Raw genomic sequence first — 72,089 nt, forward strand, 5'->3', positions numbered from 1 at the left:
TTAACCCTCCTGCCACCTTAGACCTCTGTACAGTCCTGAGATGGCAGATGTTATTCCTTCCAGTTTGGTTTACACTTCCCTTTGATAACACTATAGTAAAAGTCAGCACCCTACTTCTGCTTTGGATCTGAGAATGTTGCTCTAGTTGCTGTTTTCCAATGGAGGCTGTTTCAGTCTTGTGGCATCTACACCCAGCTTCGGACCACAGGGATCTTCACAACTAAAGCAGATTTGTTAGCTATGTTGTGTGTGTGGAGGTCACGTAAAATAATAAGCCAAACTGAAAAAAGCCAGCCACCCTTTGTTTGCTCACCAGGGTAACAGAAGCGAGTTTCTAAGCAGAAAAGGTTGATTTTGACACAGTTCATTTACTTCCTTAATTTCTTAAAGCAGGGATGAAGTTTCAGGTAAGGATCAGGTGACATGCATCATAGTTTAAGGCACAGAGCTTTGGGAAAGGATCCAAGAAAAATTCCTAGCATACAGACCTGGGGACTAGAAGATGGGTGGAGGTAGTCAAAGAGTGAGAAAGCATTGAGTCAGAGTGAAGAAAAAGATCTTCAATACCCTATGCTTTTTTGGGTGCTTTCAATAGAAGCCTAGATAGGCAGTGGGAGGGAGAGAGGAACCTGGTCTTTAAATACAACTTCCTCCAAAGAACACTGTGTACCTAGACTGATGCAAGGAGGCAGGCTTCTTCTTACTGTCATGTGGCCTTTGTATTTGCCACATGACTCTGAGCTTTTTGTCACACAGAGGATTTTTAACCTGGTGTTAGACTCCTCAGAGAGTGTTGCCATGACACATTTGCAACTTTACTCCAGAACAGTCACATTCCGGCTTCTGCAGCAGCCCAATGGTGGGTCATATGGTTCCACCTACCTCCCAAGAGGGATAAGAAACAAGACTCCTATGTGTTAAGAAAGGGGTGGTGGATGAGAAATGCTGTTGCATGTTTGGAATGTGTGCCACATGCTCAGTACGCAGGCTTGGTGCGTCCAGCCAAGATTTGGGTTTGGCTATTCTAATCTCTCACTTTACAATTGGACAAGGAAGTCAGTACCATGAGCCTGCAAACCTGGGTTCAACACTACAGAGGTTCTGTGGGATTCTTTAAAAATAATTTTATGATTAAAACTTTGTATCTTACCTTTTCCTTCCCATTTTTCCTTTGCAGTGTGCCCTCAATTAGATAGAACCTACCAGAAAGGGAAGGAAGTAGCTCTCTTTCACCAAAACATTACACAAAAAATAAAGCCAGCTATTTCTGGAGGCAGAAAGTTGTCCACCTGTCCCAGGAACGGCTGTGCATTTCTAGTGGAGGGTTCGAAGATCTCCTAAGTAGCTACTCAGAATTCAGAAAAGAAACTGCACCTCCTTTCCAGCAAACTGGTACCTCTGCTGCTCATCCTGCACTTGTTAGGCCACTTGCAAGAGACATATTGACACTGAATTCATCCAAGCAACCTGCAGATGCATCGTGCCTTTGATACATTCCCACAGGATGCTCTGGAGAAAACAATACTTCTTTGACTTTAATTAGATCTGAAGGAGATAACCAGGAGGCATTAACGTGAAAGGGTGAGTAGGTCTGGAAATCTCTTTGCTCAGAGACACACCAGTATAAATCAATCAAATGGAAATGGTTTTATACAATTACAATCCTCTAGGGCAACCACATTATTTGCTTTTTGTTGTTTGTTGACTTGCTTGTTTGTTTTGGAGACAGAGTATCACTATGTCACCTTGGCTAGCTTGGGATTGTTTCTTATTGAGCCATATTTTCATGGCTTATCTTTCCCTAAATTCTGCTTTTGCTTCAATTTTTTTTTGATAGCAAGTGCTAGCCACATCTCCCCTTCAGAGAATGTTGTTTTCCACAAGTAAAATGATTAGGGTGGTAATGGGATTCATGGACAGACATGCAGATGCGGATGTGTAATATGTGTAGGAAAAAACCCACAAGCAACTTATTAAGGTCTTTCTGTCTTAGATGATGAAATGCCCAGCAATTTCCCGTGGAATTAAGCTGGTTCCTTAAGCAGTAACTTCTGTCTCATTCTGCTGAGAACCCAGGGATGCTTATGGCTTAGAAAAGTTTTGTTATGATTACTCTGCTTGGAATTTTGCACTGTGCGGTTGGATATACCAGTCTGAGAGGCAGAATCAAAGCAACAGTTTCTTTTCATAGAGATCTGTTTCTCTCAGAGATGGATATTCCATCTCCTCATCCTTCTCTAACCCACTGGGCAAAGATTTTCTGTCCTCTTTTTCTCAGAGGACTGTGTCACAAATCTACCCATAAGGCTTTTCTTCTGCTTCCCAGTGAGCAGCAAACACTTAATCTTACTTCCCAGGACTTAGCACCACTCATCGATGACTTACGATGTCCCTGGGAAATCAGTTTCTTGTCCATATTTTCCCTCTGGGTCTGAGTTCTCTTAAATTCTGATAGTAGTTTCTTTTCTTTTAAGCCCAAATAAGAATTAGAATTGAACCATAGTATAATAATTTGTTGTGAGAATATTTTGTACATTTAGTCAGTCCTCCTGGCTACTGAAATTTCATCTGCAATTGATATTCATGCCATGGGCTGGATGTTTGCCCAAAGGATCCCTCAAAATTCATAGGTAGAAACTCCACTTTCAATATGGTTGTATTTGGAAGTAGGGCTAATTAGGGTTTGAAATGTTCTCTGTAGGTTCTTGTATTTGAATACTTGGTCCCCAGCAGTTGCCATTGTTTTAGAAGACTATAAAGCACAGAACAGATACATGTCACTAGGGCCAGACCTTCAACATCCATGTTTACTCTTGGTCCTCACCTGAGGGGTCTTCTCTACAATTTGCTAACATTCACCACACACTCCAGCCAGCGGTGGGGCTGCTCCCATCACCATGTCTTCTGCACCATGGATGGATTGTGTCCTGGGAAATTAGGAGTCAAAATAAACTTTAAAGTGCTTTAGTTGGTGGTTTTGTCAAGATGAGAAGGAAAGTAATTAATACAGGGCCCTAAAGAAGAAATCAAGTATTAAGATATTTGGAAGTGTGGGGACCCAATTCTGATATGGTTAGTGTTCCTCTATGAAGACACATAGCTCGTTTACTGTCTCTGTGCACATTCACCAACAAGAGATCACATCAGAAGAAAGAGAACATAGCCCTCTGCAGACGAGGATTTAAGTAGGTAGCTCACTGAACATGGACTTCCTAACCTCTAGAGTTGTGTAAAAATAAATTCATGCCACGTTAGTCATCCAGGATAAGTGATTTTGTTGTGGAATCCCAAGCAAACTAAAACAACTGGTTTTTATCTGTTTCTACTTTCAATTTTTCTTCAGTGACTAATTTATGTTGCTTCTGAAAGAGTTATTCATTCTGCTTAATACAAATTTTGGAGCCTTTGGGCCTCCATATGTCCATATATGTGCCTTTGGGCACATACGGACTTGGACTTGCTTGTCCATTGGTGAATGTTGAGTATGGCCAAGAGTATTTTTCTGGCCAGTGAAAATAGCACTAGGGTATCACCCTAAACCCAAGAATTCATCAATCATACTGCTTTGTCTTCAGCTCCAGGAATTTCTATCTTTAGAGCTCAGGCATTCCTGTCTCCATAAATGCACTTGGGAAGGGTTTCCACCCTCCAGAAGATAGCAATGATAATATTTTCACTTGGAGGACCTGAGACCAGATAATATCTATACTTCTTTATTACCAGATCACTGAGGTGCTGAATAAGGACTTGGGTGAAGTCATTGAGCACAATATACCACAGGGTAGACTTTAGACAACCAAGATATAAATCGCCCAGAATGTGTAAAATAAAAAAGATCATTAAAAAGAAAAAGAATTACATTCCTTTACAACATTAATCAGGGGAAAAGCCAGATTACTCATTAAAGTGTACTGAGCGATTTTTGTCTGTGTAGACAACTTGTCCTAGTTGCAAATCTTACAATTCAAAAAGTTCCAGGAGAAGTGGGTTTAAGAGGTGCCAATTAAAATGAGCTGTCCAAGCAGGAAGACACATTTGATGTGTGTCAGAACAAACAATCCAATGGCCCACTCAAAAAATAGAGCACAACTTCCCACTTAGCCCAACATTCATCATTTCACAAAAAAAGTATGAATAAAACATTGGGCATTGTTTCTAAAAAGAATAACTTGTTATAAAAATGGCACTGGCAAAAATCTGGGGAAGGTAGGACCAGTCAGGCACTGAGACAGTGACTGTCATAGCCCAGATTTTTCCATTAAAAGCAAATGCCCCACATAAAACGGTCTGTCTGCTGCACAGAAACCACTCTGCGTGGCAGTGTCTGTGAATCAAGCTCATGCTCTTCCGCACTTTGTAAAAAGGAACCATAGTGTGCCTTGCTAATTACCATCTTCGCAGTTGACATAGGATTTCAGTTTGAGAAAAAAATACAATTTCTAGCTCCCTGATGAAGCAAATCTCTTCACAAATGTTCTCAGGAGCATGCCATTCTTCTTCCTTGTTTGAAAAACAACTGAAAAACAATAGGGTTCCTACCTGTCCCACATCTGCAGACAGGATCCTATAATAATTTCTTTGTAGGAATAATCAGTTGCTAGAGAGTCCATTTGACCCTCAAATAGAAGCATTCGAAAACTTTGGGGTTATGCGAATGAGTTTGCTTCTACACATCTTTCTTATTTCTCCATCTTGGGTGCTCTTTCACTCCCAAGACATTGCTTCTTCGAATTCTTTGGGTCTATCAGGACACGAGTGTGTTAGTTTTCTGATATGTAAGCCATCATCTATTGTCATACATGGGTAGCTCCCTTTCCTTTCCAACTTAGGACTTCCATGTTGTTCACCTCAAGCAGGAGTTCGTTAACATCTCCCATGGCTTTTATGTCACATTTTCCCTGTCTTGCTTAATAAACAGAATGGAGGCAGGATACATCTTGGATCCCAGACTCCACCGAGACTACTCTGCACACGTGAGAGTGTGGATTACAGAAGCTAACAACCTCTGGGACAGGAGGGAGCCACAGAGCTTTGGAGGCAGCCTCCTTTCCAGGCTCCAGATATCCAGGCACCTTCCCTACCAGAGGATAGGTGTCTGCCCGGCCCGGGAGGACATTCCCTGAGCATCTGCAGGAGACATCTTGGATCCCGGACTCCACTGAGACTAGTCTGCACAGGTGAGAGTGTGGACTACACAAGCTAAAAGCTTCTGGGACAGGTCCAGTTTCCAGCCTTCATCTTCTTCAAGGAGGCAAGTCTGAATGCCAGATATCTGTACACCTTCCCTGAAAGAGGAGAGCCTGCCTGCAGAGAGTGCTCTGACCACTGAAACTCAGGAGAGAGCTAGTCTCCCCCATCTGCTAATAGAGAATAACAGAATCACAAGAGGAACAAGCTCTAACCAGAGACAACTATAACAACTGACTCCAGAGTTTACCAGATGGCAAAAGGCAGACGTAAGAATCTTACGAACAAAAACCAAAACCACTCACCATCAACAGAACCCAGTACTGCCACTTCAGCCAGTCCAGGGCACCCCAACACACCCAAAAACATATACCTGGATTTAAAGGCATATCTAATGATGATGGTAGAAGACATCAAGAAGGTCTTTAATAACTCACTTAGAGAAATACAGGAGAGCACTGCTAAAGAGTTACAAGTCCATTAAGAAAAACAGGAAAACACAACCAAAGAGATGATGGAAATGAACAAAACCATACTAGACCTAAAAGGGGAAGTAGACACAATAAAGAAAACCCAAACTGAGGCAATGCTGCAGATAGAAACCCTAGGAAAGAAATCTGGAACCATAGATGCGAGCATCAGCAACAGAATACAAGAGATGGAAGAGAGAATCTCAGGTGCAGAAGACTCCATCGAGAACATAGGCACAACAATCAAACTAAATACAAAATGCAAAAGATCCTAACTCAAAACATCCAGGAAATCCAGGACACAATGAGAAGACCAAACCTACAGATAATAGGAGTAGATGAGAATGAAGATTTTCAACTCAAAAGGCCAGCAAATATCTTCAACAAAATTATAGAAGAAAACTTCCCAAACCGAAAGAAAGAGATACCCAAATCATACAAGAAGCCTACAGAACTCCAAATAGACTGGACCAGAAAAGAAATTCCTCCCAACACATAATAATCAGAACAACAAATGCACTAAGTAAAGATAGAATGTTAAAAGCACTAAGGGAAAAAGGTCAAGTAACATATAAAGGCAAGCCTATCAGAATTATACCAGATTTTTCACCAGAGACTACAAAAGGCAGAAGATCCTGGACAGATGTTATACAGACAAAGAGAACACAAATGCCAGCCCAAGCTACTATACCCAGCCAAACTTTCAGTTACTGTAGATGGAGAAGCCAAAGTATTCCATGACAAAACGAAATTCACGCATTATCTTTTCACTAATCCAGCCCTTCAAAGGATAGTAACAAAAAAAAAGAAAAAAAAATACAAGGACAGAAACCACGTCCTAGAAAAAACAAAAAAGTATTCCTTCAACTAACCTAAAAGAAGACAGCCACAAGAACAAAATGCCAAAGATTAAAACAAAAATAATAGGAAGCAACAATTACTTTTCCTTAATATCTCTTAATATCAATGGACTCAACTCCCCAATAAAAAGACATAGACTAGCATACTGGCTACACAAACAGGACCCAACATTTTCCTGCTTAAAGGAAACCCATCTCAGGGAAAAAGACAGACACTACCTCAGAATGAAAGGTTGGAAAACAATTTTCCAAGTAAATGGTCTGAAGAAACAAGCTGTAGTAGCCATTCTAATATCTAATAAAATCGACTTCCAACCCAAAGTCATCAAAAAAGACAAAGAGGGTCACTTCATGCTCATCAAAGGTAAAATCCTCCAAGAGGAACACTCAATTCTGAATATCTGTGCTCCAAATGCAAGGGCAGCCACATTCATTGAAGAAACTTTAGTAAAGCTCAAAGCACACATTGCACCTCAGACAATAATAGTGAGAGACTTCAACACACCACTTTCACCAATGGACAGATCATGGAAACAGAAACTAAACAGGGACACAGTGAAACTAACAGAAGTTATGAAACAAATGGATTTAACAGATATCTACAGAACATTTTATCCTAAAACAAAAGGATATAACTTCTTCTCTGCACCTCACAGGAACTTCTCCAAAATTGACCACATAATTGGTCACAAAACAGGCCTCAACAGATACAAAAATATTGAAATTGTCCCATGATCCTATCAGATCACCATGGATTAAGGCTGATCTTCAATAACAAAATAAATAATAGAAAGCCAACATTCATGCAGAAACTGAACAACGATCTTTTCAATGATAACTTGGTCAAGGACAGAATAAAGAAAGAAATTAAGAACTTTTTAGAGTTCAATGAAAATGAAGACACAACATACCCAAACTTATGGGACACAATGAAAGCATTTCTAAGAGGAAAACTCGTAGCTCTGAGTGCCTCCAAAAAGAAACTAGAGAGAGTACACACTAGCAGCTTGACAACACACCTAAAAGCACTAGAACAAAAGGAAGCAAATTCACCCAAGAGGAGTAGACGGCAAGAAATAATCAAACTCAGGGGCAAAATCAACCAAGTGGAATCATGAAGAACAATTCAAAGAATCAACCAAACCAGGAGCTGGTTCTTTGAGAAAATCAACAAGATAGATAAACACTTAGCCAGACTCACTAGAGGGCACTGGGACAGCATCCTAATTAACAAAATCAGAAATGAAAAGGGAGACATAACAACAGATCTTGAAGAAATCCAAAACACCATCAGATCCTTCTACCAAAGGCTATACTCAACAAAACTGGGAAACCTGGACAAAATGGACAAATTTCTAGACAGATACCAAGTACCAAAGTTAAATCAAGATCAGGTTAATGGCCTAAACAGTCCTATATCCCCTAAAGAAATAGAAGCAATCATTAATAGTCTCCCAACTAAAAAAAAGCACAGGACCATTTGGGTTTAGTGCAGAGTTCTATCAGACCTTCAAAGAAGATCTAATCCCAGTTCTTCACAAACTATTCCACCAAATAGAAGCAGAAGGTACTCTACCCAACTCATTCTATGAAGCCACAGTTACTCTGATACCTAAAGCACAAAAAGACCTAACAAAGATAGAGAACTTCAGACGAATTTCCCTTATGAATATTGATGCAAAAATCCTTAATAAAGTTCTCGCTTACTGAGTCAAAGAACACATCAAAACAATCATCCATCCTGACCAAGTAGGATTCATCCCAGGGATGCAAGGATGGTTCAATATATGGAAACCCATCAACGTAATCCTGTATATAGACAAACTCAAAGGCAAAAACCACATGATCATCTCGTTAGATGCGGAGAAAGCATTTGACAAAATCCAACACCCATTCATGATAAAAGTCTTGGAAAGATCACGAATTCAAGGCCCATACCTAAACATGATAAAAGCAATCTACAGCAAAGCAGTAGCCAACATCAAAGTAAATGGTGAGAAGCTGAAAGCAATCCCACTAAAATCAGGGACTAGACAAGGCTGCCCACTTTCTCCCTACCTATTCAACATTGTACTTGAAGTCCTAGCCAGACAACCAAAGGAGATCAAGGGGATAAAAACTGGAAAGGAAGAAGTCAAAATATCACTTTTTGATGATGATACGATAGTATATATAAGTGACCCTAAAAACCCATCAGAGAACTCCTAAACCTGATAAACAGCTTCAGTGAAGTAACTGGATATAAAATTAACTCAAGCAAGTCAATGGACTTTCTCTACACAAAGAATAAACAGGCTGAGAAAGAAATTAGGGAAACAACACCCTCTCAATAGTCACAAATAATACAAAATACATTGGTATGACTCTAACTAAGGAAGTGAAAGATCTGTATGATAAGAACTTCAAGTCCCTGAAAAAAGAAATTAAAGAAGATCTCAGAAGATGGAAAGATCTCCCATGCTCTTGGATTGGCAGGATCAATATAGTAAAAATGGTTTATCTTGCTAATAGCAATCTACAGATTCAATGCAATCCTCATCAAAATTGCAAATCAATTCTTTAACGAATTAGAAAGGGCAATCTGCAAATTCATCTGGAATAACAAAAATCCTAGCATAGCAAAAACTCTTCTCAAGGATAAAGGAACCTCTGGTGGAATCACCATGCCTGACCTAAAGCTGTACTACAGAGCAACTGTGATTTAAAAAAACTGCATGGTACTGGTATAGTGACAGACAAGTAGACCAATGGAATAGAATTGAAGACCCAGAAATGAACACACACACCTATGGTTACTTGATCTTTGACAAGGGAGCTAAAACCATCCAGTGAAAAAAAGACAGCATTTTCAACAAATCATGCTGGCACAGCTGGCAGTTCTCATGTAGAAGAATGCAAATTGATACATTCCTATCTCCTTGAACTAAGGTCAAATCTAAGTGGATTAAGGAACTCCACATAAAACCAGAGACACTGAAACTTATAGAGGAGAAAGTAGGAAAAAGCCTCGAAGATATGGGTACAGGGGAAAAATTCCTGAATAGAACAGTAATGGCTTGTGCTGTAAGATCGAGAATTGACAAGTGGGACCTCATGAAACTACAAAGCTTCTGCAAGGCTAAAGACACCATCAATAAGACAAAAAAACCACCAACAGATTGGGAAAGGATCTTCACCTATCCTAAATCAGATAAGGGACTAATATCCAATATATATAAAGAACTCAAGAAGGTGGACTCCAGAAAATCAAATAACCCCATTAAAAAATGGGGCTCAGAGCTAAACAAAGAATTCTCACCTGAGGAATACCGAATGGCAGAGAAACACCTGAAAAAATGTTCAACATCCTTAATCATCAGGGGAATGCAAATCAAAACAACCCTGAGATTCCACCTCACACCAGTCAGAATGGCTAAGATCAAAAATTCAGGTGACAGCAGATGCTGGCAAGGATGTGGAGAAAGAGGAACATTCCTCCATTGTTGGTGGGATTGCAAACTGGTACAACCACTCTGGAAATAAATTTGGCGGTTCCTCAGAAAATTGGACATAGTACTACCGGAGGATCCAGCAATACCTCTCCTGGGCATATAAGCAGAAGATGCTCCAACATGAATATGAACACATGCTCCACTATGTTCATAGCAGCCTTATTTATAATAGCCAGAAGCTAGAAAGAACCCAGATGCCCCTCAACGGATGAATGGATACAGGAAATGTGGTACAGCTATTAAAAGGAATGAATTTATGAAATTCCTAGGCAAATGGTTGGACCTGGAGGGCATCATCCTGAGTGAGGTAACACAATCACAAAAGAACTCACACAATATGTACTCACTGATAAGTGGATATTAGCCAGAAACTTAGAATACCCAAGATATAAGATACAATTTGCTAAACACATGAAACTCAAGAAGAATGAAGACGACAGTGTGGACACTTTGACCCTTCTTAGAATTGGGAACGAAACACCCATGGAAGGAGTTACAGAGACACAGTTTGGAGACGAAAGGATGGACCATCTAGAGACTGCCATATCCAGGGATCCATCCCATAATCAGCCTCCAAACGCTGACACCATTGCATACACTAGCAAGATTTTGCTGAAAGGACCCAGATATAGCTGTTTCTTGTGAGACTATGCCGGGGCCTAGCAAACACATAAGTGGATGCTCACAGTCACCTATTGGATGGATCACAGGGCCCCCAATGGAGGAGCTAGAGAAAGTAACTAAGGAGCTAAAGGGATCTGCAACCCTATAGGTGGAGCAACTATATGAACTAACAAGTACCCCCCAGAGCTCGTGTCTCTAGCTGCATATGTAGCAGAAGATGGCCTAGTGGGCCATCAGTGGAAAGAGAGGCCCATTGGTCATGCAAACTTTATCTGCCTCAGTACAGGGGAAAGCCAGGGCCAAGAAGTCGGAGTGGGTGGGTGGGGGAGTGGGTGGGGGAGTGGGTGGGGGACTTTTGGGATAGCATTGGAAATGTAAATGTAATAAATACCTAATTTAAAAAAGAAAAAAATAAACAGAATGGAAATGTGATTATCTAATTAAATAAGTAGAGTCCTCATATAATTATATTATTGCCAGCCAAAGACTTTCTTTCTTATACCTACATCCTTACATGTCTTCCTCATATTAGGCTACATCATTAAGCATGAATTTCAGTCCTAGATAGAAATCAACCACCTATCACTTCAGTGTCATTTCAGAATCAAGAGAGTCTTCCATGTCTTAGGAACCACTCTAGTGTTTTGAAGTTACACCACACAATAGTCCTTAAGACAATCATTGGTAAGGGGGTTATTTAGAATGACGTCTTGGTCCTTACAAGTAGACACTGTATCTAGTCACATCTTCTACCCCATGCCCTAGAAGGGATATCTTATACCTCCATGATGCTTCTCCCCTGGAAGCATATTTCCCTCATTGTCTGAAAATTGTCTTCCCTCCCATCGTATAGAGAAAATGGATGAAAGGAGACAAGAGCTCCATCAAATTCCTGAACTAATTAGTTAAGTTTGCTCACTCAATTCGTTCTTTGCCACTGTCTTCTTTCCTAGGACAATGACAAAAATAACTCTTTATCCTAAGTATAGCTGACTCTCCTTTATAGATTGTGTCCCTTCTCCATTTTCTAAGACTCTTATGACAATATGATTCCTTTTCCAAGATTCTTATGACAATATGACTGCTCTATTTCCAATCTCCCTTTTACCAACCAGTTAATATGAATAATTTGTGGTTATATCATTATAGACCTCATTTTTAAAACTCATCCTTAAAAAAATTTAGAAGTCCTCTTTGATTTCTTCTGTCAGTCAACTCCCACACTTTTCTCTGTTCTCCTCTTGGAAGAAAACTTCTCAAGGAAGTAATCCCAACTCTTGTCTCTCCTCCTCCACCACACAGCCAACACTGCCGAAATCTGGCCCCTGCTCCTACTGTTCCACAGAAGACCCACTGTGCTCACAATTAAAGACCCACTGTGCTCACAATTACCTCATTACCACCTAGCTCATGGTAACTACTAATCATTTCTTACCAACCTCTGCTATCCTCTCTCTCTCTCTCTCTCTCTCTCTCTCTCTCTCTCTCTCTCTCTCTCTCTCTCTCTCTCTTGCACACATGCACGCGCGTGCAGGCACACACACACACAATCTATATGTTGAAAGTTATCCTTCAATGCAATGGCATTAAGAGATGTGGTCTTCTGAAACAATGATGAAATCCTGAGACTACTGCCCTCATCAATATAGTTTGGTTGAGCTCCTATAAGGGAGGCTCAGGTGGATCATTTGCTCCTTTGCCATGGGAAGACCAACAAAGATATCATGAAGAAGCCAGGATGGTGATGGATGCTGTAATTCCAGAACTTAAGAGATGGAGGCAGGAAGGAAAGGCAGGAAGAATGAGTATGGGATAGTAATAAGATGGTGTGCATAGAGCAGAGCGTTATCAAATGATGAATTTGCCCTTGGTCTTGAGTATTCTAGCCCCCAGAATTGTGACAAATGAATTTCTGGTGTTCATAGGTAACCTAATTTAAATTAATTTTTTTCTATTTCAGTATTAATTGGCAAAGACAGCCACCCAAAAAAATGTAGCCTTAGTGTTGTTTACTTGTTCTTTTAAAAAGATGCTATTTAAATTTCACACTGCTTTACACCCTCATGTCCTTCCTGTGTCTCAAGTTGTTCTTTTATCCCCTGCCTGCCATTTAGTACTAGTGGATTCTACACTTTGTGGTGGACCCTCTAACCACGTTACTATTTATAAACTTGTAGAGATATTCCTTGCTTTCATGACTTCAATGACCTTCTAGGTAACGGGTACACAGTGGAGTAAGACCATCTAAGTTCAACCCTAAGTTTTACTACTAACCACTGGCTATGTAGCTCAGTCATTCATTAATTCTACTAAGTTTCAACACTCGCATCCACAAGCTGTGATGGCTATGAGACAGCTATGAAGAAAGACATAATGAACACATCATTCATAAAGCAATGTCTATGTGTATTAAGACCTCGACTTTTTGTTGTTGGTGGTGGTAGTGTTTTCTCATTGAACTTGTTTTAGTGGGTCTCAAAATTCTGTGATAGAATTTTTGTCAAGTTATCTTCATTAAAAAGTACTGATTTTGAAAACCAGTAAGTTAAAACTTACGCATGCACACACACACACACACACACACACACACACACAGGCACACACACACACAAAGTAGTCCACAAAACAGTCTCCTTGACTTCTAAAGGTTTTACAATGCATTGTGTCATTAACCAGTTTTTTACTATTAAATTTAACATGGCCATTTGAAACAAACAATTCTGAGACCATTCTTCCACCACTGATTCAGATTGGGATGGCAGGTGCTAAAGATAATGTTCATTTAGCCTTCCAAGCTTTATGAGCAGACTTGGTGCCAGCTTCAGCAGCCTTCTTGTCCACAGCTTTGATGCCACCCACAGCAACTGTCTGCCTCATGTCGTGAGCAGCAGAAATGACTCAGTGGAGGATAGTCAGAGAAACACTCAACACATGGGCTTTCCTGGGACCATATCAACAATGGGCACATCACCAGATTTGAAGAATATAAGGCCATCTTCCAGTTTCTTACCAGAATGACAATCTTTTCTTTAAGCTCAGGAAGCTTGCAACTATATTAGCTCTCTGACAATCCAGTCCAATGGTATGGCCATCACTGATTTGACCCAGATGGTTCAGAATAGTCACCTGAGCAGTAAAACCAGCAGCTTCCATTGATGGGTCATTTTAGCTGTCACCAGCAGTGCTATTATATCTAACATCTTTGACAGACATGTTCTTTACAATGAAGCCCACATCCCCAAGAAGAGCTTCTCTCAAGGCTTTGTGGTGCATTTAAGCAGAATTTGCTTCTGCTGTGACAGAGATTGGAACAAAGGGAACCACCATGACAGGTTTGAGAACACCAGTCTCCACTCTACCCACAGAGACAGTACTAATACCATTTATTTTACAGACATCATGGAGGAGCAGTCTCAAAGGCTTGACAGTTGAATGAGTTATTGGGCAGATACAATACAAAGCTCCCAGCACTGTCAAACCACTGGCATAACCATCTCCAGATGGCTTTCCATCTCTTGATCCAGGGACTTTTAAGCCCTTGACTCCAACATGCTGTCACCTTTTCAACCAAAAATTGGCACAGATGCTACAGTGTCAGGATTGTAGCCAATTTCCTTAATGTAGATACTGATTCCCTTAACAATTTATTCATATATCTTCAGGCTGTAGGATGGTTCAGTGGAATCCATTTTGCTGCCACTAAAAATGATCTATTTCACATATAAGCCACAACCGTATGCTCATACGTCTGGCCATTCTTGGAGATACAAGCTTCAAGTTCACCAACACTAGTAGCAACAAGCAGAACAGCACAATCAGCCTGAGATGTACCTGAAGTCATGTGTTTATAAAGTCTCTGTGTCCTGGGGCATCAATGATAGTCCCACAGATTTGCTGGTCTCAGATTTCCAGAGGGAGATGTTAGTGGTGATACCATGCTGTCTTTCAGCTTTCAGTTAGTCCAGGACCTAAGCAAACTGGATAGTGCCTTTTCCCATCTTGGCAGCCTTCTTTTCAACATTTCAATAGCTCCTTTGTTGATGCCACTACATTTGTAGACAAGATGACAAGTAACAATGGACTTGCCCAAATCTATGTGTCCAATAACAACAATGATATGAGTCATTTCCTTTCCCATTTTGGCTTTGAATTAGCAGTGGTTTTTACAACACCAGCCTTCTGACAGCAAGTGAGTTTGGGGGGCGCATTTATTATTAATTTTATTAAGCTTATTACTTTTAAATGTGCTTGTCTGACCCAAATATTTTCTGAAATTGGGTCTGTATATGCTACTGAAAATTAGGTAAATGAATAATACCCTATAGGCCATTAATTCAAAAATCAAAAAAAAAAACAGTACCTTAAAATGACCATTCCCCCTGTCTTCGACAAATATATTCCCATTTTTGTGTTCCTTGTCTTTAAGAATAACTCCCTCATTTGTGTGACTGTATACACTAGAGTCATGTGATACATCCCTAAATCTTCCAACTTTTTGTTTAGCTCCAGATTCTCTGCACACTCCAATCCTCTCGTTCTCACTGCCTCTGCTCTAAAGCAGACCACCATCTTTCACTCAGATGACTGCTGCTAAGCCATCTCCAGCCCAGCATCCACTCTGCAGGCACAATGGTCATCTTAGGTATGACTCTGATCAGTTCTTACATCCTCCTCTCTCTCTCTCTTTGTTTCTTATGTAGATATACCTCTAGAGTTTTTACACACACACACACACACACACACACACCCTGCCCTGCACAAGCACACATGCAAGTCATCCTGTATTCTTCTTTCTAATTCTTAAGCTATCAGTCTTCCTCACCCATAAACACCAATGAAAATAAAGTATGATCTCCATGACAACCCCAGGCTGGCCAACACAGAGCTTATGTCAGTGAGAAAGTGACTTGCAAGCTGGAGAGATAGCTCAGCCCTTAAAGGCTAGGCTCACAACCAAAAATATATGACTTGCTTTTCATTTGGTTTTCTTTCTCTTTTCTGTTCTTTATACATACATATTCAGTTCTATTACCTTATTTTTATTATTACCTTATTACCATATTTTTCTCAGCAATATTACTTTCATTGGAGATAAGAGGGAACAACAGATCTTAGCCATTCTGACAGGTGTAAGATGGAACCACAAAGTCATTTTGATTTGCATTTCCCTGATGGCTAAAGATGTTGAACATTTCTTTAATTGTTTCTCAGACATTTGAGTTTCCTCTGTTGAGAATTCTGTTTAGATCTGTGCCCCATTGTTAATTGGATTATTTAGTTTGTTGAGTTTATTGAGTCTGTTGAGATTATATAGTTAGTTGACTTCTTGAGTTCTTTATGTATTTTGGATATTAGCCCTCTGTCAGATATGGAATTAGTTAAGATACTTTCCCATTCTATGGGCTGCCATTTTGTCCTATTGATGTTATCCTTTGCCTTACAAGAGCTTTTCTGTTTCATGAGGTCCCACTTATTTTTTGTTTAATTTATTTTTTCTAATTAGGTATTTTCTTCATTTACATTTCAAATGCTATCCCAAAAGTCCCCCAGACCCTCCCCCCCCCAACTTCTTCCCTACCCACCCACTCCCATTTCTTGGCCCTGTCATTCCCCTGTTCTGAGGCATATAAAGTTTGCAAGACCAAGGGGCCTCTCTTCCCAATGATGGCCAACTAGACCATCTTCTGATACATATGCAGCTAGAGACACGAGCTCCGGGGGTACTGGTTAGTCCATATTATTGTTCCGAGGTCCCATTTATTAATTAATGATATTAGTGTGTGTGCTATTGGTGTTGTTTAGGATGTTGTCTCCTGTGCCAATGAGTTCAAGGCTATCCCCCACTTTTTGTTCTATCAGATTTAGTGTTTTTGATTTTATGTTGAGGTCTTTGATCTACTTTGACATGAGTTTGTGCAAGGTGATAGGTATGGGTCTATTTGCATTCTTCTACATACTAACATCCAGTTAGACCAACACTATTTATTGAAGATGCTTTCTTTTTTTTTTCCATTGTGTGAATTTTACATCATGTACCCCAATCCCACTCATCTTACCCTCCTCTCATACCTGCATCCACCCTTGCAACTCCCCCCCAACATAAAAAAGAAATCTCACTGTGGAAGCTGTAGTGTGTCATAGTGTGTCACAGAGTATAGTCTTTTGTCCACATTCTTTACTTGCAAATGTTCATTGCAATGACTTTATCTGGTACAAGGTCTCTGGCTACTGCTACTCTATCGATATTAGATCCTCACAGGGACTCCTCTCAGATAGACTGTTGTTGCCCTGTGTCATGGAGATCCTATAGCCTTGGATCTGTAGGACTAGCCCCTTCATACACTCCAACTGTTCATGGATGGTGTAGATGTTGGGTGGGCCAATTCAAAGCCCTGGATCTGAGCCTGAGAGGTATCTGAGCTGGTCAGCCTCCCTGCTCTCCCACTCCCATGCTCTTGGGTCCAGCTCACCAGCAACCCCACATCCAGGACCAGCTCTACTGTGCTGCCAGGTGATGTGCAGGGTCTGCTCTTCCAGGTGCTATGGCAGGTGAGGGGCAGGGCTAGCTCTCCTGCTCTGATTACCTCAGGGTCAATGCTTGTGCCTACCATCAATGTCAAGACATCTCTTTCTTGCCCATGTCACTGCATGGCAGACTGTGTACCACAGTGTGAAAGGTTATATTTCCCTTGTCCAAACCATCACACAGGAGACAAGGGGTAGGGCCATATCTCCCATGTTCATATCCTCAGGGACCAACTTGTCTGCAACTCCAGCAGTGTGTGTGGGCCACTCTCCCAAGTACTGTAGCTGGCTATGGGTGTGGTCAATTCTCCTACTCTCATCCTCCCACCCCCAGGGTTAGGTCTCCTATGATGTCCAAGGGAGAGGTGGAGCTAGTTTTGCACAACCCTCAGACATCAATATGTCTCTGGGCAGCATCCCAGACCAGGGACATCTACCTGGCCTTTGCTGATAACAGACCCCTGCTACTGCAGGGCCATGTACTTAGACATGGTCTCCAGTGTCAGCACAGGCAAGGACCCCACCATGGTCCCAGGTGGCATCACTGGCTACTCACATCTGACTGTTCCTCACTACCCTCGAGACTCCAGTTCTGCCTCTTTTCATCATGCCCACATCCTTCTATTTCTCCACCAGTTGCTTGCTCCTCTTAGTGGCAGCTAGGTTTTCTGAGTGTCTGAGGTCATCTCAGGAATAGTCTCCTGTGTTATACCCTGAGTGCATTATGGCAATAGGTAGGGGTCATCTTGGGCATGGTCTGCCTATCCCTTCCTGCAACACCCAACACCCAACCAGGCCTGTGAAGCATGTGGTTGTCTCAGCCTAGCTTCCTATCTAGGCCCCCAGGGTGCTCAACTGGTAGTTATCTCAGGCTTGCTTGTTTTAGAGAATGTTAGTCCACTAATCATTCAGACGTTCATAGGTCAGAATATTGAGTGTAGACTCTCTCTTCTCTGCCACCTGCTTATGCACATGTGACACAACAGCCACACCTGCAATGTTTCTAGTGGCAGGCTGTTTATGGTTTATTTAAAAAAAAAAAAAGTCAGGTATCCACAGGAGTGTAAGTTTATGTCTAGGTCTTCGACTCAATTCCATTGATCAAAGTGTCTGTTTTTATGCCAATATGATGCACTATTTATTACTACAGCTCTGTGGTGCAACTTGAGATCAGGGATGGTGATGCCTCTGGAAAATCTTTTATTGTATAGGTTTTCTTTTCTATTCTGTTTTTTTTTTTTGTCTTGTCTTATGAAATTGCCTATTTGTGGGTCCCCTTTTCTCCTACTGCATTGCCTTGTCCAGCCTTGATGTGATGGTGTGTGTCTGGTCTTATTGTAGCTTGTTTTCCCATGTGTGGTTGATGACTCTGGGAAGACTGCTCTTTTCTGAGAAGAGGAGGGGTGTGGATCAGAAGAAGGAAAGAGTCATGGGGTTGGGAAAAGGTTGGGGAGAGGCAAGGGAGAGTAAAGGGTGTAATGTATGATAGAAGAACAAAAAAATTAAAGTTAAAAAGAAAGACATAACAAACAACATAATTAAGTCTATGTGCCCAAACCTATAGTCAATATTAAAATAAAATTGGAAAACCTGAAAACAGAAAGAACAACTGAGAGTAACACAAGAGAAAGATATATATGGATGTTTGATATGCAGAATCTAGATTCAACTACACTTGTATACACACCCAAAACATGAAGGAAGGAAGGAAGGAAGGAAGGAAGGAAGGAGAGGAGAGGAGAGGAGAGGAGAGGAGAGGAGAGGAGAGGAGAGGAGAGGAGAGGAGAGGAGAGGAGAGGAGAGGAGAGGAGAGGAGAGGAGAGGAGAGGAGAGGAGAGGAGAGGAGAGGAGAGGAGAGGAGAGGAGAGGAGAGGAGAGGAGAGGAGAGGAGAGGAGAGGAGAGGAGAGAGAGAGAGAGAGAGAGAGAGAGAGAGAGAGAGAGAGAGAGAGAGAAAGAAAGAAAGAAAGAAAGAAAGAAAGAAAGAAAGAAAGAAAGAAAGAAAGAAAGAAAGGTGAGAGAGATGAGGGGAGGGGTTGGACCAGCAGGAGTTGGGGAGGTAGACAACAGGGGTCATGGGGACAAATTTAGTCAAAGCACAGTGACCACAATGTTATAATAAAACACACCGTTTCGAACATGACTTAAAAATTAATTCTACATGATGGTATAATTTATAGAAAGCATGTTGTAACTGACCTACCTGGGCTTTGCAATGAAATTTTACCTAAACATAAGCAAAACAAAAGACCTTCCTCATTTAGAGAATACAAACAGAGACACAGAATTCTCCCCAACATCAGCTTGTGTAACCTATTATTCCCCAGCTCATCTTGGCTCTAGACTCACCAGAGCATCCCTTTTGCAAACATAGTTCCCTGGTCATGTTAATAACTTGCCCAAACCTGAACCCACAGGAAGTTAGATTTTTAAATGTATCCCAGGGGACTTTGAAAATCGACTGATACTGAAAACACCTGCTGTCTGTAATCCCAAGAAGGCCTGGATGTAGAATCACTAATCAGACTGAATCATCCCAAGCATTATACTAATGAATTACTGTGACATCCCTCCCAGGGCATTGAAAACAACATGGTGCTTTCCTCTAATTAAAACTATAGTCCCTAAAGCTTCCTAAGACCTAGATTGAGTGAAGAGGCTTTAGGGCAGATAATGGGAGACAGCAACTCTGGTGCCCTTGTTTCTGGACTGGCCAGTCACAAGCAGAAAGACACAAAGTGTGAGATATATTACCTAATAGAAAGTCTCGTTTACAGGGTAGCTTTCCATCACAATGGCAAATAACTTACACAAACTTTGTGAAGGATGAAAAGTCTGTTCTAACCCATGCTTTGGGAGATATTAATCCATGTGACTTTGGTTCTGTGATAGGAGAAGACATGAAAGCAAGATCTCATAAGAGGAGATGCTGCTCACCTAGCAGTCAGAAAGCAGAAAGAGAAGAGGCTCGTGTTCCAATATCTTCTTGAAAGGCAAGCCCTTAAGCTAATGTCCTTCCAATAGATCTACTTTTTAACAGTTCTGCCAGTATATTACAAGGTATAAAGGTTGAAAGAAATATACATAGGCCATATAATGTATTGAAAATGCTATCAGAACTGGGACTTGGGGGTGAGTTTTTAATAATGGGATTTCAGAAGAAGGAAATAAATGGGCAAACATCAGACTCCAAGAAAGTGTGTTCAGCTAACATGGGGCTTCTAGATCAAATTAGAATACAGAAAAACTAGTGGAAGTGGGTTAGAGTGGAGAGTGTAACAAATAGAGAGGGTACTACATAGTGAGATGAGAGAGCAGGATGGGCTATGAGTGCTGAATCAAGAATTTAACTATACAAATCCAAAAGGAACCATTAAAATATGGTGGCATTAGCATTTTCAACAAATGGTGCTGGCTCAACTGGTGGTTAGCATGTGTAGAAGAATGCAAATCGATTCATTCTTATCACCTTGTACAAAGCTCGAGTTCAAGTGGATCAAGCACCTCCACATAAAACCAGGTAAAGTGAAACTAATAGAAAAGAAAGTAGGGAAGAGCCTCGAGGACATTGGCACAGTGGAAATTTTCCTGAACAGAACACCAATAGCATATGCTCTAAGATCAAGAATTGACAAATGGGACTTCATAAAATTGCAAAGCTTCTTTAAGGAAAGGGACACTTTCAATAGGACAAAATGGAAACCAACAGATTGGGGAAAGGTCTTTACCAATCCTACATCCAATAGAGGGCTAGTATCAAATATATACAAAGAATTCAAGGAGTTAGAATCCAGAGAATGAAATAACCCTATTAAAAATGGGGTACAGAGCTAAACAAAGAATTCTCAAATGAGGAGTACCGAATGGCTGAGAAGCATCTAAAGAAATGTTCAACATCCTTAATCATCAGGGAAATGCAAATCAAAACAACTCTGAGATTCCACCTCACACCAGTCAGAATGGCTAAGATCAAAAACTCAGGGGAAAGCAGATGCTGGTGAGGATGTGGAGAAATAGGAACACTCCTCCATTGCTGGTGGGATTACAAACTGGTACAATCACTCTGGAAATAAATTTGGCGGTTCCTCAGAAAATTGGACATAGTACTACTGGAGGATCCAGCAATACCTCTCCTGGGCATATAAGCAGAAGATGCTCCAACATGCACTATGGACACATGCTCCACTATGTTCATTGCAGTCTTATTTATAATAGCAAGGTGCTAGAAAGAATCCAGATGTCCCTCAACAGAGGAATGGCTATAGAAAATGGAGTACTAATCAGCTATTAAAAACAATGAATTTATGAAATTCTTAGGCAAATGGATGGAAATAGAAAATATCATCCTGAGTGAGGTAACTCAATCACAAATGAACACACATGGTATGCACTCACTGATAAGTGGATATTAGCCCAGAAGCTTGGAATACTCAAGATACAATTCACAAACCACACGAAACACGAGAAGAAAGACCAAAGTGTGGATACTTCGATCTTTCTTAGAAGGGGGGAACAAAATACCCATGGAAGGAGTTACAGAGACAAAGTGTGGAGCAGACTGAAGGAATGACCATCCAGAGACTGCCCCACCTAGGGATCCATCCCATATAAAATCACCAAACTCAGACACTTTTGTGGATGTCAACAAGTGCTTGCTGACAGAAGCCTGTTATAGCTGTCTGTCCCGAGCTATGGTTCTCGCCTGCAAGAACACACTTGGACAACCGGAATCTTCTGCAGCAAGCTTTATTGCTTCTTCATGAGGGAAGACCCAGACTCCGGAAAATGGGGTCGCTTATATAGCCCTCAGCCATGGCGTTTCAGCACCTGATGTGGCGTGTCAGCTCCTGATTCGTTGCTCGCCCATCACCTCATTACTATGCCCCGAGATGGGCAGTGACTAGGCGTGAGTTCACTCTCGCACCTGCATACAAGGCTTGTTTACTAGTTAGGCACAGTGGAGGCCAGTGCCATCTTATAATGGCGATTGCTCGCGCACAGCTCTCCACATCTCCCCCTTTTTATCTTATTAAATTGAGGCTGGACTAGGTCTGTGTAATCATGTCCATCTGCTGTGGCTCCTGTCTTAGGTCGTTCCTCTAATGTCGCAGCCTTTCCTGTCATAGGGTAACCCTATCGCCACGGGGCCTTGTGTCTTAGGTTGATCTGTGCATGAGGAAAGTTGCCCGTCTCTGGATACCGCAGTGCTATGTGACAGTAACTACTAAATGACCTAGGGCGAACTCTACAAAAGAGGCCAGCCACCAATGTCAACTAATTCTTGAGCATAGATAGCCAGATTTTGGGGGAGGCCCCTTGCTCAATGGCAGCAAGTGCTTGAGCTATCACAACCTTGTCATTTGTTTGTTGGGTTCTGAGCTTGGAAACCAACCAGAGCATGAACACAAGTCCACAGTAGGTGGCAACACCAAATAAACCTACCTGCTGCTTTTGTCTTATTCTGTGACTGATTAGCTCGTCTTTCATCTTGCTGGTATCTTTCTCCCTCATAGTGAGCCGCTTCTTCCTCTAAGTCTGTTTCCTCAGAAGAGCTAAGTTCCTTATCCGATTCTGAGCTACTGACAGCTAGTGCCTTGAACTCATCTAATGGCGGGTAGAGGCTCCTTTCCTTATGTGCCTCCCCAGCTCAATCTCTCTTTTTCTCTCCCTTTTCATCCCTTTTTCTAAGCTCTCCCAGGGCATTTTTTCCCTTATTTATCTTTTCCTCGGGCTCAAGGCCCGTGGAAAGGCCTTTATTCTTTAGTGCACCTTGTTTCCTCCCAACTTTTAATCTCTCTCCCCGCTCTGTCTCTGATAGACTGTCTTGAATTTTGTCCAAAACTTTCTGACCCACTTCAACCATTTGCTGACAGTCCTCATCTGTTAAGCATGATCTCACCAGTTTTCACAATGGCATGGTCCCTGCTTTAAGTTTGCCGTTCTGCTGTTCCCTAACTAGATCTCCTTTCAGTTTGTCCCATGAGGCAACAGTTAATGAACCTGAGCAAGCATACCATGGTGCCACACGGTCTATCTCCCTGACAAATCCCTCTATAGTCTTAGTGGCGATTTTTAGGCCACACTGCTTCAAGACCGACCATAAGGCCATTACTACAGAGTGGGAGATTCCCATACTGGTCGCTGTCCAGGCCTGACCGCGACTGAGAACCAGTCAGCAATATTGGCCGCTGTCCAGGCCTGACCGCGACTGAGAACCAGTCAGCAGTTCCAGCGGTGGAAGCAAAACGAAACCGAAAGGGAAAGTACAGTGCCGTGTGATGGTATAAAGTTCCAGGGTTTCGGCACCACTTGTCCCGAGCTATGGTTCTCGCTGGCAAGATCACACTCAGACAACCGGAATCTTCTGCAGCAAGCTTTATTGCTTCTTCATGAGGGAAGACCCAGACTCCGGAAAATGGGGTCGCTTATATAGCCCTCAGCCATGGCGTTTCAGCACCTGATGTGGCGTGTCAGCTCCTGATTCGTTGCTCGCCCATCACCTCATTACTATGCCCCGAGATGGGCAGTGACTAGGCGTGAGTTCACTCTCGCACCTGCGTACAAGGCTTATTTACTAGTTAGGCACAGCGGAGGCCAGCGCTATCTTATAATGGCGATTGCTCGCGGCATGGCTCTCCACAGCTGTCTCCTGAGATACTTCACCAGTGCCTGACAAATACAGAGGTGGATGCTCGCAGCCATCCATTTGACTGAGCACAGGGTCCCCAACGAATGAGCTAGAAAAAGGATCCAAGGGGTTTGCAGCCCATAGGAGGAACAACAATATGAACTAGCCAGTACCCCCAGAGTTCCCAGGGACTAAACCACCAACCAAAGAGTACACATGGTGCGACTCATGGCTCCAGCTGCATATGTAGAAGAGGATGGCCTAGTCGGTCATCAATGGGAGGAGAAGGCCTTGGTCCTAAGAAGGCTCAATCCCCCAGTGTAGGGAAATGCCAGGACCAGGAAGTGGGAGTGGGTGGGTTGGTGAGCAGGGAGAAAAGATGGGGGGTTTTGGAGAGGAAGGCAGAAAAGAGGTTAACAATGTAAATAAGGAAAATATCTATTAAAAAAATATGGTGACATTGTTTTGGGTTTATCTGTATTTGTAAATGAGGGGCTAGCCTAGTTGGTTGCCCTATCACTCAATCAAGAATGCACAGTACTTTTATTGGTAGTGCACACATACTAGTAAATAAGACAAAGAACCTGTTATATTCAGAGCATACTAGGCAACTCTTATTTTAGAAGAAGTAAAAAGTAAACTTATTTAACAGGTTAACCAAATAATTTAGCTGCTAGAAAGCAAAGGTCAGAAGTAGGACTTGGAAAACAGTAATGGAAATGAGATAACAGACTTGGGCCTTAAAAATTCTCAGTGAAGTTTACAGAGTCCAACTAATCAGACTCTAACTAGCAGTTAAGAGCACTTATTGTTCTTTTGAAGGTCCTGAGTTCAAATCCCAACAATGACATGGTGGCTTATAACCATCTACAATGAGATCTTATGCCTTCTTTTGGTATGTCTGAAGACAGTTACAGTGTACTTACATATAATAAATAAATAAATCTTTTTTTAAAAAGTGTTTCCTCAAGGGAGATAATGAAACTAATTATTACAGGACTTAATAATGACCTTTTGAGGAGAAGGACTTTTACTCTAAGTGGTAACAGACATAGAAGTCATAAGATGAGTCAACTCTCTGGCTGTGCTAGTTAGTTTTTGACAACTTTATACAAACTAGAGTTACCTAAAAGGAGGGAACTTTAGGTGAAGAACTGTCTCCATCATGTCAACCTGTGGGGCATTTTCTTGATTAATGGCACTGTAAGTGGTACCCATCTGAACAAGTCCAGGACTTTATAAGCAAGCAAGCTAACACAGCCTTAAAGAATAAGTCAGTCAGCATCTTCCTCTTTGGTTTCCGATGTAGCTCCTGCCTCTGGGGTACTGTCTTGCATTTCTGCTCTGACTTCTCTTCCTGATAGGCTATAATTCTAAGATGAAATAAACCCATTCCTGCCTCAAGTTGGATGTTTTTTAGTGTTTTATCAGAGTGACAAACAGCAAACTAGAACAGAAGTTACCACCAAAGAGTGAAATAGTGCTGTGATGGACAAGACTATGTTGTTGTGTGTGGTGGAAGGAGCAGGAGGAGGGGGATATTAGACCTTTGGGCTAGAAAAGGTTTGTTGAGTGCTCATACCTTCATGAGCTTTTGTGGACGTTTCAAAGATAGTAGTGTTGAAAGAGGTACAGACAATGAAGGCCTGGCTTGTTACGTTTAGGAGGAAGCAATGACTCCATTGTGCCTGTTTGGGTCATATTTTTGTTATGCTCAGATCGTGGGGTCCACTCAGACCCCCAGGAATCCAACTCACATGCAAAAGCAAGCAGTCATTATTCAAGCTCAAGCTTGGACCCTCCAGCCTCTCCAATGCAGTGGAGGGGTATGGAAGGCCCCAAACTGGTAAAGCCTTGTCTTTTTTCATAGTTTCAGCAGAGTGAGGGGCTTTCCAACATGGCAGTTACATAATTGGTTAACATTTGAGAAATTATAGCTTGGCACATTCTTATTGGCTAGATTGATATGTATGATTATGGCTAACTTGATTGATCTATTTTGAGAGATTTGGAATAATAGGTATTCTCTTCCTCAGACCCAATTGACTGTCACCAATGGTGGAGTCGCTGTTATTAGGAAAGTTGTGCTGTTGCTAAAGGGTGTCTTGGTTCCTAAAACAAGTTGTGGTTTTTCAGGTTCCTGAGTTCAGCCTGAGGACAAGCTCAGCATAAGATGGAGTCTGAATATAAAATGGAATTTGTAATGTTAGGCTGGGTCCTTCAATTTTGAATTGAGAGTTTGTGGGGTCTTGGTCAGCTGTGGCTGAAGACTCCACATTGATTAACAAGAGACCAGCACCACTCAAGCAAAACATTTGCTTTACTGGAACAATTTATGTTGGTTAGCTGGGGCTGAGAAATCACCTGTTACAGGGCACATGGACTGTATCACCAGATGAGCATAAAAACTGGTGAAGGAAGCCAATGACCTTCCTTTCCTGGATATGCTCATGCCCTTTTCCAAAATTATATAATCCCTTCCTTGTTCATCCCAAATAAAGCCTATGCATTCACATCCACTCCCAATAAAGAAGTATGAACAAGCGAAGGTTGGCCCAGAGAGCTGCTTCATCAAGGATCACCAAAGGAAAGACTTTTGCCTAATAAGCCATGACACTAAAACTCCCAAAGAAGGCATTCTCTCTTCTCCTGCCCCTCCAGCATTTGGAACTGGCTCCCAGTTGGACCAGGATTCTTCCCATTTCTTGGCAGTGCCTGGTCACATCAACAGGAGACCTAGAACCACAGCATTCAGTCCAGATCCCACTTTCCTCTTCTGGCCTGGCATGCAACATGCAATAGCATTCTGATGTCCCAAATGAGAAATGCAGACTGCAGACTATTCCTGGACTTTGACTTGTCCTCTCTAAGTCAGTGTGTCAGCAGCATTCAGACACTAGAGGAGAACCAAAACACGGAAAAAGAAGAGAACAGCATAATTGAGGTGATATCTTCTGACCAAGTTTTCTCAGAGTCAGTGCACAAAAGCTGTGGTCCACGGGGTGCCAAAGATGCATTTCAAGATGGCAGCTGAACTTGGTAATGTCTAAGAGTCTCCCATGTGGTATTGATTATGAATATGTAAAGGGGAGATGGAGAGCAACTGAGACTTGTCTCTGTGAAAGGCCATTGATGAAGGTGCAGCCTTGGTTGCAGTAGAAATCCCAGGATATTGGAGAAGCCAAGACTATGAGACAACCATCAAGGACATCAGTAGGTATAAAATGGAGCCAGCCTAAGGCTATTAGACAGAGTATGCATGTTACAGATAGTAACCTCAGAGAAGGGAAGCTTCCTAAGCTCTGTGAAGCACAGAAGATTGTGAGTCCCAGATCACTGAGCCCCAGTTGACATTGAGATGTAAGATTTTGGAACTGCCAACCTTGGTTTCTGGATCTTCCCTTTGGATTATAAGAAAGTACTAACTTACATTTTGTTTTACAGAAATCTACGCTTAAGATACTTGCTATTTATTTGAGCTTTTGAAGTGTTTAATTTTTTAAAGACTGATAGACTTTTATATTGTGATGTTAACATGAGATCTTGAGGATGAATAAGAAAGGGAAGTTTATGGTTTGAGAATAAAGTGTTTATGTCAAGCTGGTAAGTGGTCAGTTGCACGGGTTAGTTTTTATCAAGTTGACACAAACTTGAGTCATCTAGGAAGAATCTCACCTGAGGGATTGCATCTATCAGACTGGCTTGTGGATGCGTTTGTGAGGCATTTTTTTGATTAATGATTGATCTGAGAAGACCAAGCCCACTGAGGGTAATGCCACCTTGGATCGGTGGACCTGAGTTGTATAAGAAAGCAAGCTGACCAAGCCGTGACAAGTGAGCCTATCATCAGCCTTCCTCCATGGTCTCTACTTCAGTAAAGGAATCTGAAACCTTCAGATTCCTCTTCAGTTCCTCAATAGCAGAGGAGTTTAATTTACTGAGATGGCCTCACAAGAGAAATTCCCTAATACTTTCAGACAGTGTTAACAAATCCCTGGAAAGGACTTTTAGATAGGTAGCACTATTGTAGACTGAACAATTCTATTAGGTAAGCACTATTTTTATTGCCAAGAAAACTAGGTTGAAAAGGGTGGCATTGCTTTTAAGGTCACAATTTGCTTAGATTTTTTTCAAGTGATTTTCTTTCATTATTTTAATTATTGCTTGTGAAGGAGTTGGTTTGTGGGTTTGTGTACAAAAGAAGGTCAGAGGGATATCAGATCTCCTGGAGCTGGAGTTACAGGCAGTTGTGAGACACCTGATGAATGTGCTTGGAATTATACTCAGGTCCTTTGAAAGAGGAGTGTATGTTCTTAACCACTGAGCCATGTCTCCAGCCCACACAACTTGCTTATTTTACTTGAACTGTAACACTTCAAACAAGTCATGTTTAGCTCATACTTCTATGTATCACCTATAAAAATTCTGACAGGATGCTGGGAATGTAGCTCAGTTGATACAGTGTAACATGTAACAATATCATATGAAATTTATACAGCCCTGACTTTAATCCCTAAACCACATAAACAATGTATATGCATGACTGTAATCTCATCACATGGAAAGGAGAGGCAGTAAGATCCAAATTTCTGGGCTATTAGTGGTTTGAAGCCAGCATGGCCTCAAAAGAAAGACAAAAAAAAAAGAAGGAAAGAAAACAGATAGATGGGCAGGCAGGCATGCAGGGAAAACAAATGGAAGAGAAAGAGAAAGAAAAGAGGAGAGGGGAGGGGAGGGGAGGGGAGGGGAGGGGAGGGGAGGGGAGGGGAGGGGAGGGGAGGGGAGGGGAGGGGAGGGGAGGGGAGGGGAGGGGAGGGGAGGGGAGGGGAGGGGAGGGGAGGGGAGGGGAGGGGAGGGAGAAATGAGAGTCTTATTTGACTACAAAATCAAAACAGTAAGAATCATCTTAAAGAAGTAGATCACCATTCTTCTCCTTTTGATTCAAGGCAACTCGGTGACTCAGATACGCAAGGAGTTAAGAACAACTTGGAAAACAGGAAGCTGAGAGCTATTTCTTCATCAGGAGCTGGCAGCCATCAAAGGACCTTTAGAACAGTATCTTCTCTAGCCATTCCATGGTGCCATTTGCAACTTACTGGGGCAAGTTAGTCAATGACAGATGCCATCTGACCACCTCTAGTTAGCTAAGAAAGATTCCCTTTGTCAGGAATTGGAAAAAACAAAGAATTGTGAATATGAATTAGTTCTGAATGACGCCACCAAGAGAGGGAAGAAGATTTTTTCCAAAAGATTGTGACAGAAGAAACTCATTTAAAAAAAAAAATCATAGAAGGCCATTGACTGGCTTGGCCAAATGCTTGATTTCCTGAGACATGAGATTTATAGATGATCTGTGCAACAGGTCAGGCACGGGAGGTGGGCAGACAAGCATGATGAGGACAATACACTTCTATAAGAGTGAAGCTTGGCATAAGGAGCAAGGAGATAAATAGACAAGAAAGCTGGTCCTAGTGAACTCTTCAAGAAAGCATCACCCAGCTGCTCCCTTTTCTAGTGCATACCACATACCAGGAGACGTTTGTGTAGGCTAGAACATGAGAACCAAGAAAATCTGTTGGGTGAAAGAAAGCCTTGTTAAAAACTTAGACAAAGCATTTGCCACTAAAGGGAGAAACAAAGGCAGAGTATAAACTGATAAAAACAAGTAAAGTGGATGTACCGTTGGACTTCTTTAGCTGATGAACCATCATTGGTTTGTTGTCACGGTGTGGTAATACTTTGTATAAGTCGTTACTCAATGGCACAGTGACAATGTGTATAACTCATTGACTTGTCTCATGGGCCAAGTTGCTTGACAACTTCATTTGCTTTCAGGATTCAATGTAGCGCTTCTTTCTTACCACACTTGCCCTGATGTTCCCCTTCAAGGTACCCAAGCCTTTGGGTTCTGTTTTTTATCTTCCTTATAGAGTTTTTTTTTTCTGCTATGTTCTGCATTAGGAAGCAGCGGTCAGTGTGACTGTCCATTGTGAACATCATAGTTACAACCCTTTGGATACTGAAGGCAATTTTATACAACTCAGACTGCAAAAGAATGGTAGTGAATACCCCATTCTCCTCATTAAGTTAAATCACAGAGGAGGCTGGAGGACCCGGGGGAGTTGGTTGATTTTAGCAAATAAGTGGGATATGATTTAGCATTTCTACTCTTATCATTTTAGTCTAGAAGCATGACAGTAGCCTACAGCATAATTGAAAAAAGTAAAAGTTACTGCTAAATTATTCATCTGAAATTTGCAATGAAACAAGAAATTCAGTTTCTTTAAAAACTGTTTGAATATTTTAAAATCATATAAGGAAAATCTGATGTGATCATAAAATAGGAAAGAGCCTTAAACAGTTGTAAGGATTCTGAAGTAGCTGCAGCATTAACTCTCTGCTACAGGGGGTCTGAAAAGCAAATGATCTTCTGAGGCTAATTGCTAAAATGTTCCTAATTTGTTTCCCAGGGTTTGAAACAGCTTTTAATTGCTGCTCTGTGTTTGATGAAGACAAAGAAGAAAGCCAAGCATGTCAAATTCACTCAGTGTTTTCAATGTCTAGCAAAAGGCACCTGTGCTGAAGTTTTTGAAAGTGTAACCCCAAATAAAAAACCAAAGGGTCGACTGGGACTTTAGCTGATGATGAAATTTGAGGTGACACAGTAAAGACACTGCCAGCATGACTACTGGATGGTATGTTTAAAGGAAAGGTTTTGTAGATATGAGAGAGTGACAGAGCAGAGAGAAGAAGACACAGACTGAACTTGCCAGCAGACTGGACATGCCCAGGGCTAGTGAAGTGGTAGACTGAGAGAGTGGATATGGAGAGATAGCAAGAGATGGGGAATAGAGCATTTGAAGAACAAGAAGACAGCAAGAGATAAAGTACAAGAATAATATGGTACCTGGGACCAAGGTGGGGGGAGAAAAATCATGAGCCCCGCAAGAGCAGAGAATCATGAGAATAACTGGCCTATAAGGAGGATGAAAAGCTGAGGAAAGGGAAGGGGTCAGGAGGCAAGTGCATATGATACAGAGGGATCCTGGAGGCCAGCATGTGAGCTAATGTTTAACAAGATGTATCGGTCAGTGGATATGTCCTATCTGCCAGAGGTACTGGAAAAGACTCCTTAAGCAAATGGGAATAAGTTTCACAAGTACCTGAGATATGCTAGCTTTTTCCTGTTAGAAATCCTCTTTTAGTCCAGGTTGAGCTCAGTTCTTGCCATCTGGATTTTTTGCCATCTGCCTTCTAGAGATTGAGGGGTTGGTGTTTCCTTTGGACAGGATAACAGGGAACATGGATGTGTCTCTTCCCACAGGTCAGTTCTCAGTCTGAGCTATAAGCACTGTCACCACTCTCTCCCATTTTAATTCTGTGGGAAGGGAACCCTATGTCCTTAAAGTGGGTTTGCATTTGGGGAATATTAGATCCACATTCTTCCCAATTTGCAAATAATACAATTCATGCCTCAATCCAATACAAACACACACAAACGCAGAGATACACACAAATACAGGCTTTTACCAAATGTCAAATTCTTAAGACATCGTCGTTTGCAGTTTCCTTGAATTAAGCCTGCATTAGTAGGAGCAAATGTGTCTATCCCATCCAACAGGAATTTAAAGTAAAACAGAAGAAAGTGTATTTGAATCTACAGTTGATGAATCCACCCTAAAATATACACATACAATAAAGCATAAAGTAAACAGCAAACAATATCTAATAAATATACAAATCCATTAAGGATTTATTGATCAATAATGAAATCAAGAAAGGATTTTTTTTTTTTAGATTTTCCTGGAATTAAATGAACAAACAATAAAACCTCTAGGACACATTGGAAGGAACCTTATGAGGGAAACTTATAGTTCTAAATGCCTACTGTCTTAGTCAGGGCTTCTATTTCTGGATAAAACATCAAGACCAAGAAGCAAGTTGGGGAGTAAAGGATTTATTCAGCTTACACTTTCCACATTGCTGTTGATCACCAAAGGATGTCAGGACTGGAACTCAAGCAGGTGAGGGAGCAGGAGCTGATGCAGAGGACATGGAGGGATGTTCCTTACTGGCTTGCTTCCTCTGGCTTGCCCAGCCTGCTCTCTTATAGAACCAAGACTACCAGCCCAGAGATGGCACCACCCACAAGCGGACCTCCCCCTTGATCACTAATTGAGAAGATGCCTTGCAGCTGGATCTCGTGGAGGCATTTCCCCAACTGAAGCTCCTTTCTCTGTAATAACTCCAGCCTGTGTCAAGTTGACACAAAACTAGCCAGTACACCTACATTGAAAACGAAATCAGAAAAAACAAAAATAAAAGACTTAATGATGTAACTCAAAAATGTGGAAAAACTAGAACAAACCTAATCAATGGAAAGAAATAATAAAACTCAGAGCAGAAATTAATGAAACAGAAACAATGCTGAGAATCACTGAATCTAGGAATTGGTTCTTTGAGATAATAAACAAGATTGACAGACCCTCCCCACAACTATCTAAAAGAACTTACATTAACACAATCAGAAATCATTCATTACAACACTGCAATACATAACAAAGAAATTCATAATATTGTTATATAATGCTTTAAAAAACAAAAATAATTAAATGGATGTTTTTAGATGAGGCCAAATTACAAAAATTAACCAAAAAGAGATCAATGACATAAACAGATCCATAACAAATGAGGAGTTTGAAATTGTAATGAAAAGCATTATAACAGAAAAATGTCCGGAGCCAGATGGATTTGTGCCAGGATTTTACCAGATGTTTAAAACTCAATAGCTAGTCTTCCTTAAGCAATGAGAGAGGGAGAGAGAGAGAGAGAGAGAGAGAGAGAGAGAGAGAGAGAGAGAGAGAGAGAGAGAGAGAGAGAATGTCCAAACCCATTCTATGAAGCTAGTGTCATTCTGATAGCAAAACCAGGTAAAGACATGAATAAAAAAGAAATTTACAAGCCAAGATCTCTGACAAGCACAGACTCATATATGCTCAATAAAATACTTGGAAACAGAATACGGACATACGTCAAAAAGACTATTTATATGGCTTACTACATTTTTGATTTACATATGTTGATCCATCCCTGCATCTCTAGGATAAAGTCAATAACATAATAAACCACACAAGAGAATATGAAGACAAAAACTATATGATTATCTCAAGAGATATGGAGATATGGAGTAAGCCTTTGACAAAATCCAATCATAATAAAAGTCCCAGAGAATGTGGGAATAGAGGAAACACCAGCCATAAGAAAAGTTATATAAGAAAAGTCCTAGTTAACATTACTCCAAATGGAGAAAAACTTAAAACTTAAAATAATCAGGAGTAAGACAGGGCTGTCTGATATCCCCCTCATTTTCAATAATGTGCTCAAAGCATTACCTGGAGTAATAAGGTAAAAGTGACATATTAAAAGGATACAATAGGAAAAGAAAAAGTCATAGTCTCCCTATTTGATGACATGACATTATATACAAGAAATCCCAAAAATTCTGCCAGGAAACTTCTAGAAATTATTTAAAAATTCAACTCATGACAGAATACAGAATCAACATGCAAAAATCAATAGATTTCTATATACAAATAATGTGTAGTTTAAAGAAAGAGATCATGGACATACTTTCATTCACAATAGCCTCAAAGAAAAGAAAATAACTAAGAATAAACTAACCAAAGAAGTGAAGGAACTCTATAATGAAAACCTTAAACCTCTGAAGAAAAAGATAAAGAAAATGGAAAGATATTCCATGCTCATGGATACATTCAATTAATATTGTGAAAAAGACCATTTTATGAAAATCTATTTACAGATTCAAAGCAATGCCAATCAAAACCACTACCTCACTCTTCACAGAAATAGAAAAAAAGAAAAAAAAACCCTATCCTAAAATCTATACAGAAGCACAAGGATCCCTAATAGCTAAACTGCTTCTGAGCAAAAAGAATAATGCTGGAGAGATTACCATTCCAAGTCTTAAGATATATTGCAGAGCCATAATAAAAAAATAAATAAATAAAAAATCCAGCACTAGGGAGGCAGAGGCAGGCGGATTTCTGAGTTTGAGGCCAGCCTGGTCTACAAAGTGAGTTCCAGGACAGCCAGGGCTATACAGAGAAACCCTGTCTTCAACCCCCCCCCAAAAAAAAACCATAATGTGGTAATGACACAAAGACATACGTGTAGATCAATGGAGCAAAACTGAAGAGCCGAACATGAGCACATGTAACTACAGCCATTTTATATATATATATATATATATATATATATATATATATATATATATATATATAGTCTAAGGAGCTGACAATTCTTCTCCATAAAGTCACAGACTATCTAACAAAACGCCAACACCAGGCATGAGAAGCCTCTTTTAAGATGTTGGTCACGGTTGTCAAAAAAGACTCTCAAATCATTGTCCACTACTGTTGCCCTGGGCTTCCTTCCACAAACCTAGAGGTTTCAGGAAAGGCCCTATTGCTGTAGATGCCATACACGCCAGACAAGATCCGAGGACCCAAGATGGATCTGCCCTGAAAACCCACTCTGTAAGTACCAGAAGGTACACTAATAAAACTTATCTGAAAGAAAGCTTGGGAAAAACCCTAGCCTTACATATGAAATATCATGGTGCTTTAATTTCTAATTAATCTAAAATCTGTCATTTCAAAAGGCCAACCAGCCATTTAGCTATGTCAGAGTAAGACTCTTCAGGTTTATCTGTCAAGAGGCAACAGTTCAAACTTCCTAATGAGTTAAGAAGCACGTCTACTAAGAACTCTAGGTGACTGACGTTAGGAGATTGGTGTTTGATCAGTCATCCTACCTCTGAATGCTAATAAAAGGCAGCTCTCAATTGGCTTCTAAAACTCCAGGTACAAACAGCGACCTGCTGGCCAGATTTCTAATTAAGCTGAACAACCTATTTCTACCACAATATGATTTGCCTGCTTGTCTCCAGCGGCCCATGATAATATTCCAAGTGTTCTTTTCATCTTGTTGGACAGCTATTACGAAGTGGTATGGCTTTGAGATAAATGAAATTTATTTTCTGAAGGAACGGAAACAGAAGTCCTAGACCAGGATGCCAGGATCGTTAGCCCTCCAGTGGGGACACTTTTCAGGTTTACAGACTGCTGACATCTCATGTCTTCATGTGGTGCCGAGAGGGAAAGAGCTCTCTCGGAGTACTTTAAAAAGGACACTAATCCCATCCACAAAGGCTCAACTTTATACCTTCGTAATTTAATCATGTCCCAAACAGCCCACCTCTGTAGAGTTTAGATTTCTACTATGGATTTGAGGGACACAAAAATTGAATCTTGATTTTCATAACACAGTATCTCTGAACATGTACATACATGTATACAAATAGTAGTGATGATTTACACCAATTGTGACACAAAACTGTGCCCCTTAGAAGAAGACATTATGCTGGGCAGTGCTGGCAAACACCTTTAATCCCAGCCCTTGGGAGGCAGAGACAGGCTGATTTCTGAGTTCAAGGCCAGCCTGGTCTACAGAGTGAGCTCCAGGACAGCCAGGTCTATTCAGAGAAACCCTGTCTCGAAAAAACAAAAACAACAACAACAAAAAAATGATTTTCTCCTTCGGTCCTTGCTGCATTGTTTTGAAAACTTCTATTATTCTCAGCCTCTAAATAGGGATTCTGACGTTTTCAAGGGTTAAGAAAGTTCCCATGTTTCATAGTTAAAAATGGGTGGGTGCAATATGTACTCACTGATAAGTGGATATTAGCCCAGAAACTTAGGATACACAAGATATAAGATACAATTTGCTAAACACATGAAACTCAAGAAGAATGAAGACCAAAGTGTGGACACTGTGCCCCTTCTTAGAATTGGGAACAAAACACCCATGGAAGGAGTTACAGAGACAAAGTTTGGAGCTGTGAAGAAAGGATGGACCATCCAGACCCTGCCATATCCGGGGATCCATCCCATAATCAGCTTCCAAACGCTGACACCATTGCATACACTCACTAGCAAGATCTTGCTGAAAGGACCCAGATATAGCTGTCTCTTGTGAGACTATGCCAGGGCCTAGCAAACACAGAAGTGGATGCTCACAGTCAGCTATTGGATGGATCACAGGGCCCCCAGTGGAGGAGCTAGAGAAAGTACCCAAGGAGCTAAAGGGATCTGCAACCCTATAGGTGGAACAACAATATGAACTAACCAGTACCCTGGAGCTCTTGTCTCTAGCTGCATATGTATCAAAAGATGGCCTAGTCGGCCATCACTGGAGAGGCCCATTGGACATGCAAACTTTATATGCCCCAGTACAGGGGTACGCCAGGGCCAAAAAGTGGGAGTGGGTGGGTAGGGGAGTCGGGGGGAGGGTATGGGGGACTTTTGGGATAGCATTGAAAATGTAAATGAGGAAAATACCTAATAAAAAATATTTTTAAAAAATGGGTGTGTGAGCCTGGGCGCCTGTAAGATGACTCAGCAGGCAAGGGCATCTGCTGCCAAGCCTGAGGACCTGAACTCAATCCCTGGGAACCACATGGTATAGGGGGAGAACCGAGTCCCACAAGATGGCCTCTGGCACACATAATAATAACAAATGTCTTTAAAAGGTGAAAATTAAATTCAGTTCTCAGTGTAGAAAATAATTTTCAATCAGAAATGAGAGGATAATGCTGATAGTTACAGTTATTGGATACTATGTGCATACATTTTCCAAGACTCTGTTTCCTATTTCTTAGTGCTTCTGTGGACATAATCCAGAACCTAGAGCTAAAGATGGAAAATAAGCAGAAACTTGAGCCCAAACATCCAGCTCCCCCACCAGTCATCCTGGCAACTTCCCCTGTGCACCCGCAGCTCACCAGGACAGCCCGGCAGGCTCCACAGGACTTTCATAATCACACTAAGATAAAATCTTCCCTTTGCTCTTGTTCCTTCATAAATGCTACATTTTTTTTCTAGAGAGTGCATGATGTGATATATTACCACAAATTCAGTGTAGAATAAAAGATGGGAATCCTGAAGTCATAAATAAAACAAGTCATTAAATACATATCTCCCCAAAATGAAAATTAATGCTGCTCTTAGGGAAATATTGGCTATTTTCTTAGATGTATTTATTTATATTTTATGCATATAATGGTTTGCATGCACATGTGAGCTTGCATTACGTAACCTGCAGTGCTAGTGGTGGTCTGAACAGGAGGCAAATGCTCTGGAGCTGCGAGCTGTCATGTTGGTTCTGGAAGTTGAGTTCTGATCCTTCATGAGAGCAGCAAGCACTCTTAACTATTGGGCCATCTCTCCAGCCCCCAGTTCACCTCTTTTTTCATTTGAAAATGCTCTGGTGGCAAATTGTGAGTTTATTATTGTTCTTTTGAAGAAAATAACAAGTGGACATTAAACATTTTTATTTTAATATTTAATATGGCAAATGTCGATAGATAGAAACCACAAGTAAGAACTCTTCAGCATCCTCAGTAAGTTGTACAAAACCGCACATTTCTGTGGGCTCTCAAGATGGCTTAGCAGTAATGGTACTGACAAGCCAAATGACCTAAGTTCAATCACGAGGAACCATATGGTGAAAGGAGAAAAACAATTTCTGCAGGTTGTCCTGTAGCCTCCACATGCATGGACACATCAGTACAAATACACACACACACACACACACACACACTTAAAAGTATTTAAAAATATCTGCTATGCTAATGTTACCTATTTCTATAACAGGATCTTGTTATATGAGTCAGTGTGTGTGTGCAGGTGTGGATTGAATGAGGAGGTCCTTAGGAAAAGCTTAAGTGACACTTTAAGTTACTATAGCCATCACTAACATTTGATATCAAATGTCTAATCTGAACCCAGAGACCACCAAAAGCTAAAACTCCCAACGTTAAGATACATAATGTGGGGCTGGGGAAATGATTCAGTGGCTAAGAGTGCTCTTCCAGAGATCTTAAATTCAATTCCCAGGAACCATATAGTGGTTCACAACCATCTGTAATGGAATCTGATGTCCTCTTCTTGTGTGACTGAAGACAGCTGCAGTGTACTCACGTACATAAAAAAAGAACAAAGTATGAACACATAGTGATTCAATAAACTAGATGATAAACTGATTCCATGTGAGCAGTGTAAGAACCATTGAGAAAAGACCTGTCTACACCAAGTATCAAGTGAGGGACAAGAAGGTTGACTAAAGGAGCCCTGAGCAGGAGATGAAGCCCTGCACTGTAAGTTTGTTCTGCGAGTAACTAAAGGTATCACCTTTAACAAATCATTTGAAACCTTTCAGTTGCATCGTGGTGCTCAAATGCACATATAAACCATGTGTGTTCATATGCAAAACATAATTTATGTTGCCATATGTGCTCTGAAAGCATAGGATAGAAAAATAATTCCCTCTCTCATTTTCTCATAGTCAAATAAGGCACACACAGACGAAAGTGTTAATGCAAACAATGATAACTAAGAAATATAGGAGAAATGTTATTTTAGTTTTACGATGGGGAGATACTTTCTCTGCTTGATGATAAGGAAAACTAAAAGTACTGAAACTGTGGTTAAAAAAATAACTAGTGAAGAATAAATTTAGGAAAATAAATCACTAAAAGGAAAAGCATTGAAAACATTTTTTAAAACTAAATAAAAAGGAAGGCATGAATGGATTGGAAGATACTGCTGTTCAGATGATAAGATGGTAGTTATTCTTTTGGTAGTAGTTAGTTAGCTAGTTAGTTAATTAGTTAGTTAGTTAGTTAGGAGATGGTTGTTTACATGTGTGCCGATGTCTGTGGAGGCCAAAAACGGGATACAAATCTCTGAAACTACAGTTACACGTGACTGTCAACTATCTGATATAGGTGCTGGGAAGAGAACAAACTCCTTTTCTCCTAAAGAACATGCAGTGATCTTAACCATAGAACCATTTCTCCCTCCTCACCTCAGTCTTTCAAATTCGTGAAGGATTCAGTGTAATTCCTAACAAGATTCCAAATGCATTTTTACAGAAATTAACAACTAAATTCTCAAGTTCATATGGATATTTGAGGAAGCCACTAGGGTTAAAATAATATTGAATAAGAACAAAAACTCACAGTCCTCATACTTGTTTAGCTTTAAAATGTATTACAAATTGTACTGTTGGAGACAGTGTGGAGCCGGTGTAAGAACAGTCGCAGGTCAGGTGGGCACCAGGAGGGAATTAGGAATGCAGTGAGCTTGGAGCAAGCTTAGGTTACACAGCAAGATTTTCTCCCCCGACCCGGAATAACAAAGAACAATGGAATAAAGACTCCAGAAATGAACTTATGCTCATTGGATTTTGACAAGCATCCCAATATAATTCAATAAGGAAATAAATGTCTTTATAAGAAATGATGCTGGGGCAGCTGGATCTTGATTTATAAAGTAATGATTTGGTACTCTTTTTTTTTAATATTTTTTATTAGGTAATTTCCTCATTTACATTTCCAATGCTATCCCAAAAGTCCCCCATACCCTCCCCCCCCCCCACTCCCCTACCCACCCACTCCCACTTTTTGGCCCTGGGGTTCGCCTGTACTGGGGCATATAAAGTTTGCAAGTCCAATGGGCCTCTCTTTCCAGGGATGGCCAACTATGCAGCTAGAGTCAAGAGCTCTGGGGTACTGGCTAGTTCATAATGTTCCACCTATAGGGTTGCAGATTCCTTTAGCTCCTTGGGTACTTTCTCTCATTGGGGGCCCTGTGATCCATCCAATAGCTGCCTGTGAGCATCCACTTATGTGTTTGCTAGGCCCCGGCATTGTCTCACAAGAGACAGCTATATCTGGGTCCTTTCAGCAAAATCTTGCTAGTGTATGCAATGGTGTCAGCGTTTGGAAGCTGATTATGGGGTGGATCCCTGGATATGGCAGTCTCTAGATGGTCCATCCTTTCGTCACAGCTCCAAACTTTGTCTCTGTAACTCCTTCCATGGGTGTTTTGTTCCCAATTCTAAGAAGGGGCACAGTGTAGATATTTTCTTTATATACATTTCAAATGCGATCCCAGAAGTTCCCTATACCCTCCCTCCGCCATGCTCCCCTACCCACCCACTCCCACTTCTTGGCCCTGGCATTCCCCTGTATTGGGGCATATAAAGTTTGCAATACCAAGGAGCCTCTCTTCCCAGTGATGGCCGACTAGGCCATCTTCTGCTACATATGCAGCTAGAGACACAAGCTGGGGGATGGGGGGGGGTGGGTACTGGGTAGTTCATATTGTTGTTCCACCTATAGGGTTGCAGACCTCTTCAGCTCCTTGAGTGCTTTCTCTAGGTTCTCCATTGGGGGCCCTGTGTTCCATCTTATAGATGACTGTGAGCATCCACTTCTGTATTTGCCAAGCACTGGCATAGCCTCATACAAGACAGCTATAACAGGGTCCCTTCAGCAAAATCTTTCTGGCATTGTACAATAGTGTCTGGGTTTGGTGGCTGATTATGGGATAGATCCCTGGGTGGGGTAGTCTCTGGATACTCCATTCTTTCATCTTAGCTCCAAACTTTGTCTCTGTAACTCCTTTCATGGGTATCTTGTTCCCTTTTCTAAGGAGGAATGAAGTATCCACCCATTGGTCTTCCCTCTTCTTGATTTTCTTGTGTTTTGCAAATTGTATCTTGGGTGTTCTATGTTTCTGGACTAATATCCACTTATCAGTGAGTGCATATCTAATGACTTCTTTTGTGATTGGGTTACCTCACTAAGGATGATATCCTCCAGGTACATCCATTTATCCAAGAACGAATCGGTACTCTTACTGCATATCAAAAGACAAGCTTGAGATGGTTCAGAGACGATTGCTGCAGCAAATGTCACAGCAAAAATTGCTGAATTGTTCAGAAAAAATAGCAGTGAATCTTTGTAAATTTCAGTTACACGATGTTTTTTGTACAGACGACACCAGAGGCACATCTGAAGAAAGAGAATGAGGGTAAATCTAATTTTGATTTATATTTGCTTCAAATAATACCAAGAAGAAAGTAAAAATGAGAACCAGAAAAAAAAATGGAGGAAAAAGTTTTAATTATATAATCTTTAAAGAGTCTATTGTTCAAAATGTAGAAAGAACTCTTACAAGGCAACAATAACAAAACAGCACACTTAAAATGGGCAAAAGACATGAAAGTAGATTTCTCCAAGGATACACAGATGTTCAAAATGCACATAAAAAGATATTCAACATCATTAGTCAGGACAATGCAAATCAAAACCACTGTGAATACCATTGCACATCTACTATAATAACTAAATCTTTTTAAAGATGTGCAGGCGAATTAGAAATTTTACCATGCTGGCTGTCTTACTTACTTTTCTATTGCTGTGAAGAGACACCACTACCAAAGCAACTTATAAAACAAACAGTTGACTAGGGCTTACAATTCCAGAAAGTGAGTCCATGACCATTATGACAGGGAACATAACAGCAGGCATAGCTGCTAAAAGCTTACATCTGATCTACAAGCATGAAGCAGAGAGAGGAGAGAGAGAGAGAGAGAGAGAGAGAGAGAGAGAGAGAGAGAGAGAGAGAGAGAGAGAGAGAGAGATTACAATAACTGGCAATTGCCTATGCATTTAAAACCTCAAACCTACCCCCAGTGAAACACTTCCTCCAAGGTCGTATCTCTTAATTCTTCCCAACCAGGACTAAGCATTCAAATATGTCATCATATGGGAGCCATTTGGTAGAGAATGCCAAACTGGTAGAGTTTAGAGTAATTCACCACTTTGGTGAAAATAGGTTGGTAATCCTCAATGTTGATTCTACAGATTAAATATTTAGTTACTATTTGGTCCAGTCATTCCTCTCCAAGATGTTTACCTAAAGGGAAGTAAAGTGGTATTTCTGGTTTCTTTGCAGACTCAGTTGTGTCATGTGATGATTTTTTGGAAGCTGTGTTATGAGAGGATGTTTTTGCTAAGACAGACACATGGGAGAGTGTTTTGCAAAGAACAGACACATGATGTTTTTCTGGAAGCAGCCTGGAAAAGGGGCATGTGATATTTATCTAAAGCAGATAGAGAACACATGATCTTTGGAAAGGATATAAATATAACCCAATAGTGAGCAATGCTGTGTATTGGCACATCTTACCATTTTTTGCTGTTAATGTTGGACGTTGCTGACACTGGTCTTTGCTGATGCTATATAGTTTTGGTTTGCCTTACCATTCTTTTATGGTCATCATTTGTCATGAATTCATAGAAAGAAAATCCACCAAAGAACTTCTGGTGGTGTTCATGTGGCTTCTTAACACTTCCTTGGACTCAGGTGGTTGCCAGAGCCTTGCAGTTTCTTCTGGATCAATCTGCTGTTGCTGATTCTTGAATGGTGTTTGGAGTGGCTTAAGCTGCTGCTTCTGATTCATGTGAACCGAACTGCTGATATTCTGACAACTCAGATTGGATCTGCTTCAAAGAACTCTTTCTAAACAGGTCACATCCTCCTTTGCTCTATTATCTTTTTCTTTCTACTACCTCTGGAGGATGGTGGACTATAAGGGAGGTGAAAGCCTTTAAGAACCCTTATTAATAGTGGGTTTTGAAAATAAGCCTACAGAGAAATAAGACATACGACCAAATTTAAACAAACAAAGCCTATATAAGATGTTTCCAAGCAGCATCATTCACAAGAGACATGACATACAAACAACTCCCTCGTCAGTCGCTGAATGCATAACAACTATGTTACATTTATATACTTGAATATGACTTGAAAACCCAAAGGAATGATTTCCAACATAAATGAGCCTTGCAGGCACAGTTAGTGAAGTAATCCAGATGTAAGACAGATGTGCTCACACAAATAATCTCAACACTGGAGAAGAGGACAATGGTGAGTTCAAGGATGGTTTTGGCTATAGAGTGAGATTCTAACTCAAAAAGTCAAGTAAGACAAAAATAAAGGCAAATAAAAGATCATATGTCTTTTTATTTAATAAAATAAATTTATTAAATTTATATAAATTGTCCAAGATAAAAAAATTCATAAAGCAGAGAATAGATTGATGATTCCAGGAGCTGAGGGGAAGAAGAAATAAGAAGTAGATGCTAGGCAGTAGAGTTTCCTTTCAGAGTAATGAAACGCTTATGAAGTTAGATGGTAATAATGGTTGTTCAACTCTGTGAATATGCTAAAAATCCACAGAAATGATATGCAAGTTGTATCTCAATAAAATACTCAGGTTTATAAATGAAGGAACGGGGCTGGAGAGATGGCTCAGTGGTTAAGAGCACTGTTTTACCAGAGGTCCTGAGTTCAATTCCCAGCAACCACATGGTGACTCACAACCATCTGTAATGGGCATCTGATGCCCTCTTCTGGTATGTCTGAAGACAGCAACAATGTACTTACATACATGAAATAAATAAATCTTTTTTAAAAAAAATGAAAAAACATGATTTCATAAGAGTAAAATCCAACATTTGAAGGGTAAGATCATTTTAAATAAGGGAGGGACAAATTGTGTAAGTATTAATGTCTTTAAAATACATAAACTACATTTATAGTCAATAAGCCAAATCTGAATAAAAATGGACAAAACATATAGTATAAGGTTCATAAATGAAGACAAGTAATAATAAACACATTTAATAAAAGTGAAAATTAGAGTGACTTTTTTGCTTATTAGCTAGGCTAAAATTACAAAAAAAATGGTATGCAATAATCTGGGATGGTGAAGCATAAGCACTCTTAGATACTACCATGGGAATTCACACTGCTGGAGCTGTCTTTGTTTTGTTTGTGAGCCTATTTGCATTAGCAGCCCTATTGTTCCTCAATGAACTCCATCAAAGCAGAGGCTACAGCATTATAATTATGGATTTAGGAGGTATCTGGAAAACCCCAGCTTTGCATTTCCAGTGTGGTAACTAATTATGACCCAACATGGAGCACCCAGTTCTTCCTCTAGACTTAAAAAAGTTAATGCATGTCTGTGTACACCAAACAGATTAATGGAGGACAAGCCTGGAGATTTTCTTCCACAAGATAGCAGACATTACTTGGTGGCATAAATAAATGCCAGATGAAAAAAGAGCCCATCACAGGTCAAAGACCTAGAGACCAGAATAAATTGTTCCCAAGTCACCACATCCCTTGCCATAGAAGGCATCATGACAAAAGGTCATTGTTTGTCTCAATAAGAATATTAAAGCAGACTCTTACTGTGCCTTAATCATACTACCAGGACATAGAAATTAATTATAGTAGAAAATTTTTATTGTCAATTATCCACTGTTTCAGAAACGTGAAGAAAATCCAAGTCTCCTACTTTTACCATGGAGTTAATTACCTTTTCTAATACCAGAAACAATAAGAAATGATGAACTATTACATACTGCATATGTGTTATATACTATAAAATGAATATTATATAAAACATATAAGGCTATGTGGAATGATCTTCAAGTCTTACAATCTGACCTTCTAGTTTCAGTTCTTTGAGTTTATACTAATGAGGTAATAGGGCATATTAACATAGGTAAATGCATAACATGGTCTCTCAAAGTACTTTTCAATTTTAGCTATATGGATGTTTTGCCTGCATGTACCTGTGCACTATGTGTGTGTGGTGCCTTTGAAGGCCATATAATGGCATCAGATCCCCTGGAACTTCAGTTCTAGGTGATTGTGACCTGCCATGTGGGTGCTGGTAAGGGGACCCAAATCCTCTGGAAGAACAGCCTGTGCTCTTAACTGTTGAGGAACCTCTTGAGGCCTTCAAAAAAAAAAACTTTTATGATTGAAAAATATAAGAGAACAGGCATGTTAAAATAATTGGAAGCTTGTGAAACAAGCTATTTTACTCATAAATTGGAATTCTTAGCCTCTCATTAGAATAAAGATATACCTATTAACCATGAGTAACATTGAAATAAGCTCAAATCTATTATTAGAAAAAAAGTGTGAATATTGAATTATGCCCCAATATAGGAGCTAGAGAAAGTACCCAAGAGCTGAAGGAGTCTGCAACCCTATAGGTGGAACAACAATATGAACTAATCAGTACCCCCAGAGTTCGTGTCTCTAGCTGCATATGTAGCCTAGTCGGCAATTATTGGGAAGAGAGGCCCCTTGGTCTAGCAAACTCTATATGCCCCAGTACAGGGGAATGCCAGGGCCAAGAAGTGGGAGTGGGTGGGTAGGAGAGCACGGCAGGGGGAGGGTATAGGAGACTTTTGGGATAGCATTTGAAATGTAAATGAAGAAAATATCTAATTTAAAAAACTGCTTTTAAAAAGTGTGAATATTGAATTATGCCCAGAAGTTGATACACATTTATTTTATATGCTTTTTTATTTTTATTAAAATTAAGTACATACCTTTAAACATCTCATTATAAGTTATATATTATATATATCATTTTATCCTGTGTGTTCTGTTCTGATACTTATATTACTGTTTATGTTTTGTCATATCTGTTTTTGTATGTATGTTAAGGGCATTCTTTTTAAAATCTATGTTAAAACATTAAAAGTAGTTATCATTGAATGCTGAGACAGAGGTTGAGCTTTTCCCACATCACTATTTCACCTACTATGTGGAAAGCCATGCAGCGTGCAGCGTGCAGCGAGCAATCGCTGTGGAGAGCCGTGTGCGTGCCGCGAGCAATCACCATTATAAGATGGCGCTGGCCTCCGCTGTGACAAACTAGTAAACAAGCCTTGTGCGCAAGTGCGAGAGTGAACTCACTCCTAGTCACTGCCCATTCTCAGGGTGTAATAGTGGTGTGATGAGCGAGCAACGAATCAAGAGCTGTCACGCCACATCAGGTGCTGAAACGTCATGGCTGAGTGCTATATAACGGACTCCATTTTCTGGGGTCGAGATCTTCCTGAGAAGTAAGCAATAAAGCTTTGCTGCAGAAGATTCCAGTTGTCCTGAGTGTGTTCTTGCCGGCGGGGACAAAAGCTCGGGATAAGTGGCGCCGAAGACCCGGGAAATACCATCACACCGGCGCAAGGAAGATCCCTCGTTCGCGGGGCGGAATCAGAACTGCAGGACACTACAGCTCTGCAAGGTAAGTATTGTCTTGAAATTTCTCCAGAGTTAGATGCCCTTTTGATTGTTTGCACGGAGATCGCACTTTCCCTTTCAGTTTAGTTTTGCTTCCACCGCTGGAACTGCTGACTGGTTCCCAGTTGCAGTCAGGCTCGGACAGCACCTGGACAGTGCCTGGACAGCGATTAGTTTCAGTCACGGTCAGGACTGGATAGCGGCAGTATGGGAATTTCTCACTCTGTAGTAGTGGCGTTAAGGTCGGTCCTGAAGCAGTGTGGCCTAAAAATCGCCACTAAGAGTATAGAGGCATTTGTCAGGGAGGTAGACCGTGTGGCACCATGGTATGCTTGCTCAGGTTCGTTAACTGTCACTTCTTGGGATAAACTGAAAGGAGATCTAGTTAGGGAACAGCAGAACGGCAAACTTAAAGCAGGGATCATGCCGTTATGGAAATTGGTGAGATCGTGCTTAACAGATGAGGATTGTCAGCAGATGGTAGAAGCAGGGCAGAAGATTTTGGACGAAATTCAAGACAGTCTATCAGAGGCAGAGTGGGGAGAGAGATTGAAAGTTGGGACGAAACAAGGTGCACCGAAGAATTTAGGCCTTTCCACGGGCCTTGAGCCCGAGGAAAAGAGATACAAAGGAAAGAATGCCTTGGGAGAGATTAGAAAAAGGGATGGAAAGGGAGAGAAGAAGAGAGAGAGAACTGGAGAGGCACATAAGGAAAGGAGCCTCTACCCGCCATTAGATGAGTTTAAGGCACTAGCTGTCAGTAGCTCAGAATTGGATAAGGAACTTAGCTCCTCTGAGGAGACAGACTTAGAGGAAGAAAGATACCAGCCAGATGAAAGACGAGCTAATCAGTTACAGAATAACATAAAGAAAGCAAAAGTAGCTAGAGACAAATGTCAAATCACTATGCGATCTTCAGATCCGCAACCTCTGGGTCCTAGTACACCTCCGCCCTACGTGCAGAGGTATCAATCAGACTCATTCATTTCAAAAGAGGAACAGAGAAAAGTGCAGCAAGCATTCCCAGTCTTCGAAGGCGCAGAGGGTGGACGCGTTCATGCCCCAGTGGAGTATATACAGATTAAAGAATTAGCAGAGTCAGTTCGTAACTATGGAGTCAATGCCAACTTTACTGTAGCCCAAGTCGAAAGGCTTGCGACTCTGGCAATGAACCCCGGCGATTGGATGACCGTAGTAAAAGCCGCATCTCCTAACATGGGAATGTATTTAGAATGGAAAGCTTTGTGGCAAGACTCCTGCCAAGCACAGGCAAGGGCCAATGCCAATGTTGAAGGGGACCAAGGAACATGGACTTTTGAGTTGTTTACAGGTCAGGGACAACACGCTAATAACCAGACAAATTACCATTGGGGAGCTTATGCTCAGATCTCAGCTGCTGCAGTTAAGGCATGGAAGGCACTCTCTAAGAAGGGAGAGGCAAGTGGGCATTTGACCAAGATCACCCAGGGTGCACAGGAGTCATTCTCAGATTTTGTGGCTAGAATGACAGAAGCGGCAGGGAGAATTTTTGGGGATCCAGAAACAGCTATGCCTTTAATTGAACAGTTGATCTATGAACAGGCTACCCAGGAATGCAGGGCGGCTATTACACCTAGAAAGAGCAAGGGACTGCAGGATTGGTTGAAGGTTTGCCGTGAGCTTGGAGGGCCACTCACTAATGCAGGTTTAGCAGCTGCCATTCTACAAGGGCAAAAACACCCTGACATGGCTGAGTTCAAACTCTGCTATAATTGTGGCAAACCGGGACACTTAAAAAAGGACTGTAGAGCCCTTGTCAAAAGGAGAGCACCAGGACTGTGTACTAAGTGTGGAAAAGGATATCATTGGGCTAGAGATTGTCGTTCAGTCAGGGACATTCGAGGTAGGGCCCTGCAGCCAGGATTCCCTCAAGCAGTAGATAATGAGACCATTCCAAAAAACCAGTACAGGGCCCTCAGGTCTCAGGGCCCGAAAACATATGGGACCTCAACAGGCAAAAGGTGGACCCCACAGTCCGCAGGGCAACAGAAGGATCAGCTGGGTTGGACCTCCGTACCACCACCCGATTCATGCTAATGCCCCAAATGGGGGTACAGCCTATTCCTACTGACTATAAAGGACCTCTGCCATCCGGGAGTGTTGGCCTAATATTGGGCCGGGCTTCCCTTACCTTACAAGGTCTTATTGTTCACCCTGGAGTCGTAGATCAAGACTATGAAGGGGAACTTCAAGTTCTCTGTTCCTGTCCTCAGGGTGTCTTTTCTATTTCACAAGGGGATAGAATAGCTCAGTTAATAATTTTGCCAAGCCTACATGGCTGTTTTCCTTCCTCTGGTGTCCCTCGAGCTACCAGAGGGATTGGTTCTACTGGGAATGATTCTGCTTACTTAGTGATGCCTCTTGACTCCAGGCCATTCTTAGAATTAGTTATAGAAGGAAAACAATTTAAAGGGATTTTAGACACAGGAGCAGATAAAAGTATCCTGTCTTCCCAATGGTGGCCAAAAACTTGGCCCGTTACTCAGTCATCACGTTCTTTGCAAGGTTTAGGTTATCAGTCCTGTCCCACTATTAGTTCTCTTTGAGCTGGACAGCTCCTGAAGGTCAAACAGGACGATTCACTCCCTATGTTTTACCACTCCCAGTAAATCTCTGGGGGAGAGACATCTTACAGGCACTAGGATTGACCTTGACTAATGAATACTCGCCACAAGCTGTTCAAATAATGAAGAAAATGGGCTATAAAGAAGGAAGGGGATTAGGGAAAGGAGAGCAGGGTAAACTTGAACCTATCCCTCAAAAAGGTAATAATGGGAGACAAGGTTTGGGTTTTTTCTAGGGGCCGTTGAGGGCTCCATGCCCATACCATGGCTTACAGAGGAAGTTGTATGGGTTCCTCAATGGCCTCTCTCCTCTGAAAAGTTAGAAGCAGCTACAAAACTAATTTCTGAACAGCTACGCTTGGGTCATTTAGAGCCCTCTACCTCACCCTGGAATACACCTATTTTCGTAATTAAGAAAAAATCTGGCAAATGGCGCTTATTACATGATCTTAGAGCTATTAATGCACAAATGCGTCTATTTGGACCAGTTCAGCGAGGGCTACCATTGCTTTCTGCCTTACCCAAACATTGGGAAATTATAATTATAGATATTAAAGATTGCTTTTTCTCTATACCTTTATGCCCTCAAGATAGGCAAAGATTTGCATTTACCATCCCGGCCATTAATCATTTAGAACCGGATCAAAGATACCAATGGAAGGTCCTACCTCAGGGGATGGCGAATAGCCCCACCATGTGTCAACTGTATGTGCAATTGGCACTTAAGTCAGTTAGAGAGCATTTTCCATCATTACAGGTGATAATTTATATGGATGACATTTTGATTTGCCATAAAAATTCACAGTTATTGCAAGATGCATACCCTATATTAATAAAAACGTTAGGGCAATGGGGATTGCGGGTGGCCACTGAAAAGGTGCAAGTTGCTCGAATGGGAGCCTTCCTAGGGTCACTCATTTATCCTGACAAAATTGTTCCTCAAAAATTAGAGATTCGCAAAGATCAACTACATACCTTGAATGATTTCCAAAAATTGCTAGGAGATATTAATTGGCTAAGACCATTTTTGAAAATTCCATCAGCAGAATTAAAGCCCTTATTTGACATATTAGAGGGAGATACCCACATCTCCTCCCACAGAGCACTTACCCCAGCTGCATGTCAAGCTTTACAAACGATAGAAAAGGCCTTACAAGATGCTCAATTACAACGCATTGAGGAGTCAAAATCATTTGAATTGTGCATATTAAAAACTGCACAGTTACCAACAGCAGTCTTATGGCAAAAAGGACCCTTATTGTGGGTCCATCCTAATGCTTCCCCTGCAAAAATCATTGAGTGGTATCCTAATGCAATTGCTCAACTTGCACTTAGGGGGATAAAAGCAGCTATTACTTATTTTGGGAAAGAACCTCATATGCTAATCGTACCTTATACTTCTGCTCAAGTTCAAACCCTGGCAGCAACAACTAACGATTGGGCAGTCTTGGTTGCCTCTTATTCAGGACAAATTGATAATCATTATCCAAAACATCCAATTTTACAATTTGCCTTAAGCCAAGCCATAGTGTTTCCAGTAATAACAGCCAAACACCCACTTCCGGATGGGGTAGTAGTGTATACAGATGGATCCAAATCTGGCATAGGTGCTTATGTAGTAAATGGCCAAGTAACATCTAAACAATATAATGAGACATCACCCCAGGTTGTAGAGTGTTTGGTAGTTCTAGAAGTCCTTGAAACTTTTCCGGGACCGCTCAATATTGTATCTGACTCTTCATATGTGGTCAATGCAGTTAATATGCTTGAAGTTGCTGGCTTAATTAGACCCTCTAGCAAGCTTGCTCACATTTTTCAGCAAATTCAGTCAGCCTTGTTACATAGAAGACATCTTGTGTATATTACTCATGTTAGGGCTCATTCTGGCCTTCCTGGCCCCATGTCTCATGGAAATGACTTGGCAGACAAAGCTACTAGAATCGTGGCTGCTGCTCTGTCCTCGTAGTCAGAGGCTGCAAGGGAGTTTCATAAACGCTTCCACGTGACGGCTGAAACATTACGCCGCCGTTTCACTTTAACTAGGAAAGAAGCTCGTGACATTGTCACCCAATGTCAAAACTGTTGTCAATTTCTGCCTACTCCTCATGTAGGGGTAAACCCCCGAGGCATCAGACCATTACAGGTCTGGCAAATGGATGTCACTCATATTTCCTCCTTTGGAAGAAATCAATATTTACATGTTTCCATTGACACCTGCTCTGGTGTTATGTTTGCTACACCTTTAACAGGTGAGAAAGCCTCTCATGTTATACAGCACTGTTTAGAAGCATGGAGTGCTTGGGGCAAGCCCACAATTCTTAAAACTGATAATGGGCCAGCATATACCTCTACTAAATTTCAGCAATTTTGTCATCAAATGGATGTCACTCACTTGACTGGCCTTCCTTATAATCCTCAAGGACAAGGCATTGTGGAACGTGCTCACCATACACTTAAGTCTTATCTCATAAAACAAAAAAGGGGAGTTGATGAGACTCTGCCCTCAGTGCCAAGAGTAGCTGTATCTATGGCACTCTTTACACTCAATTTTTTGAATCTTGACGAGCAAGGTCGCTCTGCAGCTGATCGACATAGCTCAGACCCTGATAGACCAAAAGAAATGGTCAAATGGAAGGATGTCTTAACTGGTCTGTGGAAAGGCCCGGATCCTATTTTGATAAGATCCAGGGGAGCTGTTTGTGTTTTTCCACAGAGTGAAGACAACCCATTTTGGCTGCCGGAACGACTCACCCGCAAGATATTCATCAAGGATGGTGCAGAAGATGCTGACCTCCCGAGGACTGCTCCTGATCCTGACAATGCTGAACTTGTCTCAGGTTCCTAGTATGAGGGGCGAACAGAGATGGGCCATTCTCTCGACTTTCCCTAAACCAATGCCAGTTCGCCATAATGCTATAGTTTTTCCAAAATTCTTTACTACTAATAAAACATTAGATTTGCCATATCTACCCTATGATCCCACCCGAGCACCATTAGGGGAAAATCGCTCTTTATTAGAACAGGGTTCTTTATGTTTTCAAATTAATGGACCAGGAAAATGTATCAACCTCACAGCTCGAGCTTTGGGGAAGTTTAATGAGCACCGAGGAGGTTGGGTAAGCACAACCCAAGATACTTCCAATGCAGATATAACCTTTACAAATCGGACCTTTTGGCAGGAGGCAATTTGGGTTAATGGTACATTTCTACCACCTAACTTTTCAGACAAAGAACGTCCCCACCAACCAAAAATAGCCCCTCATTGTAGCTTGGAAGATGAAGGGCTGATATTGCCTTGGTCTGATTGTCAATCCTCCATCACTCGTTGGGCAGATCAGAGTAAAACCTTTTCCTTTTCTCCCAACATGATAGATGATCCAGAGAAGGAATTTGTTATGAAAAAGGGACTTTTCATACAGGACTTTAGAATGCATCCCTTTCACAAGTGGGTGCTTTGTGGAGTCAATGGCAGTTGTACAGAACTCAATCCTTTGATCTTTATCCAGGGAGGAGCAGTTGGAAAGGCTTCTTTTAATGGCATCTCAAGATTTGCTCAGTATTGGGGAATACATGCTGCCTCCCAGGATTCTTATGGATATACTAATACCAGTGTAGAGATCACTGGGTTCAATAAAACTTTGGTAAACCAGATTAATTATCCATCTACCCCAGTCTGTGTTTACCCCCCTTTCTTGTTTATTCTTTCAAATGATTCATTTGAAGTCTGTTCCAATGATTCTTGTTGGATTTCTCAATGTTGGGACATAACAAAGAACACCCGTGCCATGGTAGCACGGATCCCAAGTTGGATCCCGGTTCCGGTGGAAACACCCTCCACCTTATCCCTGTTTCGACAAAAAAGAGATTTTGGAATTACTGCTGCCGTGATCATAGCAATTTCAGCCAGTGCAGCTGCTGCTACAGCTGCAGGGTATGCTATGGTTAGTACGGTTCAATCAGGCACAAAATTAAATCAGCTTTCAGCAGATCTGGCTGATGCCATCACTGTCCAAACTTCTGCTAGTACCAAGTTAAAGGGAGGGCTGATGATATTGAATCAGTGCCTTGACTTGGCAGAAGAACAGATAGGAGTTCTATACCAGATGGCCCAGTTGGGTTGTGAAAGAAAACTGGAAGCCCTGTGTATTACCAGTGTCCAATATGAAAATTTTACTTATGCAGCTAATCTGTCTAGACAGCTTTCCTTGTATCTTGCAGGAAATTGGTCTGAGGGATTCGATGAGACTCTTGAGGCCCTGAGGGTGGCAGTTTTAAAGATCAACTCAACGCGAGTGGACCTGTCATTGACAGAGGGCCTCTCCTCCTGGATTTCATCTGCATTTTCTTATTTTAAGGAATGGGTGGGGGTGGGTTTATTTGGCGTTGCCACCTGCTGTGGACTTGTGTTCATGCTCTGGTTGGTTTGCAAGCTCAGAACCCAACAAACACGTGACAAGGTTGTGATAGCTCAAGCACTTGCTGCCATTGAGCAAGGCGCCTCCCCCGAAATCTGGCTATCTATGCTCAAAAATTAGTTGACATTGGTGGCTGGCCTCTTTTGTAGAGTTCGCCCTAGGTCATTTAGTAGTTACTGTCACATAGCACTGCAGTATCCAGGGACAGGCAACTTTCCTCATGCACAGATCATCCTAAGACACGGGGCCCAGTGGCGATAGGGTTACCCTATGACAGGAAAAGGCTGTGACATTGGAGGAACGACCTAAGACAGGAGCCACAGCGGATGGGCATAATTACACAGACCTAGTCCAGCCTCAGTTTAATAAAATAAAAAGGGGGAGATGTGGAAAGCCGTGCAGCGTGCAGCGTGCAGCGTGCAGCGAGCAATCGCTGTGGAGAGCCGTGTGCGTGCCGCGAGCAATCACCATTATAAGATGGCGCTGGCCTCGAACTCGTGATCCTCCTGCCTCTGCCTCCTTCAGCAAATCCTACCGGCGTGCGCCACCACTAGTAAACAAGCCTTGTGCACAAGTGCGAGAGTGAACTCACTCCTAGTCACTGCCCATTCTCAGGGTGTAATAGTGGTGTGATGAGCGAGCAACGAATCAAGAGCTGTCACGCCACATCAGGTGCTGAAACGTCATGGCTGAGTGCTATATAATGGACTCCATTTTCTGGGGTCGAGATCTTCCTGAGAAGTAAGCAATAAAGCTTTGCTGCAGACGATTCCGGTTGTCCTGAGTGTGTTCTTGCCGGCGGGGACAAAAGCTCGGGATACTACTATTTTATGCAAATATAGATAAACTATATCTTTTTGTTCAGAAGTGTAAAATGGTAAGCTGGAGAAGTACTCAGCTGAATAAAGTCCTGGTTTTGCCTAATGACTTCGAGTAATGTCCTTAAACCCCTAAGACTTCGTTTCTCTGACACCTGCCTTCTAAAGCTAGATCAAGAACACAAAGTATGCCCTCAACACAGTGCCTGTGTGCAACAAGCTCTTAGTATACATCATTTTTTTTCTTTTGCTTTGTTTTGTTTCTTTCTGAGGTATGGGGTTCAGACTGACCTCAAACTCATAAATCTCTTGTATCAGCTTTCCACATTCTGCAATCACAGTTGTTTGCCACCATCCAGCATTCCTCTTTTCTGGTCTTTGTTATAAATATTATTAAAATTCTGGTGGATTCTTTAGTAATTATACCTACAGGAGATTAATTATGTCAACACAAATGAGCCATGCCAGATGAGAGAAGAGCCAGAAGACCTAGAGACCAGAATAAATTATTCCCAAACCACCTCATCTCTTGTCATAGAAGGATGCCATGACAAAAGATCATTGTTTGTCTCAATAAGAGTATTAAAGCAGACTCTTATTGTGCCTTACAACTATACTATCAGGAGGTAGAAATTAATAATAATAGAAAAATTCTATTGTCAAGTATTAGCTGTTTCAGTAACGTGAAGAAACTCCTAGTGTCCTGATGTGCGCATTAACCATGGAGTTAATCACCTTTTATAATACCAGAAACAATGATCCTGACTTAAAACATTCCTGACTTAAAACATCCTGAAACAAGATGATGTTATGAAATGTCATATTATTTTATGTGCATGTTGATATTTTTTATTTCACTATTATAGTCACTATGTCTATATTATATATACATACATGTGTATGTATATATATGTGTATGTATATATAGATATATATAATATGAAAGGTATACAATGGCTTGTCTTTGATATAGTTGGAAAACATATGTATAAGGTCATGCCTCGAGAAGTGTCTGGAAATGTTTCTAAAGTATTCAGCCAGTGTTTCAAAGCCTTCTCTAGTTCCCCTCCAAAGGGGTTCCAGAAATTATGGGGATGAACTGCGTCTGATTTTTTCTCCACAAGGAATGACATTTGTCTCATCTCCCTAACATGGGAACGTATCAAAAAGACAGTCACCAGAGGTTTGCTAACAAGCCTCAGATAAAAGGGCAAAGCTACAGAGGTAGTCCGGACAGGTCCACGTGTTGGAAGTCCGACTGCATTATTTATGTCGCCCAGTGAAGTCCACTAGCTCGTGTGAGGAAGTTTCCAGTTTCCAGAGTTTTCCTCATCCATCTGGTGAACACAGAGATGCATCACCTTTTTTAAGTCTAAAGGCAGAACTGGGTGCTCCATCCATGTTGGGTCATAATCAGTTACCACACTGGAAAAATCAAAGCTGGGGTTTTCCAGATACCTCCTAAATCCATAATTAAAATGCTGTAGCCTCTGCTTTGATGGAGTTCATTGAACACTAATAGAGCTGCTAATTCAAAGTGTATAGGAAAACATCCCAAGACCTGCAAGGGGGTTTTCATTAACCCTTTGGGATCTTTGAGATAGATGGCAGATTGTGAGTTAAAACACTTGCAATAAAAAGGGGGTCTTGGGAGAGAGAAACCTAGCGCTCAGTAACCTGAGATGGGGATTATCAGTTCAAGACCAGTCTAGGCTAGAGGATGAATTCCAGGCCAGTTTCAACAAGAGAGAGAGAGAGAGAGATGCTGTCTGAAGCAAACAGCTTCGGCGAGTGAATTACAGTGTTGGGAGACTCCCTGGCTAGATTGGGAACTCTGTATATTTTCGGTATATCCCACAGTTATTTTCCCTTAGTAGGGATTGAATCCAGGACCTCAGACCCAAAGGTTCCGGCACTGAGCTGTATCTACAGCCTTCTTATCAATCACTTTTTATTTTGAGAAAGAATCTTACCGAATACCCAGACATGCTTTACACTTCTCTGTAAGCTATAGAGGCTTTAAACTGGCGATCTTTCTGCTTCAATCACCTGGATAACTGGGATTACAGGCCTGCCTTTCTTTTTTTCTTTTTTTTTTTTTTTTTTTTTTTTTTTTGGTTTTTCGAGACAGGGTTTCTCTGTATAGCCCTGGCTGTCCTGGAACTCACTTTGTAGACCAGGCTGGCCTCGAACTCAGAAATCTGCCTAACTCTGCCTCCGGAGTGCTGGGGTTAAAGGCGTGCGCCACCACGCCCGGCCAGGCCTGCCTTTCTAATCCTGGTAATACTTACAGTTAAGCCTGGGAATACTTACAGTTAAAAACCGATGGAAAGCCAGTTTGGATACACTGATTTTAAGAAAATGAATGTTCATTTCATCAGCATGCATACTTAGAAAATGACAATAAGCCAACTTTGGACCAAAACCCTACAACCATCAAAGAGCTTGTCAGCCGAAAGTCAAAGCTCTCTGATGGTTGTTGGGCTTCCTTTCACAATCTTGTCACAGTGATGAAACAGCCATAGTAAAATGGGAAGCATTTAAATAATCCATCAGATACATTTGTCTTCACACCATTAGGCTGACGTATTTCCAGTCCCCTTTGCAACTTAACTGAACGGTGGTTTGAGTTATAAAGTTACCCACTTCCATCTCAATATCAAATGACAAATTAAATCAAGGGACAGAAGTAAGCTGGCATTTCAGACTCGATAATGATATTTTAAAGGTTAACATTATTCATGACTACACTAATTAAGCTAATTGCCTTTGCAGAAATGTAGATTTGAACATACCGTAGAGAGTGACACTTTATCCTCACACAGCTAATACAGGAGATTGGCTTTGAGCAGGAGTTTCATAACACTATCAAATTCAACCTTCAAGTTCAGATGTTCTCTCTGGGCAGAGGCAATCACAACACTGCAGGGTCAACCTTACCCTCCAAGTGGTTTCTAAATGACAGCAGAGGCTACTGAAAAATAGTTCCAGGAAAGGAGCTCGAAAGCCCCGGGATGCCTCGGTTTCTCAGCAGGAGAACCATCCCAGCCTCATTCAATGGAACTCACGAATCTGAGTTTCCACGAGCTACTCGAGGAGTTTCTGACTCCTTGTTTCTTGAGCATGCTCTCAAGATAGTCTTAAACTTTATGTCTACTTCTGTTTGCCAAACAGGTAAAGCTCATGATCTCTCATGCATTGGTTTGGCATTCTGTTTGTTAAAGGAATGAGATTCGCGTGTTCCTTTACCTGAAGAAGACTGGTGAGATTAAATCAGTGAATACACACTTAAAAACAAAATTCAGAGAAAGCTGGAGAGATCCCTCAGTTAAGAGCTCGGCTCTTCCAGGACCACAGTTCACTTCCCAGAACCTACATGACAAGTTACAACCATTTGTAACTTCAGTCCCAAGGGGTCAGATGCCCTCTTTTGGATTCCTATACACATAAAATAATAAAAAAATTAGCAACAATAAAAAATTTCTGAGTTTAGCATCATAAAATTTGGATGTGAAAACAAGTAGGTCTACCACTTACTGAACTTGAGTGTCAATTTTCATATCTACAAAATATAGATAACACACATAATAATATATTAAGGGAGATACTATATGCAGAATTCTTGTCTTATATTGCCGCACTGTCAATAAAAAAAAAAGCAAATGTTACATAGGAAGGGAGGAGCTAACAATTCCCTGAGTTCATGCTGAGTGAGAATAAGAAACACAACAATTTTGTAAAGGCTGCTAATACTGCAGGGATATTTGTTACTACTGTATGACCTTCTTTTTTCTGACAGATACAAATTTCACTTAGCTGTATATAAGGTGTGGAGTGGCTGAGTACAGCTTTCCTGTGAACTTTGGTACAATGAATGTCATACTCTCAGTAATTATCCATCTGCAAGGAGACCAAGCACAGAAGCCATAAATATCACTTGCAGAGGTAAACAGGAAGGGCTCCTGGCAGGAACACACCTCTTGCCAGATGTTAACTTTATGTTTAGCCAGATGCCCTGCTATTTCTATTTTCCAACCATAATTCATTCCAAGGGAACATGGGCATGGGCTCTTGTGAAGCCCTAAAAGAAAGCCTTACTTGGCGTTTTTTCAAAGAAACATGGTTCAAAGTGGGGTGCAGTCTGCTGTGTGCAAGAGACTGCTGCATCCCTAGGATCCCAGCCTCGTTGGAGAACAGTCTGTTCACCTCAGATCCATCACTGCTGCAGCTGTGTATAATCAGCAGGCCCCTTGTCTCACTTAACACTTGTTCACTACACCGGTGCTTTCCGAAGCTCCTCCCTGCAGCTTGGAGAGTTTCTTTGAGTCTTATCGTGTCTGACACAGATGACAAGTTCGCATGGAAAGACGATGCTGTAATATGTCCCAGGAGAGATAAGTAATGATAAAAAAAAACAAAAAACCAAAGTGAAGCAAAAACTCATGAAGCATGGTGGACCAGCACTAATTTCGCAGGCAGAATGAGAGGTTGAAAGAACACAGAATTTAGAGCCAAAGAAGCAGGGATTTAAATCCCAACACTTACTAGTGTTGCCTGGCTCTTGACCTTTGGGTTTAGCCTTACAGACCTGGTTTTCCAAGGTTTTACAGTTTCCATAATAACATGAGCCAGTACCTCACCACAACCACCCCCCACCTTGATTGACCAAAGTATATACATTTTATTGCATCACATCGCTATCTTGGTTTTATCCATCAGAGGATCCACTGAATAATGAGATAGACTACAAACAAACAAAAAGCTTCAAACACTAATGGGCCCTTTTAAACTTCTGTAATGTTCAATCCTTCTGTTCATCTGCTGACTCTAAACAAGAAGTTAGGTATCTGAAATTTCTGTGTGATTGACTTCTGGTACAATCAAAGGGCAGTCAGTCTGTTAAGAATACTTCTGCATGAGAACAAGGCCCCCCCAGTCAAATAAGCAAGGTGAATACAAATTCACAGAGACTGACTCAGCAAAAACAGGGACTGCTCGGGGCTGCACCAGGTCCTCTGTGTACATACCTTTCAGCTTAGAAATCCTGAGCGTGAGAACGCATGGGCCTCTGAATCTTGTGCCTGCTCTTAGGACTCTTTCCTGGCCACTTTCCTGTCTGTTTCATTGCCTTGTCTAACTTTGATGATTTTTTTTTTATCTTATGGCTGTTATCTTTCAGAAACCTGGTCTTTTTTTTCTTTTACTTTTTTTTTTTTTTTTTTTTTGGTTTTTCAAGACAGAGTTTCTCTGTGTAGCCCTGGCTGTCTTGGAACTCAGAAATCCACCTGCCTCTGCCTCCCAAGTACTGTAATTAAAGGTGTGTACCACCACTGCCCAGCATCTGTTCTTTTCTAATGAGAAAAAATAAAGGGAGTGGATATGGTAGGGAGAAGAGAGGAGGTACTGGTAGGAGTAGAGGGAGGGGAAACAATAATCGGGATATTTTTGTTTGTATGAGAAAAAATGTTTTCAAATAAAAGGAAAAAAAAAAGAATACCCCTACACAACAGTACAGCAGCCTTGGACGGTGAGGCTTGAGATAACAGTGTTCAACAGAAGTGGGAAGAAATGAGGGTCCTTCATCCGTAGGCTCATTTGGGTATGTCCACTTTGTCACGTCAGGTTCCAGAAATGTTTCCTGAGAGATTCCCTCCAAATGTGTTTTATATAGCTTTAAAAAATTCAGGTTTGAATTGCTTAGTGAGATGTGACTTCACCACATTTTGCCCTCGGTTACTACTCTTTTGCCTTGGCCCTATGGATGCAGGGATTGTGGTGGTTGGGACTGGAGGGCTAAACATTTCACCCTCCAGCAGAAGCCTGTCCCAGCTCCTTAATATTCCCCAATTCAAAAGGTAAGATGAATCCTAACTCTTAATAAAGAATTGAATGTTTTTCAGAATCTTCCAGAAAATACTTCCCTGTCCCAACTCCCATGCATATATTTGACCCTGCATAGCAACCTGGTACCCTGCAGCTAGAACACCCTTTGACCTCCATGGCTGAATTCATGCTGTTCTCATACAGTTTTGTTCCTAATGGCTGATGGCCACAATGATATCCAGTCTGTGTTCCTAAATTTTCCCTTTTTATAGGGTACCACTTACATTTAATTGGAAGCCCACCATACCCCAGTGTAACCTTATCTTAACCTATTATATCTTCAAGTATCTCACTCCCAAAGATGTTCACAGCCCAAGACACTGAGGTCAGGACATACTGGGAGTTGGAGGGTGTACTGGCTAGTTTTGTGTCAACTTGACACAGCTGGAGTTATCACAGAGAAAGGAGCTTCAGTTGAGGAAATGCCTCCATGAGATACAACTGTAAGGCATTTTCTCAATTAGTGATAAAGGGGAAAGGCCCCATGTGGGTGAGACCATCTCTGAGCTGGTAGTCTTGGTTCTATAAGAGAGCAGGCTGAGCAAGCCAGGGGAAGCAAGCCAGTAAAGAACATCCCTCCAAGGCCTCTGCATCAGCTCCTGCTTCCTGACCTGTTTAAGTTCCAGTCCTGACTTCCTTTGGTGCTGAACAGCAGTATGGAATTGTAAGCTGAATAAACCCTTTCCTCTCCAACTTGCTTCTTGGTCATGATGTTTGTGCAGGAATAGAAACTCTGACTAAGACAGAGGGTTAGGGGATATAATTCATCCCATAAAACTACACTTCTGTTCTCACACTTGAATTATAAAACATGTTTCCTACCTACTTACCACATGTTTTTCCCCCCTGAATGTAGAACTGTTTTTTTTTTCTTTCTGATCTTTGTGCTCTCTCTATGAGCATGGTCTTGCACACAGAAGGTGTCTCGTCAGTTTGCAGCATGGGATTGTAATCTCTTCCTTTAATTTATATACATGCCATCCCTTTTTCATTATTTTCCTGACAAGAATTCCAGCTAGCAACAGCCAGAGCAAGCCAGAGCATAGCACTAGGCTGGTTGTGTGCACGGTGCACACTTTGCTTGAACTAACACATTCCTAGCTCTTTAGCTGACAGTTTGGAAGCCTCAGTGTAAACACTCAGATGTAAAGATACTTGTTCCAGGAAACCAGGTTGGTGACATACAGAAAATTACACATATATAAATGTTCTATCAAAACAGTGGCACCAGATTCACTGTAAGAATTTGAAATGGTTATATTTAATATACTAACCCCATTACTGATGACAAGAGGTCAGATCCCCCAAACCTCTGTTGTCATAGTTAGGGTTTCTATTGCTGTGATGAAACCCCATGACCAAAAGCATGTTGGGAAAAAAAGGCTTTATTTGGCTTACACTTCCCTGTCTCATCATCATCATCATCATCATCATCAAAGATAGTTGGAGCAGGAACTCAAGGGAAGAACAGGAAGCAGCAACTAAAGCAAAAAACATGGCATAGTACCCGATGCTATTTATAGGCTTGCTCCTTGTGGCTCAGCCTGCTTTCATAAAGAATCCAAGGCCTGCAGCCCATGGGTGGCATGGCCCACAGTAAGCTGGGCCCTCCCACATCAATCACTAATTAAGAAAATGCCCCACAGTCTTGTCCACAGACCAGTGGGGTAAGGGTATTTTCTCAGTTGAGAAAAGAACCCAAAAGTAGGCAGCACACAAATGCTATGCAGCAGAATTGGGGCTACATTAAGATATCAGAATCAAGTGGAAAGTTCAGTTTTAGAGATATGAATATAGAAGATTCCAAGAATGACTGATTAAATGAAATTTTAGTGTTAATGAGAAAGTAAGTGTTTAATTATAATATACATAAGCATTGATACGTTTGTGCTCGTGGATATTTTACAACAAATAATAGACTACCTTGAAAACAACATTTAAATAACTGTGCCTAAAACTTGTATTCAAAAACCAATAGCTAAAGCCAGGCAAGAGTGAGTTATTTTGTATTTCTATGTGTTTCTATGGTATTAGTTTGAATAAGAATACTCCCCATAGGCTCTTGTGCTTGAATGTCTGGTTATTAGGGAGTGGCACAATTTGACAGTGATGAGGAGGTGTGGCCTTGTTAGAGAAAGTGTATTCCTTGAAGTGTGCTTTGGGGTTTCAGATGCTCAAGCCAGGCCCAGTGTCTCTCTCTCTGCATGCTGCTTGTGGGTCCGGATGAAGAACTCTCAGTCTACTTCTTCAATACTGTGTCTCCCCACCATGCTTCTTGCCATGATGACAATAGACCAAACCTATGAACCTGTAAGCCAGCTCCAATTAAATGCTTTTCTTTCTAAGAGCTGCCATGGGCCTGGTGTCTCTTCACAGCGATAGAACATTGACGAAGACAATCACCTTTTCTTATTCTTTCTTGTAGATCAGTTGATGTGTATCTTAACTCTTCTTTCTTCTGTTCCACTCTGTCACCCCTCAAACCATTCCTCTAAAAGTTTCTGAGAGCCGGGATGGAGCGTTTAGTACCTTCCTTCTACCACAACAGCTGTCCCTGGGAAGACTTTCTTACTAAACAGTGAAATTACCTTACAAGACTTGAAAGGATGCTCACCCTCAGTTGTAGATGTTTTACTGAATTAGTTGGGGAAAGAGTCTACGTACAAACATTGCTTTGATATTTCTGTAGGTTTCTAACATTCAGCCAGTTTGAGGAGCCCCTGAACTACTTGTTTTCATCTTTCTCAAAACCATTTTCTGTGTGTTCCACACATGTCCTGAATCTGAACTATCAAAGAAGATTCCTAAAAAACACCAATTTATCTGTAAGAAATGAGAGGAAAACAAAAAGGATACTTTTGCAGGTATTGCTTTTTAGCATTCAAGAGCAAGCCCCAGTGAAGTGATAATGCACCTTCACTTGCCTCTGTAGCTCGTCACGTACCTAACAGCTAAGTGTGGCTGCTTTCTCTTTTCCTACTATCTGGTCCCATGACCAACAAGTGAAATAAACAAACAAACAAATAAACAAACAAACAAATAAATCTGTATCCACTGGTACAGTTTCTTTCAGTTAATGATGCCAATCTAACATAATTTGAGCAGAGATTCACAAGGGGCAGATAAGAGTGGGACTGTACTGTGTTAGCTCCTTTTCAGAAGGGACTCCCATGAGCCCCTGGCTCCTAACTTTAAGTCCATTTCTCTCCCTGCTTTGAAATCCTGAAGGGTGCCATCTTGTGACCATGAGGAACAAGCCTAATGACAAAGGACAAACTCCCTAAAGCTGCTGTGGAGCATGGAAAGAGCCTGGATCTCTGAAGTCATCAAGAAATTCACAGATGCGTTTAATATTTCCAACTTATAAAATGGCTCAGCTCCCATAACTTATTCCTCAGAGGAACACCAACATGTGTGCCCTCGTCTTGTATCTGAAATCTTTGGTTCTACTTCCTTTATTCCTATGTCATCCTAAACATCCTCTCACCCAGGTCATCCTGACACACCATCAAAGTCTCTTGAGTTCTTCCTACTCCATAGTGCTCTGTCCTTTCTTCAGAGTTCATACACCCTCTCTGTCTCCCCCCAAGACAGTGAGAGAAGCAGGGAACAGGGAATGAGGAAGCCATGAGCACCTTCAAACTATTCTTAAGCTTTCACACAAGGAAACACAACAACTAAAAACACAGCCCTGGACATCCTGTGACTGACAGGAAAGAGCAGCTAGGGAGGTCAGACTACATCCATCACCACAGGGCTAGGCAACCATTCTCCACCCACCCTGCCCATCTGAGTAGTCACTGGAACTTACAGGTTGCAAATGCGATACTCTGCTCCAGAAATACAAACTCAGTAGATCCATACAGGACTCAAGTTAATGTTTTAGAAGCTTCACAGATGCCTGGTGAACACCCAGGATTTGTAACTCTAAATCAGTTTTAAAAATAACCCCATTAAAAAATGGGGCTCAAAACTGAACAAAGAATTCTCACCTGAGGAATACCGAATGGCAGAGAAGCACCTGAAAAAATGTTCAACATCCTTAATCATCAGGGAAATGCAAATCAAAACAACCCTGAGATTCCACCTCACACCAGTCAGAATGGCTAAGATCAAAAATTCAGGTGACAGCAGATGCTGGCGAGGATGTGGAGAAAGAGGAACACTTCTCCATTGTTGGTGGGATTGCAAGCTTGTACAACCACTCTGGAAATCAGTTTGGCGGTTCCTCAGAAAATTGGACATAGTACTACCGGAGGATCCAGCAATACCTCTTCTGGGCATATATCCAGAAGATGTCCCAACCGGTAAGAAGGACACATGCTCCACTATGTTCATAGCAGCCCTATTTATAATAGCCAGAAGCTGGAAAGAACCCAGATGTCCCTCAACAGAGGAATGGATACAGAAATTATGGTACATTTACACAATGGAGTACTACTCAGCTATTAAAAAGAATGAATTTATGAAATTCCTAGCCAAATGGATGGACCTGGAGGGCATCATCTTGAGTGAGGTAACACAATCACAAAGGAACTCACACAATATGTATTCACTGATAAGTGGATATTAGCCCAAAACTTAGGATACCCAAGATATAAGATACAATTTGCTAAACGCATGAAACTCAAGAAGAATGAAGACCAAAATGTGGACACTGTGCCCCTTCTTAGAATTGGGAACAAAACACCCAGGGAAGGAGTTACAGAGACAAAGTTCGGAGCTGTGATGAAAGGATGGACCATCTAGAGACTGCCGTATCCAGGGATCCATCCCATAATCAGCTTCTAAACGCTGACACCATTGCATACACTAGCAAGATTTTGCTGAAAGGACCCAAAGATAGCTGTCTCTTGTGAGACTATGCAGGGGCCTAGCAAACACAGGAGTGGATGCTCACAGTCAGCTATTGGATGGATCACAGGGCTCCCAATGGAGAAGCTAGAGAAAGTACCCAAGGAGCTAAAGGGATCTGCAACCCTATAGTTGGAACAACATGATGAACTAACCAGTACCCCGGAGCTCTTGTCTCTAGCTGCATATGTATCGAAAGATGGCCTAGTCGGCCATCACTGGAAAGAGAGGCCCATTGGACTTGCAAACTTTATATGCCCCAATATAGGGGAATGCCAGGGCCAAAAGAATGGGAATGGGAGGGTAGGGAAGTGGGGGGCGGTATGGGGGACTTTTGGGATAGCATTGGAAATGTAATTGAGGAAAATATGTAATAAAAAAAAACAGTGGAAAAAAAAAAGATTTCTATCACTGTAAGAATTCGAAAAAAAAAAAAAAAAAAAACTCTCTATAGTGCCCCCACCCTCTCTTTAGTAAGTTTTTATTTTTCCTAATTAATTTTTTAAAATGTAACTAAACAAAAACTATGGGTTCCTTCCTTAGTTTTCCCAATATATTTCTATTTAACAGAAGCAATTTCTACCAGCACCAACGCTCACTTGGCATAAGGCAGGAACAGTCTCACAGTCTCCTGTTTCTGTATGAAGTGGCATTATTTTATCCACATATGGTTTCAGGCTGCAAAATAAATTTCTATGAAGAACAAATAGTTCTTAAAGGACCTAAAATATTTCAGACACATTCAGACATTTTTCTGAACACTGTGACAAGCACAGACACTATGACTGTGCATAAAAAACCCTGTGTCATCACTGATTCAATTTTTCTTCACAACCTTAAGTTCTCTTCTAAAGGAGAGAAATACAATTTTTAATCTATTTCTTATTCTGGGATTTTGTTGTAAGTTAAACACCACTGCCTTTTGGGACTATTTCTAGACTGTAAGTATAAGCTGAAATGATTGGAGAATACCAACATGAGGTAATAATAGCATTGTATCAAATAGAACAAATGTGTTTGCTCAAAGTCTCAATGGAGTCTGTTGGTGTTCCTTATAAACTCACAGACCTAACATTTTGTCACTGCCTATCTGAGATATAGCATGGCTTGATGTAGGCTTAGATTTTTCAGAATCTACTTTAATTAGGGTTCTTCAATGCTTCAATCTCCCTTTTAGCCCACCAACCAGAGGTAGCAGAAAAGGAATGTTAATAGGAAAAGGGAGTTGTGGAGCTATTTAGAAGTAGTTCTTTGTGCGATTTCAATCTTTGTTGTCAGTATATCAGCAGTCCAGTCCAATAGCAAAACAAACCTGAATCAGTAGCAGTGACTTGATCTAGCAGAAACCACAAGACGCCAAAGAATTGGCAGTCAGTGGAAGCATCAAGAATCAGTCAGTATACTATGAGAAGTTCTTAGGTGCATTTCTCTCCATGAAGTGAAGACCAGCTAAGACCAGAGAAGTTGCAAGGCATTGCAATGCAAGAGCATCCTTCAAGGACTAGAAAGATGGGTCAGTGTTTAAGAACATTGACTGTTCTTCCAGACAATCTGGGTTTAACTCCCAGGACCCACATGACAGCTTACAATTATCTATAATTCCAGTTCTAGGAGATATGATGCCCTCACACAGACATATATGCAGGCAAAACACCAATACGTATGAAATAAAAATAAATTATTTTTAAAAAGAGTGCTCTCTATGGGATTATATTTATATTCTTTCTAAACATCGCACATATTCTCAAGCATTTGTTTCAGCAAACCATCCTCTCACAAGACAGCTTCCAGAGAAACATCACGTGACACAACTGAGTTTCCAAAGAAACCAGAAGTTTCAACTCATCTTGATAAGATTTTCCAACATTTTTCCCACTCAGGTTCCCAGATGCTAACATCAGGTCAGTCACCTGCTGTAGGTGCCAATCCCACAGTAATTTAAGACCCTGGAAACTTTTTAGGATGTCCTATGTTCCAAATAAAATTGCAAAGTAAAAATTATCATTCCTGCAGCTGAAAGATGCTCAGGCGCTCCAGTTATTGACTCATGCATTTAAGTGAGATGGTTTGCCACAGGAACTGATCTTTCATTGACTGTATGAGCCCAAAGAAGATTGGGGTCTTGTAATTACGGAGAGAAGGCACAGTTGGTCGCATTGATACTGTTCCACAAGCCCTTTTCATCTATTTCTTGTGAATCATATGAACTACAGAGAGATCTCACACCCACTTTCTCATTAAGGACTGGGTAATGCATTTAACTTTCAGTTATGACTCACTTTGAAGAACACTGTGAGCTGACCTCTGAGACTTAGAACAAATAAACTAGATTCTTATCAATATCAGGATCACTAAGGAAAAGTGAAGAGACTGCTTTGAGTCATCACAAGAGGAAAAACCATTCATTTTGCAAAGGCAAGAAATTATTCACAGCATGACCCAAGAATTCATTGCCAAGGACATAGCACAGCATCCACCTAGACCAGAAGAGACACTCCCTTTGATGGAGAAGATTCTGGGAGCAATTCAGAAAGAGCAAATATAGACTCTTTCAGTGCCTTCACTGTGTCCCCTAATATCTGATACTAGCATTAGGTGACCTTCTGTACCCACACTATTTAAGGCACAGTTAAATACAAGCTTCAGTGGAAGCGATCCTTGGGACTGGGTTGGGTCAGGGTAGTAATCCACTTCCTTTATTGATAGGATATGCCCTGACCCCTATACTTTTATCTTCTTTATTTCTAGCATATTCTCAGATGGACTTTCTAAACATCACTGTTTATTACAAAGCTGTCAAAAAGAAGCTATGTTGACAGAATATGCTTAAGACCAACTGTGCAATTCCACCTTCCCCTGCTATATGCTTCTGATTGTTGTTAGCTGAGGATTTGAAATAAAGCTGCCTGTGTTCTGTAAGAGACACTATGGGAGGTTTCCTTCAAACTGATCTTGTGTTGACTTATAGGATAAGCCAAGGTAGACAGTGTCTTGAACTTAAGGCTCTATGTTTTCTCTGAGCTTAGTTCTTACAAATCCAATTCACTCTGGCTAAGAATACATTGTTTGTTACAGGAAAGCACCATTAAAAATATACTACAATTTACAGTTGGCTTCCTTTTTTTTTTTCTTTTTAAATGTATCTGCATTGGCTCTCAGCTGAGCATATAAGGAGGAGTGGTCAGAGGTCACCCTCAGATGCCTTTTGTCATTGGTCTCCACCTTAGTTTTTGAGCTACACTTGGTTTTTGAGCTTACATCTGGGCCACACTGTCTGGTCAGTGAGCATCCAGGATGCATCTGTCTCTATCCATATTCTGTACCATCACCAGTGGGACAAGTGGGTTTATAGGTGCATACTACCTCACCAACTTTCATGTGGGCGCTAAGGTTCCAAACTCAGGTAAGTCCTCAAGGTTACACAGCAGGCTTTCTTTACTCAGTGAGCTTTCTCTTTTTCCCCCAGTACTGGCTTCTTTCAAAGTCCCCAGTTACATAAACTTATTTCCTGTCCTTTCAACCCAATTTCCTCCTAAGGTTTTTTTTTTCCCCAAATAGAAGACATGATTTTGAGATAGGGTAATTAAGTTTTCCCATAGACATCAAAATAATGCCTTTTATATATCCTGGTTACAGAGTGAATCAGAGTTTTCTACTTCAACATCTGCTCTTTGTTTTCAGTTCAACTGCCGTGTTCCTTTAGGGAATGGTTCTATCAGCCCTGCTCTGCAACTAATCTGGCTGGCACTGGGACATCAGGATAGAAGAAAGGAGAAAAGTAACACTGAAATCTCGAGCTGAATCTCCCAAGTGGGCGGGGTAACTGGCAGATAGCTAATGGAAAGGAAGCATCAAAAGGGAAAAAAATTGAAAGGAAACTTTGATAGTCGCCTCAGATTTGCTAGTCTCCCACAGAGAGGGTCTTCTGATTGATTCCAAGAAAGTTAATATGTGTCATCCTGGAGACTGATGTGGAATATGCTTGGAAGAATGGAAACTAAGAGAGACTTGAACCCTGTGGGTAGTACTTAATGGCAGTCAATGCTGCCCATTGAAGGCAATACATATCTGAAAAACAATGGAAGTGTCATTAAGTGCCTCCCTACCTCCTTACAAAAGAAGGCCAAGCTCTTCAAGAAAGTTTATCTTGAAACCTTTTGCCTAGATCCGAACGAACAGGAAGAATTATGAGTCAGAAACTGAAGGAAATGAGTCACAGGTTGGTGTGCTTGCCTGTTTGAACTCTGGCTTCACGTCTAGCCAACCTGACATATAGTTTGTTTGAAACCAAGAAGCAAAGACAGTGAACATATGGCAACATTAAGATTGCTGTTTTCCCACATGAAATGCATTTCTGAATCCTATAGCTTTTTGATTCAATCTAACAATGATCCTCACTCTCAGAAGTCATGAAGTTCTAATGGTCTGGATTTTTCTGATCAACATGTCTGTATTAAGCATGAAATTTACTAGACTGATAGAAACCACCTAACCCCAATGAGATAATTTATGATTTTCTCCCTAAGGAGCACATAAATCAATATGTTCAAAAGAAGCCAAATTAGCCATTTAAATTAGTAATCACAGTAACTATGCAATAGGCGACATCACAAAATGTGTTTCCTTAGGGTGTAGAAAATGTTTAATGATTTTAGTCACTAAAATATAAAATAGTCATTTAGAAAGAAGATAGTCTTTAATTCTCTTACATTATGTTCTTCTATATTTATTCAAACAATAGAATTTGCGATGGATAAGCATCTGTTTCAAAGCGAAGGAAGACCTAGTTTATTTTCTGCTTCTGTAATAGAGCAGAAAGCCTGAGGTAGGGCAACTTATAAAGGGAATTTTTTCTTACAATGTTGACAGCTTGGAAGGCCAAAACTGAGAGGCCATCTCTGGTACACAGCTTGTTGGTAGGTATTCTTGGCATGGTCCTCAGAAAAAAAAGGGGCCATACAGTGAGTACATATGAGAGATAAAGCTAAACTCCATCTTATCACAAAGCCACTCTTGAAATGATGAAATAACTTACCTGTCTATTAATCTGTGAATGGATGAACCCATTGATGAAGGCTCTGTCCTGGTGACCTAACCTCTTATTAAGTCCTAATGAGGTTTTAATTTTAATGTGAGTTCTGATGGAGACATTCCTACCCTATCCACCATGGAGACAGTTAGGAAAACTGTCTTGGCGTCTTACAAACTTACTTTATCATTCTACTCTTTTATCATCCTGTCTTTCATGGCTCTTTTCATCTGTTTTCAGGACAACAAAGTAAAAGAAGTGTGCCAAATTTCTTAGTCCTCGTTGCATTCTTTTAAAATTAGGTTTAATGGCAGATACCTGCAGTTCCAGTACTTCAGAGGCATCTCCAGTTTGACTCCAGCCTAGATACATAGATAGATCTCATCGCAAGAGAAAACTAAGTTGAATTAGTTGATTGATGATAAAACTAGTCATTATCAAGCTACTTTTATTAGCTGGTCAAATAGTCTCAGAAAATGTGTTTTGCTGCCTCTGTTCATTTCTTTCATTTGTTTCCATCCAAACTCTCTGATGTCTCTCTTGCTCCTCCCAAAGTGGCTTCCACATTTGTCCAGCTGAGTCCCGAAACCATAGCTGCATTGCCCAGTTATAAGCACAACACTAGTACTTAAAGCCAGCAGCAAGGAGTCAGGCTAATAAGAAAGAAAGAAAGAAAGAAAGAAAGAGAGAGAGAGAGAGAGAGAGAGAGAGAGAAGAGAAGAGAAGAGAAGAGAAGAGAAGAGAAGAGAAGAGAAGAGAAGAGAAGAGAAGAGAAGAGAAGAGAAGAGAAGAGAAGAGAAGAGAAGAGAAGAGAAGAGAAAGAGAAGTGCCAGAGGCTAGCATAGGATTTACTCTGCTACATTATCTGTTAGGAATGGCCAGAATGGAGCCACAACCAGCATCCCTACATAAATACACAGTTTCATGGCAAGAAAGGGACCAACAGAAATACCTCATAACTAAAGCTTCTTCCAGCAACTATAATTTAGAAGGCTTTTATATGTGCCAGCTACTATACTAAAAACTTTGTAATATACATTGACTTATTTGGTCTTCATTGAAATTACATGAAGAAAGTATAATTGTCTCTAGATTATGGAGAATGGGATAAAAATACAGTTGACCATAGACTGTCAATGTCACACAGCTAAGAAGTGAGGTTGCTAGCATTAAAGTCTAGCTCGGGGCCTGCCCTTAGCAGTGTGCTTAGGGTCCTGTTGAGATTATAAATGAAACTTCTTATTGATAAAGTATATTTTTAGAAACAGGGTCAGCAAACCTTACAGGTAAAAGCACTGCCTTTCTCTCCAGTGTCTGTAGTCTATAGTCTTATTTTAGGAGGTGATTGTAATTGGAAAGGAACAATAGGGACTTAAACCTGATCCAGACAAAATGGATTGTTGTATAGCAGATGAATCAACAGCCATAGCTGTAGTATTCCATGGACCACACAGGTAATATTAGATATAGAAATTGGAGAAATTCATGGCAGCAGGAATCAGAGGATGCCTGACACAGAAATTAGCACGTAGTGGGTTCTGTCTCTGGATTGCTATAGCAACTGTTATCCTCACCAGATGACTTAGCAATTGACATAACATGTCTCCGTTTGTTCAAAATATTGCTCCTTCTCATCCTTAGGAAATAGTTAAGCCACCTAATATTTGAATCTGTTTCCTTAGGTGTGGGCTATTGTATTCAATTCATAGTGAACAATCAAACAAATTTTAATGCGCTTGTTGTTTGTGAATTATTGCATTATTTATAATGTTTTTTTATGTAACACATACCATCATAAAACCGGGATGTATTCATGATAGAAACTGATGTCACTGTTCTTACACTTTGGCTCATACACACTGTTTTCTTTTGGCCTTTCAGAACTTATTAAATAATGCCCTGATGCTTGGTACATAATAATACAAAGTATATGGGACAAGAATCCAGCCTCAAGTGCTCATTGTACCAAAGCTACATTTGAATTAGTGGTTGCTACTTTCATTTTCTTCATTTCTAAACATATACATATTTCTAGAAGTGAAATTGCTTCTTATGAGTATGTGTGTTTTACATTTTACTACAAATTTCCAAGTTCTCTTAAAGGAAAACAATCCATATCATTTATTTTCCTTCACCATAAAAAGAATGTTCCTTCCCTATATCCAAGTGCTTGTTTTTGTTTGATTTTTTTTTTAATCAGCTTTGTTCTGGCTTGCTTCTGTTGCTGTGATAAAACACTGTGACCAGCAGCAACTGAGGGCAAGAAAGGATTTGTTTGGCTTATACTTCAGGTCATTGTTCATCACTGATGGAAGTCAATGGCCATAAACTCAAGCAGGAACTTGAAGGCAGCATTATTTCTAACTAAGAAGCTCACTGACCGTCAATGAAGTAAAACAAAACCAAGGAAGGAATTCTGCCTGGTAACTGGCACCATCTCCTGCCCAGCTAGCTTCCATATGCAGCCCAGGACCACCTGTGCAGGGATGGTACAGCTCACAGTGGGCTGGACCCTCTTACGTAAATTAACAATCAAGAGAAACCCTAAAGACATGTCCACAAACCACCATTTTATCTAGAAAATTTCTCTGTGACATGACTCTGAGCTGTGTAAAGTTGACAAGGGTAGAATCTTAAGTTTTCTAGGGTAGCCTTGAACTC

General features: G+C 41.0%; 1 non-coding gene and 1 pseudogene across 1 annotated transcript; both read right to left on the reverse strand.

The window, feature by feature from the left end:
* Positions 1–13,410: 13,410 nt before the first annotated feature.
* LOC110291369 (elongation factor 1-alpha 1 pseudogene) lies at positions 13,411–14,770 on the reverse strand (annotated as a pseudogene).
* Positions 14,771–18,045: 3,275 nt separating this feature from the next.
* LOC115032471 (small nucleolar RNA SNORA17) lies at positions 18,046–18,171 on the reverse strand. The gene has a single exon (XR_003838145.1). It is a non-coding gene; the product is annotated as a small nucleolar RNA SNORA17 (small nucleolar RNA).
* Positions 18,172–72,089: the final 53,918 nt, after the last annotated feature.

Source organism: Mus caroli, unplaced genomic scaffold (assembly GCF_978045245.1).
Source record: "Mus caroli unplaced genomic scaffold, Mus_caroli_1 scaffold_1, whole genome shotgun sequence".
Lineage (NCBI taxonomy): Eukaryota > Metazoa > Chordata > Mammalia > Rodentia > Muridae > Mus > Mus caroli.